Consider the following 72,089-nt stretch of genomic DNA (forward strand, 5'->3'; position numbering starts at 1 on the left):
ACTTAGTTTTAACAGACATGACTCATAATTATCTTACAGTGGGTTCTCCAGAGTATTTGTTGCAGGCCAGGCACTGTGTTGTGATGGTTAAGTTTAGGCAAGAGGAAACATTTTTGTCAGACATTACGTAAAAATGGTAATAATGAGTACTGGAAGCCAGGGTTCTACGTAATTAATATGGAGTGATGAACGAGATTAAAAAATGTACTTATTTTAGTGCACTGGCAGACATTGGCTAAGAGCATGGTATGCAGTTGATCTAAAAGCATCATTTAAAAACATAGTTTCTGTTGCTCTTTATCTGTTATGTTGAAGCTTCTTGTATCTGTCATGGGACCCTGCAGTTTCCTCGGTTCCAAGGGCTGAAGTTACAGATCTCCTCATGGCCTCTACTTAGCCGCTGGTGTATTTTAGGCAGCCACCTCAACAGGAAGCATGCCTTCTCTCTGTAACCTAAGTGCATGCCAAGAAACCATGCGCCTCAGAGCAAGAAAGAAAGATGCGATGTTAGTTGATATTCATGGAAAGTTTTGGCGGATGATGAATTGAGGAGCAGAGGGCAAGGAATTTGCTCTTTTGCCCCATTTCTAAAAAATTCTCGCAGAAATATTAGTGAGAGAAATTTGTTTTCATACACATGTGCACACATGCTACTGAAGCCACATGTGTTTCTGTTGTAAATTCATCTATCCTGTTTCAGAGAAAATTCTTTAAGAATGCCTTTGGAGGCCTCTGCTTAACCCCCACCAGACAGCCTTTTCTCTGGACCACAGGGAACGTGCTTTCGGAACTAAGATGAAAAACACTCTAAAAGTGAGCTAGCCTAGGGGAGGGAAGCTCAGGTGGGAACTGGAGCTCTCTGAGCTGGGTGACCCAAGTTCCTGGTCTTCCACATCTCTGGAAGCCAGCAGCAGCATCCCACCAGGTACTCACCCAGCCCAAAAGGAAAAACCCTGCAGATTTTATAATTTTAGAAATATGAAGTAGGATTTGCAATGTGATCTCAGTGGCTGGGTTACTGCTCCTCGCAAAGATTCTTATCTGATTATAGAACAAATAGCCCATTTCTTCCAGGCATATCAGAGGCCTGCAATCACACTCCACCTCTGCCCTTTCCCCAGACCTGTGGAAGCTTAGTCTGGTGTAAGGGAACGCATGACAGACAGTTCACTTCTGCCAATGCCTTCCTGACCTCTATTCGAGAGATGGTTACTTCAACTTTTCTTTCTTTTTCTTTTTTTCTTGAGCATTTAAGTAAAGATTTGGTGGTACTTCTTACTATGCTTTGATGACTACGTGGTTGCTTTACGGGGAATATGGTCTCAGGGTCTTCTATCTTTTCTGGATCCTAACCTTATAGTCTGGAAACTGCAAGAACTTTGGTGAGTAAAGAGAAGCAGGTCTTCTCTGTGGATAGTTTTGGGGAGGTGAGATTTAAGGACACAGTGCTCAGTGCTGCTGACTGAGAAAGTCCTGACCTACAGGCCTGGGGCAGGAGCTCCTAGTTCTGCTATGGGGGCTGTAGAGCCACCTCACACCAAAGCCACCGTTGTGGTTCCTCTCCCAAGGGCCTGGAGCCTCAGCAGGGTTGGAGGACAGCCTGCTCGGATCTTAGCACAAAGATCCATCCTGCAAAGGAAACATTTGCTGTCCTCGGCTGGGACAGCTCGCTAACATCGAATTTCTTTTGATTTTGATTTTTTTACAAGGGGGTCAATTAAGGGCCCTGGGTAAAACCCTTCAATGGAACTTTCCTGAACAGCAAAAATAGCAAACGACAGGTTGTGTCTGGGGACGGCCTTTGGGGAAGTTTGTGAAATGAGAGACGGAAGAAGGTTCCACCTTCCAGCACACTGGCTGGATTCGCAGGGAAACCACCCCTCTCGGCGCCTGCAGCCCAGCCCTACTCCGGAGAGCAATCTAACTCATCATTTGCAATCAGGGCCTCTGAGTTCTGCTTGTGTTTGCTTTTACTTTTTGCTTTGCTACTCGTCCGGGTGTTTGTCTTCGCCTCTGACATCTGTTGGTAATAGAAGCCTTTGTCCTCGGCTGGCCCGCCCCAGTCCTCCTGGCTCTCGCCCTCAGTGGCATAGGAGAATCCCTCCTCCACGGAAAAGGGGTCATCCACATCGTAGCGTTGATATGTGCTTTGGTGCAGGGCCTGCTCTCTGGCGCTGATTTCCAGGGTGCTGTTCCAGATGCCGTACCCAAAATAAATGAGCAGACCTGTGGGAGGGGAAAGCACACATGGATAAGCAGTTGCTTTAGGACCCCTGGGGCCGCTGGGGAGATGGACAGGGCTGGGGTGGTGTACATTTTGAAAAGACTTGAGTAAATGCTCTTTGAAATTTGGGAGTTCTGAGAGAGACAGAGAGAGACACACACAGAGAGAGACAGAGAGAGAGATGGAGTGAGAAAGAGAGAGATAGAGAAAGAGAGGGAGAGAGACAGAGACAGAGAGAAAGAGAGAGACAAAGAGAGAGAAAGAGAGGGAGAGAGACAGAGAGAGAAAGAGAAAGAGAGAGACAGAGAGAAACAGAGAGAGGGAGATAGAGACAGAGAGACAGAGTCAGAGAGAGGGACAGAGAAAGGGAGAGAGAGACAGAGAGACAGAGAGAGAAAGAGAGACAGAGAGACACACAGAGAGAGACAGAGAGAGAGGGGGTAGAGGGAGAGAAAGACAGACAGACAGAGAGAGAGAGACAGAGAGAGCGAGTGAGAGAGAGGTCAGTGAAGGGTTTGCTGTGCAAGCTCAAGTACCTGAGTTCCAGCTCAGAATCCACATAAAAAGCCCCTTTGCAGTGGCCCTAACTAATAATCAGCTTCAAAGTTCTAGCGAGATGGAATAAAGAAAATTCCTGGGCCTCCCTGGCCAGCCACCTTAGCTAAACGGGTGAATCCCTGGTCCCAGTGAAAGACACTGTCTCAAATCTAAGGAACACAACTCCTGAGGAAAAACACCTGAGGTTGACATCTGACTTCCACCAATAAACACAGCCTCTATGTCCCCCTCACACCCACAGAACCACAGAACAGCCCCCATCACAACCCCCTCACACCCATAGAAGCATAGAATAACTCTCATGTCCCCCTCACTCCCACAGAACCGGCAGACCACAAGGTGTGGTAGGGAATGTCTGTAATCCTAGCACTGGGGATGCTAAGGGAGGAGGATGGGAGTTCAAGCCAGAATGGTAAAACCCTGTGTCAGAAAACGAAAACAACAGCAAAACCGGAATAAGCTTAGGAGAACTTGGATAAAGCAGCTGACACTTACAGCTTCTGCTAAGGTTCTGACCACAGTGCCCTTGTGCTCCTAGGGGTCAGGTTTTAAATGAGCGTGAGAGTGAGAGTTAGTGACAACATCTGGGGAAGAAGTGTGTGGCTAGATCTCTGCAAAAACCAGAGGATGTGAAGACTCTCGTCAGAAGGTGACTTCTGCCGAGGAGAAGTTCAGTAGCCATAAATAGCATGACTCCTTCCCCAGTCGTCCCTGTCATTGCCCAGTGACCTCATGGACAAGGTGGCCATGGTGGCAGAGATGGGGGATGTCCAGTCACCAAAGCTGACCTGGCTACTGTTGGTGATGACCAGCATTGAGCCCCAGATGTGCCACTATTCTCCAGGGTGGCCAGCCCCGGGGTGACCTGGTGGCAGTCTGACTACATTGCACCACTTCTCCCATGGGCAGGACAATGCTCTGTCCTTACTGCAGCAGACACCTATTCTGGCTATGGATTTGCTTTCCTGAATGCAATGCTCTGCCAAATCCACCACAAGCCCTAAACTTTCCAGAACGTTAATTCTCCCTGGCCTCCATGTCAGGCTCCAGCATTTGTTCATCCTCTAACAACACACATTATTCCGATTTCTCTTGCTGTCTCACACTCACCAATGGAATGATCTGTTCCTGACCTCTAAGCTGCTTCTTTCTCCAGTGTGAACTTCCAGGATACCTAGTGGTGCATGCCACTGTTACAGCCCTTACGACATCTGTCATGAGATTATCTGCACTGGGTGGTTCTATATAGTTTTGGCCAAAACCTGGCCTTTAATGTTTGTTGAATGAATGAGCCAGAGCTCTTGATGAGCGCATGTCAAGTGTACCATCTCTGTGTTGACTTCATTCCAAGCAAAGGAAACTTACCTCCCTGGCAAAACACAGTACTGACTTGACTAACGCTTCTTTTCTGCATTTTTGAATACTATGTTAGTCTCGTTTTTCAATTTGAAAAGCCCTTGAAGTTCAGGGTCTGGAAAGGCAAGAATTATAGTGATACTAGTCACAGTACTATTCTAAGAATGTGGAATCTGGGTTGCAATCCAGTTCCCAATGTTCTCGCAGAGGTAGCCTTGGACCTATGATTTACCCTCACAGCCTCCTAGTCTGTAAACTGTGAGAAGCAGGGCTTGTTACACAAGCATGAAGACCCAACTTTGCATCTCAGTGCCCACATTAAAAAAAAAAAGCCTGATGTGGCCATGCATGTGCCTGTACCCGTGCAGAGCTGGGGAGGGGAAGGGGACAGAGGTAGAAGGATTGCTTGTGCTTTTTGCTTACAAGCCTAGCTTGTAGTTCAACCAAAGACCCTAGATCAGGACACTAGGTGCCATCGTCTGGACCCTGAGTGCTCTTGCAGAGGTGTGAACACTCAAACACATATGTGTGCATACATCACACACATATTCGGTATACTTCACACACACACACACACTCACACACACACACAGAGCGCACGCGCACACACAGAGCACACACATACAAAAGAAACCAAGCTCTGCCCCTGAGAGTCAGAGCAATTACTGGGCAACTTGGGGGTAAGATGAGGCGGTGGCTCGGCCACTGAGGTCCAACACCCCTTGTCAGTGGCATCAGGTAACCACTAACCCTGGTTAGTTCCATCTGCTCGGCTATTGCTTGGGAGGCAAGCCTGGCCAGTTTCCCCACTCTGGGCTATGAGAACTTTTCCCTCTTGAATCCGAAGTGTGTCTCTTTAAGCTTGGATTTCTTCCTCTTTGTCTCAAATGACTTTCTCTCTGCCCCTTCCAGTCCCCTTCCTCTCAAGAGACATCAACTTCGCAGGAGCCAAAGGAAGCAGAGATTTACAGTTCTAATCGGTAATTAACCCTGGAGTCAATCATTTGCAGATGTAGCTATTTGGGCTCGAATAGCGGCCTGATCTTTTTGAGTGGGGGTGGGGACAAGGGGAACTTTACTCTTTATTGTTGGGGAGGTGGTGGTGTTGGAGGTGGTTATGCAGGACAGCTATGATTTTTGTGTGGAACCTGACCCCCATTCAAACTTGTAAAAAGGCCAATGTGTGTATGCTTAGAGAGCGCCCCTGAAGCACGCTGAGGGACTGGGAGCGGATCAGCAGCACACCTCCTTTGCTGATTTTTCATCGTTGTTCTTTTCTCCCAGACACCCAGGCAGGTATTGAACGTCGCCTCTTAGTCCTAGTACATCAGCCGGCTTTTTAAGATCCTCTCTGACCCTCTCTACAGGTGGCTCATTTTCTATTGAACTGGACACTTTTCTGTTTCCCTTGCTGTCACTTCTCTGCCTCTATACAGGCCAAGAAAACTCCGTTACTGGGTGACATTTATTCTAGGCTACCTTCCTTTCTCCCAGAGCAGATACGTGAGTGTCAGGTAGATTCCTGTTATGGGACTTGATGGAACTGCTCTAGCATCGCAGATAATCAAGCCAGAGAAAACTACAGATTACCAACATATCTAACGAGTTCATTTACAGGAAAAGCCGACTCTGGGGAGCATTAGGTGTCAGGCTTCGGTCTGCAGGGGCAGAGCCAGCCTTCTATGCAAAGAAAGCCCTTTGCACATTCAGTCTTTTGTACTCCTCTCCCCAGGCTGACTCATGGAGACAGTCATTGCGGTAAATATTCACTAAGAGTCAGGCCTACGGGTGTTTCTTGGGAGTGCCAGGCATGGAAGGATTATGTGTGTGCCGATCCTTTGTAATACACACCTGCCACAGATATGTTAATGGGTTCTTTTTCATGTTTCTGTGGCTCCTACAGTATCAAAGGCTTGTTATTCTTCTCCCATATACATTTCCGATATGAGTGTTGTGACTGGCAGTGAATCCAGGCAGCCTGCTTGGACAGAACCATCCTCTGGTATCTTCCATTCTGTCTGCTTTGTCCCCTGGTCCTTCAGTCAGTTCAGGAAGAGGGGTGTGAAGCAGGGAAGGTGGGAGAAGAGGAAAAGTGGAGAACAAAGCAACAGAGAGAACAAGTGAAGAGGGAGGGAGGGAGAGAGGAGAAGCGTGAACCATCTGTCACATAAACAAGGGCTTTGTGTGGAGGAGTAAACAGCTCAGCTGAAGGCCTGCTATGTGGAAGCAGGGCTTTGTGCTTCTGCTTCTTTTTCAGCTGGCTTAGAGAACCATGCAGAAGGCAGCTTCTGCAACCTCAGGGATTCTCAGGGATTCTGGGAATCCTGAGTCATCTCAGCTACTCTTCACACAGCACTGTGTGCCCGGGTCCTCTGATCATGGTCACTTAGACTGCCCATCTCTCCCCCAGAACTCAAAGTGCGGTATAGATACTGGTGTGTGTGTGTGTGTGTGTGTGAGAGAGAGAGAGAGAGAGAGAGAGAGAGAGAGAGAGAGAGAGAGAGAGAGAGAGAGGGAGACAGAGACAGAGAGACAGAGAGAAACAGAGACAGAGACAGAGAGACAGAGAAATAGAGAGACAGACAATACACACAGATAGATAGAGATAGAGAATCTGAGCATCTCTTGGACAGGGAACTGGGGCACAGAAAAAAATTAGGCATTAGGAACTGGGAGCTGGAGTTAAGTATTTTCGTGCCTCTTTAACAAGCCTCATAGGGCAGGACTAACAGGTTTCAGGTGTACCTTTAAAATCCAGAGTTCTCAATTCCCTTTAATTGTCTTCTAAAATGTTCATGTTCTAGTTGTCTTACCTGCAAATCCCTAAAAAAAAGTTCTGCTGCTTTATCAAGAAATCTGGTCTGGTAAAAACTAACAGTCTCCAGAGCCTATTTTAACCCCACCCATTTAAAGCATATTTTACAGGTCACACCTGCTGTCTGGGCCAAGACCAACTTACAAAGCGCTCTCCAGACAACGCCAGCACCTGCACCAGCTCCTGGGACTTCACCATTGGTACCACCTCTCCTGGATCAAGGTTTTATCTGCTATTGTGTCCCACTTATACTCCCAAGCCTCACCTGTACAACCAGAATACTTCTCTGTCCCACTCTTTCTGGCAGCTAATGACTCTTCCCATGCTAGTCCCATTCATAGAGCCAATAATAACAATATATTTTTCTCCTAGCCACCTGCCTTCTCATCTCCCTCAAGGAACAGCTGCCTGAGGTCTCCAGAATGACAATAAACCGGATGCCACTCCAGCCACACTTCTCACTGAGCGTGAGCCCACCAACTCCCATCTCTTCCCTCTCCCACGTTGCTCCATGCCTGCAGGAAGTAGCCAGACTTGAGCCGGTGCCCCTTTATCCAAGGAGTTTAAAATGTTTAGTTGAGGGGCTTCACCTCAGCTCCCTTGCACCCCTTTATCCAAAAAGTCTGGATTGTTTGGCTTGGGGTTTCACCCCAGTTCCTGGCATAAGCTCTCCCCCCTGGGAGTTGCCTCAGTCCAAATTCCACCTCCGAGAAAGCCCACCAAATGGTAACCCCCTCCCCAGGGAGGGTCAAGACTACTCCCACAGGCTATTTAAACTGCCCCCCAGAGAATGAACACGTGGTCTCCAGGGTTTGCATGATCTCCCCCTTTTTCTCTTCCCTCTCCATGTTTTCCCTGGGGCCACCCAGGAGCACTCTATTAAACATGAGCATCGTTTAATTTTGTCTGATTTGGTTTGATTGGGATTATTTGCATCAGCAGAGAGATTCATTCAAAGAAAATACTTAACATCAGGGTACCTAACATCAGATCCTTTGTACCCATATGAAAGCCATTGCAGTGGTACATGCCTGTAATCCCAGTGCTAGAGAGGTGGACACAGGTGAATCCCTGTGGTTTGCTGGCCAGCCAGGCCAGCCAAGCTGGTGAGCTCTAGGTTTAGTGAGAGTGTCTGTATCAAATAAAAATAAAATAATAAAAGTTAAGGGAGAGAATAAACAAGGAAGACACAGGATGTCAACTTCTGGCCTCCACATGCACCCCTCATATGTACACACTGACACAGAGACACAGACAAACACACAGACACATACACACAGGCACAGAGACACAGACACAGACAGACACACAGAACACAGAAGAGAGACGCAGACAGACACACACAGTACACAGACATAGATGCATGTCTGTGCGCACATGCGCGCGCGAGCACACACACACACACACACACACACACACACACACACACACACACACACACAGCTGTCCAAAGCAACCCTCTAGATTTCTCCTTGTTCCAGGAGTTTGTCTTCTCTTTCTACTTCCTTTTACCAGGAGAGATTCTGGACACACAGATGAGGCAGATAACAGTGGGAGGCAAATTTGCATTCTTAAACTTGATTAGTATTATTTTGTGGTAGTGGGGGTTGAATCTAGGACTCTGAACATGCTAGGCAAGTGCTCTACCATTGAGCCACATCTCAGAAAGTTTGAGCTGTCTGTTCTGAAGTATTCCGGAAACACACAGAAGTGCGAAGAATAATGTACTCATCCAGCCCCTGTGCCATGCTGCCTTCCCCAGGTTACACTGGAACAAATCCTTCCTACCCTAGGTAGTTTGTAAATATTTCAATGTGCATCATTAGAATAGTAGTATTTTAGAAATCTTAACTACTATACAGCAGTATTTAAAATTCCTCAGCAAAAATTCTCCACCATATTAGACCACTCACTTATTCTAAAGATGCCATCCTTGTTTTAAGTAGTTTGGGGGCATTTTTACTTAGGACTGTTAACAAACTGATACACACATAGATACACACAGATACACACACAGATACACACAGATGCACACAGATACACACACAGACACACACAGATAGACACAGGCACACAGGCACGTGCTGTATCATATTCTGGCACAAAACTGGTATAATAAACTAGTATCATTATTCTCTTGTAAAACTTTGTAAATAGCCAAGAGTTTCCTTTGAGGATGGGTTTGGTTATTGGCAAAAGCCAAAAGTGGAACCAAGCTTAAAAGTAAAGCAGGTGTACCAAATGTAGTCTTTGCTGGCTACACACCAGACAAGGGTTAACATTAGAACATAAAGAATCACTAAAGCATATACCCAGACCACCAAACAATCCAGTCAACAAACACACCAGTGAAATGAGCAGACAGGCTTCAAAAGAAGCATTACAAAGAGCCAAGAATTACTTTGAAAAGTGTTCAATATCCTTATTCAGCATGGAAACACTGGAAAAAATGCAAGCTACTGTGAGGTTTCCATTTCATCCCAGTCAGAAGGGCCATCACCAGGAAAACAGTGGACAGCTAGAGCCTGTGGAGACATGGGAGTGTGAATGTGTGTGTCCATTACGGAAGTCAGTATGGAGGCTCATCAACAAACTGAAAATAGAATTATCATGTGACCCAGCTCTGTCATTCCCAGGTTCATACCCAAAGGAGTCCAAGTCATATACCATAGAGATACATGAGAATACATGTTTATAGCCGTAGTGGTCACAATAGCTAGGAGATGAACCATCAAGAGGGGTCCATCAGGAAATGAACAGATAAAGAAAATGTGGCAATGTACATATTTTCATGAGATGGTAAAAAAATAAAATCGTATATGTAAGAAACTGGGTGCAGCTAGAAATTATTGAATTAAAAGAATAAACCAATCCAGAATGACAAACATAATGTGTTTTCTTCCATATGCAGAACCTAGATTTAAGTTATGTATGTGTGTATATATGGAATAAGGTTGTTAGTTAGTAAACATGATATTTTGTTTTCTTTGAATATTTGATTCTACTGCTTCTTATGCACTTTGACTTATTGATTTCCAATGGCATACATTATACCTGTCATTAATTACCCAATGCTGGGTGTGACTTATTGATTTCCAATGGCATACATTATACTTGTCATTAATTACCCAATGCTGGGTGTAATTTATTGATTTCCAATGGCATGCTTTATATCTGTCATTAATTATCTGATGCCAGGTGTCACTTATAGATTTCTAATGACATGTATTATATCTATCATTAATTACCTAATGCTGGGTGTGACTTATTGATTTCCAATGACATGTATAATATCTGTCATTAATTATCTGATGCCGGGTGTCACATAGATTTCTAATGACATGTATTATATCTATCATTAATTACCGAATGCTGGGTGTGACTTATTGATTTCCAATGACATGTATAATATCTGTCATTAATTACCTAATGCTAGGTGTGATAAGAAGAGCAGAACAGAGATAGTGTTGGCGCAGTAATAGGGTCCTGGAAACTCTGCTGCCAAACTGAAGATGTTTTCTCAGTTAGTGGGCCCTGGTGGGGTGTCTTGTGCAGATAGAGCAGGGACTAGTTGGTAGTAGGCCCTTGGGTCTATTGGCATTTCAGCAACAGGTGCAAGGTGAACAATAGGACACAACAAGGTATTGGCCGTGCGTCCCTTGGCAGGGACACTGAAGGGAAGGCTTTGGTTCCTTTTCCAAATGGAAGTTCCCTGGGGCAGAATGTACCTGAGAGAGCTTCAGACAAGATGAAAACTCAGGCCTACAGCAATGGGGTTTCTTTATATTCTAAGATACTTTGTGAGGTGGCTCAGTGGTTAAAAGCACTGACCGCTCTTTCAAAGGACCTGGGTTCAATTCCCAGCAACCACATGGTGCCTCACAACCATCTGTAATTCCAGTCCTAGAGGATCTGACACCCTGCTTTGTGGGCACTGCACATACATGGTGCACAGTCATATAGGCAGGAAGACATCCTTACATATAAAAGATAAATATTTAAGAAAAACCCTGAGCATCATTTAAAAAAATACTTTGTGATCTTAAAGCTACTCACAAATATGCCTTATATTAGATATCAGCCCAGAGAAGGGAAGAACTTCACAACAGCTGGGAAGTGGTTGTGTATGCCTTTAATCCCAGCACTCGGGAGGCAGAGGCAGGCAGATCTCGGCGAGTTCAAGGCCAGCCTGGTCTACAGAGTGAGTTTCAGAACAAGCTCCAAAGCTACACAGAGAAAGCCTGTTACAACCAATAAGCCATTGAAACATGCCCAAAACTCACTGTCCGGAAACTCACTGACTGGATGGAAGGTAACGGCTGTTCCTGTCCCACCTAGAAGTCTCCAGGGAAGTGACTCTGTTGAATTTGCCTCCGGATGCTAAGGTGGTGCCCATGCACCAGCTAACTAAACACTGACCAATTTATGCGGATCCACCCTGGGCAAGCCAAGCACTTGGCTCAAATCCTTCAAGTGGAAGGCCTGGGTGAGGTACTGGGGAGGCAGCTCAGTAGCCTACGGGGTGGGGCTGGAAGAAGACTCAACCCCGAGAGGAGACTGGGTGACAAATAAGAACAGCAAATTGCCGATGCCACGGGCGCAAACTCTAGAGTCCCAAGGGAGCTCCTTGTCCTTTGCATGTACCTTGGTGCTTGGGCTGAAAGGAGGTGGGTCACCTGACCTCAGCTGGGTGGAGCAGCCCCCTCCTGGGGTGCATTTTCCAGCAGGAAGCCCTGCCTGCAGTAGATAGCTGAGGTACTCCGTTATGCCCCAAAGGCTTTTTATTTTGACTACTCTGGGATCAGCTTTCCAAAACAGACATTTGCCAATGCAGGAGTCGAGCCTGGATGGTAATGGGAAGGTGTCCGCCCCACCCACCACAGTCCCCACGGAGTCCTCCTCTTCCTGATTACTTTTTACATACCGCCGTGAACCCTGTCGGTTGTAATAACAGTCAGCTTTGTTTGATGTGCGGTGCCAGGAAGAGCAGCTTGATGGGAGGGGCTCATGCCCTGTGGAGTTAAATGACTATATTTTGTGTTTCTCCGTAGGGTGGGGCTGGGGACACTGTCATCATTTGAGCCATGTGATGGCTGTGAGAGCTGATTCAATAAGAGAGAAATCTAATATGAACCAGTAGTCCCACATCACACAGAGACTCAAGAAAAAGGTGTCCATTGCTCACCAAAGACATGGAAAGGAATATCCACAGCAGACTGTTTTATCAGCACCAGGTGGAAACGACCTGCATGGTGATCAGAACGGAGTCTGCACTGTGGCGTACGACATGGTGGAAGGCTGGTCAGCAGTCACAGTATGATAACCGAATGTCACAGTCTGCACTGTGGTGTATCGACACGGCTGGAAGGCCGGTCAGCAATCACAGTGTGACAACCACATGTCACAGTATGGCTAGATCTCACCAACAGTGTTGAAAAGCAGAAGCCAAATGCTCAGATTTGTGGCTTGGAGCTCCATATGAACCGCACACGCTGGCTCCAGACCTTCGCCTCTTCCACAGTCCCCTTTCCTTCCATTCTTTTGACTGATTCTGGTGGCAAAGCTTCTGGGTTTCCCTGCCCCTTCTTCCATGCCTTCCTGTGTCCAGAACGGTACCCCTGCCTGTAGGCACAGGGCCTGTGGCAAGCTCCTTCTTCATACTTTCCTTTTAGGCAACACACCACCCCTGCTGCTGCTGCAGCCGCCTTCCCCGGGGGGGCCTGAGAGACCTGCTTCTCACTCTCCTGAGCATGCCCCCTACAAAGCATGTCATTCAGATTGCTTTACGGGACATGCTGTCAGGCACTTGGATATCTTAGCCCCATTTCCTTCCACTTTTTTCCTTCACAATGTTTTTTTCCTATTTTTTTCGGATAGTATTTTAAATGTCAGCTCAGGCAAAGATTGGAGAGGTGGGTTTTTTCTCTTTATAATATTTACATTTTGGGGACGGGGGTGAAGTTCAGTTGGTAGAGTGCTTGCCTAACACGCACAAAGCTCCTGTGTGGTTGCTACTACCGCGTAAACCGAGAGTGGTGATTCATCACGCCTGGAACCCCAGCGCTAAGAAGATTGGGGAAGGAAGATCAGGAGGTCAAGGTTATTCTGGTGCCTCAGGGGAATCTGAGGCCAGTTTTGGATATAAGAAACCTTGCCTCAACAAGCAAACACAAATACACAAATGGAAAGAAGAAAGGAATATTTATATCCTGGCATAAAACATATGAAGCCATTGTCCAAAATCCAAGTCCAATTTGTTCTCTGAATCTTAAGACAAAATTTCATTTTCCTATGGCTGTTCTCATGGTGAAGGTACCAGCAAGGTAGGCTACCTGATTTTTTTGTTTGTGTCTTATGAACAGGGTTTCTCTGTAAAGTCCTGGCTGTCCTGGAACTCCCTCTGTAGACCAGACTGGCCTCAAACTCACAGAGATCCACCTGCCTCTGCCCCCTGAGTACTGGAATTAAAGGTGTGCACCACTACCACCCAGCCTGCCTTTAAAAAAAAAAAAAACCCTTCCCCTCCCCCTGATAATTCTTAATATGAGCTCTCTGGGGATAATAGGCCTGAGACCCTAGAGTCCCACCTAGTCATGTTCTCACTCTGGTACTTACAGAGTTCCTGTGTCCAACCCCCAAAGATGCTCGCACCAGCTTGTGTTCACTCAGGGGGAGGCACTGAACATGGCTGGGATCCACTTTGTTGCGCTGATGAACATTGTTTGCTCATTTCAGTCCTCTTGTCTAACGGGAAGGAAGTGTGTGCAGGAAAACCTTGTGGGACTTGGGCTCCATTTCACCCTGAGTGATGTTCTTTTGAAGGTCAAAGCTCAGCAAAACATCGTTCCAGAAATCCTCTGATTAAGATTCGCTTAGGGAAGGCTAAATAAAAGAATGAATCCCAGAACAGCATCCCACTATGACTCAGCTTTAACCATGGACATTTTGTTAAGAAGCAGCTGATTTCATAAGAAACTTTGTTTAAAAATATCTCTCCTGTTCTCCCCAGGAAAGTTACACCGTATAAGCTGAAGGAACAGCTTATGTCTGTATGCCTCAGAAAGTCAGAAGAGGGTATTATCGTAATTGTGTAAGGTCATAAATATTTTTTATAAGCCGATTTGGGGCTATGGGATGGATATACTCATACATAAAAATTTTGCTTTTGAAAAATACATTTTGTAGTTAAATTACCTCCACTGCTTGAGAATGTCTTCTCTCTAGAACAATAGCTCTCAGATTTGAGCATGATTTAGAATTATGGGGAGGGCTTGTTGGTCCTAAACTGTTGGTTTTTGACAACACTGTGAGAAGTGTTGATTTAGAAGATTATAAATTATTGAGAACATGACTGCACATTAAAAAGTCCTTGGCAGAGCTCTAAAATAATACTCTATGCTTGACCACCCAGATCATCTGAAGCATAGCGTTATGTGGGGGAGCCTATGTTTAGAATGCTCCAGAAGTAACCCGGAATATTCTGATCTGTAGCCAGAACCGGCAGTCTTTGTTCCGGATGAAATTTGATAATCTAACTGCCTTCAGAAGTCATGCTAGGGTATCAGCTGGCAGATGGTGCCCGGAAGAGTTAGCAATCCCCAACGTGGCTGGTGGGCTGTGCACCGGCTCTGGGTGCTTGTTGGGCACAGACGTCAGCCGACCCTCTGGCTTCCTGCTGGGTCAGTGAGAAGCAGCTTCTTGAGGGAGTTTGCACGCTGCCCTATCAGCAAGGTTGCAAAAGGCTCTCAGGGAGTTTTCCGCTGCTTGATTACAAGCCGGGAGGCCTGAGGTGGGGAGGGTACACGGTGTGGTCTGCCGAGTGATAGGCAGCCCGGCCAAGTTGGAGGACAATGAGTCTCTTCAAGGCTTTAAAAGAAAAACAGGAGATAAGGATTTGTTACTTTCTCCATCATTTTCTCATTTGGGCCCCCAGCAGCCACAGCTCAAAGATGATAGAATGATCCATGTGCGAAGGAATGACCAAAGCTCAGTACAGTTAGGGGAATTTTTTAAATTTATAGGTCAAGGCTAGGGCAGGGCTCTCATTTGAACCCGGCACTCTTAGAGGCCAAAGGGGAGAGACCTTTAGGTGCCAAAGAACCACGGATGTGTTATAGAGTTGGCTATAAGTCTCAGTCTCTGTGCAAAGGGAAAACATGGGGTCTCTTGCTTAGAAATTATTAAGAATTCAAAATAGCTCCAGCAGACTGTTAGCCCTGGCCTGGGGCCCTGCACAGAGACGATATGACTAGGAATGCAGGCTCATTGCCGGGTGTTAGCCCCACCAAACAGATCGTTTCTCAGAGAGTTGTAGTGGGGAAGATAAGAGCCCCAGAACTGAAGTGTGGGTACTGAGTCAGGAGTCCATTTTCCTGCTAACTTTGGTGCTATCTGGTGTTTTGGAGTTTTTTTACTTACTCCTCCATCACAGCAAGAGGGACAGAGGCGGTGACAGACCGTATGTTTAGCGTGGTGGCTATGATGGAGGTCTCTATTTAAGAAGCTCTGGGTTTGTTTGGGGTACTAGGGATCAACCCAAGATTCTTGTATTTGCTAGGCAAGCGTTCTGCCAGATGAAGGACTCTGCACGCACCCTCCGAGAGTTCTGACCTCGGCTCTGCTAGATTTTGGTTATGTGTCTGTAAGCAGGAGCCACCGTTTCTTCAGCTATGCAGTGGAGATTGCCATGAGGACTGAAAGGTGAGGCAATCGTGGTGAGGCATAGACTGATAAAAACGGGTAATTTAAGATAGAAGAGCTAGCAAGAAAGACGCCTAAGCTATTGGCCGAACAGTGTTGTAATTAAAAAACCAAAACCAAAACCAAAACCAAACAAACCCAAAAAACCAAAAAAAAAAACCCTCCAAAACCAACAAACAAAAAAGAAAAATGAGGCAAATCCCTCACAATAATGTGTAAATAGTGCTATATTTGTTGTTGGTAATTTCTTCTATGAATCATAGGTTTGTATATAAGAATCATTTTTTTCTTTACCATGTTTCATTTTTTAAATTAAGAGAAAAAATCATCTATAGCTTTTTCCTAAGCGAAAGCAGTTGTGAAATCACAGGATTCCCACACTGGGAGTTTTTCATTTTTGAATGTGAAAGAATAGGACCATAAAGCATAAAGAAAGCTCACATAAATAGTCCCTGAAGCTATCTGTGTCTTGACTCATGGGGTGGGCACCTGGCTGTGGCCCTGACCCTGCTCTGGATGCAGAAACCCTTCTAGGTTTTCCTGTCCAATGAACCTGTCAACATGTATTGATAGCTACGCCTCGTTCACTTGTCAGCCACATAACTAAAATCTTTCCCCCCTCTCCCATCACTTCTGTCCAGAGCAGTCTCCCCATTTGCTAGCTACAGTGGAAATGTGGGTAAGGAGAGACGCGATCTTGTTCACAAATAAGAAAATCTCGATGCGTCAGTGGGGTTCTCTCAAGAAAACCCAGTAAAGCTTAACAGAATTAAACTAGAAAGGCCAGGAGAGAACGTTTCGGGAAGACACACTGTGGCTCGGAGAGTGGGAACCTCTGGGAGAAACTTGCCCTTCCTTTTTATTGCCACTTTTCCTACCTCTTTTTCATGAAGTCTTCCCGCCAGGCTCCACCCATACCTTACTTCCTCCAAATGCTTTCTGGCCATGCTCACTATTTTCTCTCTGGAAAAGTACTTCACGATCATTTAAGAAACATTCCTTGAGCACGTCCCCCAGGCTCTTTGTTCTAGGCACGATAGATGCCCGTGTCTCCTGGCCTCAAGTAGCAGACAGGCTGCTAATCAAAGCGCGTGTCCGTCTCGTCAACCTGATGAACTTGTTTGTCATCTTGCTTTAGGCAGGAAGTGCCAAGCATGTGACTCTCCTGCTCTGCAAAGCTCTGGAGGAGATCCCCTGGGCCACCAAAGACTTAACAACAGTGACAAATGAACCTTAAATCTGCCGAGGTGCCCCTCTCAAGTTATACTGAGCCATCCCCAGCTGTCCCATAAACACCGGGAATAGTCAGATATGATCAACATGGAACCAAAGTGCAATTCAATTGACCACAAAGTCAGATTAGAGTTCTTGAGAAAGGGTGGGGCTTCTCCAAGTCAGTGGAGGTGAGTTTGAGAGCAGCACGGGTTTACACAGGAGAGGGGAAGGCAGAGGCTCTAGCAGAGTTAGCTCGCTCATTAAGGATGAATGAAGATCAGCCAGGACCAAGGTGCCGTGGGCACCTCCTACTGACATTTCATAGGGTAACATGAGGGCCTCGGGGGAAAAATCTTGAATATTTACAAAAGCCAGAATGAACTGAGAGATGTGCCATGGTAAAACTATGTCCGAAAAACAATGCCCCAATCCACACGTGGTTCAGGCTCTGTTTCTTTAAAAAAAATTAGACTGTGACTGACCTTTTAGTTTAATTTGGCCAAATTAAGATCAATGAATTCTTTTATAATTTACTATAATTTTTAGTGTCTAAGAGGATTCCAGCCAACCTTCCCCCACACCCCATCATATTTCGCTCTGGTATTTTTATGCCTTAAAAAATAGGTATTCATTTTAACCAACCCTTTCCTGGCACTAATTATGCTCATACAAGAACTTTTCAATAGTTAGGTATTTAATGAAGTCATGGATTGATAGGCATCATCCTTCTAGAACCAGTGACCAAGAGCATATCAGGCAGAATAGGGCCAACTGGCTTTATTGACCAAAGTCTATAGAACCAGCCTGATTTCTCTAAGAATGGAGGTGTCTCGTCCAGTTAGGGTGTAATGTTGGGATAAGCCTGTTCAAGACCTTAATAAGGGGATGCCCAAAGCTCCGGAGGACATTGCTTACCCACAAAGCACCAGACCGCAAACCGGATCCACGTGATGGTGGAGAGCTTTAGCATGAGATAGATATTCACCAGCATGGCAAAGGCAGGCACAAAGGGGAGGCAGGGGGCCATGTAGGGCAGCTTCTTGGGGTTCTCTGGCTGCTGCAGGATTACAAACACCAGTGCGCCGATCAGCAGCACCATCAGAACAACCAGAAGGATGGCCCACCAGCTCTGGCTTGAGATGTAGTCGGAGCCAAAGATGATGAAGGAGCAGAAGGTGAACATGAGGATGAAGAGCAGAAGCACACAGATGGTCACCGTGTGCCCCGTTGCTGCTGTGGGCCGGTCCATTTTGCCTGGAAGGCCCAGCCGGATTCTCATCGTGTAGTATCGGGGTCCAATCAGCTTCTTCAACTTGATGAGATAGATGTTTTCTGACTCGTCTGCTTCTATGCCCGTGGTCATGTCCACAGTGCCGTAGTTGGGGTGGCTTACGTTGTAGGTGGACTTATCTGATTTCCCTATGAGCATCTCATTGTCCCCCAAGGACGGCAGGTTCTTGGCCCCACAGGTGTTGGTGGCAGTGCTGGAGAACTCCTCCCCTTCACTCACAGGGGAGCAGGTTTCCTTCTCACAGTCAGCCAGGATGCCTTCCTTCTTCTTGGTGTGCTCCTCAGACAGGAACTTGACAAAGCCATCGATGTCACTCTCAGGTTGGTATCGAAGGAGCAAGACACAGACAGAAACCAAGGTGTAGGCAAGGAGTGTGCCAATGGACATCATCTCTATCAGGTCCCTCAGGCTGACCAGCAGTGAGAGGAGAGCGGCCAGGAACCCCGACACGATGCAAGCTACCACTGGCGTCTCTGTGTAGGAGCTCACGTGAGCCAGGAACCTGGGCGGAGGAGGCAACAGAGGGTTAGGAGTCACACTGCCCATGGAGGAGCCACACTGCCCATGGAGGAGTCACACTGCCCATGGAGGAGTCACACCGCCCATGGGGACTGATTCCAACACACCAGTAGGTTAGAGCTGCAACACCAACAGCTTGGTGTGGTTGGTTCTTCCTGGCTCTGCCCTTCTGGTTAACTTGTCTACTGCACTGTTCCCAACGTTTGACTCTTGGGATATCATTAGAGAATTCACTTTAATTCCTTGATTTGAAGCCTTAAAAACCCCCAAACCCAGGAGTCCTATTCAATACGTGACAGGAAGGTTGATTGATTCTAGGGGCCCTGTCACAAATCCACATGTAAGCCCATGGAAGCTGGGGACTTGTCAGTCTGCAGCATGACCACTGCTTGCTGGGAAGGAATATTCTCACCAGCCCTACTACCTCAGAGTTTTTGGAGGTGATGTCCAGTCAACTGTACTTAAAACGACACCCCAAGTTTTCAAACCTGAGACACACAACAAGATTTCAGGGATCAAGTTGGTAAAACAGCAAGCCAGTTAATATGCTCATAGACAGGCTCAAGGATGGTTAGAATACGGCCCTTCCGCAGCAGGCCCTGGGAGCCCTAAAGAGGCTCCTCTGTCCCCTCTCTCCTGGCCCTGCCTCCTCCATCCTCCATTATTTCTCCCCTACGGACCACACGGAACTGTCCAGTGTGTCAGGCCCACAGCGACACTCCTCTTAGATTTTTTTGTTTTTGTTTTTTACGCCAAGGAAAGCTTATGGGTGTGTGAGGCCATCAGCTGTCACACCACCACCATCACCATCAGCTTATGGGTGTGTGAGGCCGTCAGCTATCACACCACCACCATCATCAGTCCCTGTCTCTGTCTACTCAGCATCCCAACGCAGCTGCTCCAACTTGAACTGCTATGAACTCAGGGAAGGGGCAGAGGAAACAGAACAGGAAGTGACATCTGGGGCAGAAATAAAGCCCCTGAGTGTGTTCTCTTGACACCCCTGAGAGCTGCTTCACCTCCCACAGTAGGGCACATCCCATTTTCTCAGTGAAAGACAGACCACATCATGGCTACTGAAAATGCTGAAACTTTCAAAGCTTGCTACTGGGAAGAGTCTGAGGGCCAGGCCTGGAGGGGCGGCTCAGCTGTGAAGACTAGGGCTTCTCTGGCGGAGGACCTGGGCTCTGTTCTCAGCACCCACACGGTGGATCACAGCCTTCGGTAACTTCAGATCTGACACCCTCTTCTGGCCTTTGGAAGCACTACACACTTGGTGCACAGAAACAAGCCGACCAAACACCCACACAATTGAACAATGAAAGTCTGAGTTTCAGGCCAGATAGTTCTGGTTTCAAGTTCTGGCCCAGCACTCATCAGCTTCAAGGTTTGGGTCAAGACTTTCCTATCTCTTTAATTGCTGGTATACTCATCTGCCAAACAGTGTCTGAGAGACAAGGGGACACAGTACACAGAGCTCCCAGCTGCTGTAACTGTCCTACAAACGACAGTTACTATAACAATTGCCATGTTATCAATAGAGGATTTTATCTCCTCTCTGACTTTTGAGTGTTTTCAGCTTCAGGGGGTTCTGGGAAAGGAACCTGGTCTCACTAGGAGGCAGGCCATGAGGCCCCTGGGTTCTTCCTTCTGAAAGTGATGTCACCTTCCATGGAGCGATTCCGACCCACTGCCCCCACAAGGAAATGCATGTCACAGGAGGGAGACACGCACACATCCCCTGGTTCTGGACCGAGGGACCTAGAGTTGAATACAGGCCGTTTCAGAGTCTGCTCTCTTTAACCCAGACTTTGACAAGCTTGTCAGTCTTTAGGAAAGGTAGCCATGAAGCTGAGTGTCAGTGGGTGACCGTCCTCCTGGATAGGAAGAGCAGAGGGGAATCGTTTCCGGGGGACCCCTTACCTGAAAAGCAGCCCGTCACCAGCCATGGCATAAATGACTCTGGGCATGGGGAACAGAGAGCCCAGCAGGCTGACTGTCAGTCCTGCCACTGACCCAATAGCCACTACAAACTTCGCAGCATAGAAGCCATGGGCCACAAACATCTCCATGAGGGGGGACTCCGTGTCAATGGCATAATATGGCACCATTAGCGTTAAGATCATGCTCACCTGTCAAGACAAAAGAAGATAGACTGGAGGCAGAGGAGACGGACAGCATGGCTGGGTGATCCCGGCCTGGAGACAGAGACTTTTGTGGTAGCTTGGAGCCATTAACTGGCATATGACTTTTGTTTAGATCATTTGGTCTCCACGTTTTTTCCCCACTTTGGCTTTTCGTGGTTGAGAGCAAATGGTCTCCAAAAATGTCTCCGTGGCCTTTTCCTATGTGAGCATAAACCCACAGCTGTTTCAAGACTCACAGAAACAGATCTACCCTGAGACATCTCCGGATGGAAGGAGCTGTAGCCAGGGTCGCAAGTGCCCCACCCCTAAGGATGAGGCTCTCACTCCTTCTTCCTCTTCTATTTTATAGTTGTGTGTTTTTCAATATTTGTGTGTGTGCAAGCATGTGTGTGTACATGTATGTGTGTGTCTGAATGTGTGTGCATGTGCATTTGTGCATATGTGTGTGTCTGTGTCTGTGTGCCTGTGTGTGCCTGTGTGTGTCTCTGTGTGTGTGCCTCTATGTGTGTGTGTGTGTGTGTGTGTGTGTGTGTGTGTGTAGGCTAAAGCACATCTTAGGGCAGCTCGATTCTCTTCTGTCACATGGTTTGTGGGGATTCATCTCAGGTTGTCTGCTTGGCAGCAAGCACCTTTATCCACTGATCCACTGGGCTATGTCACCAGGACAAGGCTTTTACTTCTTTCATTTCTTTACGACGCTGCTGGTTCTGATCTGTCCTCCTTCTCACTCCAAGCCTTGGAGGTCCAAACACTGAAAGTGTTTGAGATTTCCATAGACAATGAGAGCTCATATTTCATTTCTTCTCTCCGGTTTAATGCTGAGGGCCATTCAAGCCAACAGAGAACTGTGACATCGGGATGGATCCCAGCATGCTTTGCAAAGCCACTGTGTCTCTACTTAACCAGGGTACACTTGTCTGGGGACTCCTGTAGGGGTCCTGTTTTCCTTTCTATGTCAAAGATCTGCCGAGAAATTGATTTCTTCAGCATTGGCCCTGAAAAATGGAGCCAGCTATGTGACTTCTGGCATGTAAAAACATCCCTGATACCAAGAAGGGAATTGAAATGGGGAAGGAGGTCACATAGGACCACTTCCTTGTCTGAACCTCAGGAGTCAAGGCCCCCATGGAAGCTCAGAATACGGTGCAGCAGCCCAGCCCCTTGTTGGTGCATTGACTGTTTCCTGACCAGTACAAGACCAAGTGGCCCCCAGGCACGGCTAAGGCCTATGTGGTCTGAAAGACAGTGGCCCTCCAGGGGGTATCACTTGTCACATCACCTTTGAGGATGCAGTAGAGCGCTGGAGGAGTGTGATCGAGTCTCATAGCAAACCTCAGAGTCTTCTGTCCTCATGGACCAGTATGGGTTAAGCTGCCAGCGTGGGATACACAAGAGGATTCTGTAATCACCACCATGGTGAGCTTGCTGTGTATGCGCGCTGCCAGGGTCTACATCTACAGGAGGGGTGGATGACGAAAACGTGGAAGGAGACAAACAGGGCAGAGGAGAGCTCTTGCTCCCGCCCTGCTACATCTCCCACAATGTAGGACAATCAGGGTCTGGATAGAATATGAAGCCACTTGAGTGTGTGTTCACAGAGGGACATGATAATTGGCCCATTCATAAAACGTCTAGGTGGGCAACTGAATTTCTATCAATGGACAATCTGGTTTTGCATCTTGCTCTATCATTTGGTCAATATTCCTTAAGTAATGGCTAAAGATTTTTTTTTTTGAGTGATGAGAGCTGGCCAGTCTGATAGAGCATACCCCATCCTGAGTTTTTCCTAATTTCCATGACTGCTCATTGGACATATGTTTTATCAGATTAGCATACTGGAATCTTTGGGGGAGCCATCCACCCTGGATACTGTCTTTTTCCTGAGTGTGGTGACCCAGATAGACTTTCAGAATCAGGGAGTGTCCATGTCCCTGTGGCTGGTCAGGTGGTCCTAGGGGCTAAGAAGATGTTAGGTGAGGCTAACAATTTCTGTGAGAGAAATTCTGCCATGGGGACTGAGAAGTGTGTGTGGGAGCTTATTCCTGCATCCTGAGGAGACTAGGCTGGAGGCTTCTCTCTGAGGGAAACCCCGAGGGTGAGCTTGAGTTGGTGTTAGGAGACCAAGCTGAAAAGAATTGCATTTCTCTCCAGATTTCAGGGCTAGGGTGTCTCCCAAGGACAGCGTGTTCTCTCGCTTCCTCTGTGGGAGCCTTGCTTCTCCACTGCCGGGAAGCTCCCAGAAGACAGAAGCGCATTGAGGGCTGTGCACAGAGGCCACCCGTTACTGCCAGCCTATGACCTGAGTGGCTTGGCCGACAGCCCATTCCTTGCACACTGTCCGTAGGCATAGGAAAGGGTGGGGATGGAGACATGAGAGGCACAGGCTGAGGTGAGGGCTGGTGGATTTTCTTTCCCGAGTTTCTTTTTCTCATTGATAGGTAGAGCAACAGGGGACCCAAGGAAACAGTGTGCATGCACCAACACAGAGTGAGGAGAAGTCTATGTCCTGAGAGAGGGGGTGTCGGTCCAACACCCACATTTGTTGCTGTTGTGAGCATGTATATGTATGTGTGAGTGTGAATGTGAGCATGCGTATGCATGTGCGGATGTGTGCATGTGCAAACTGTGTAGAGGACAACCTTAAATACTCCTCAGGTACTGTCCACCTCTTTTTTAGATAGGGTCTCTCATAGGCTTAGAACTCACTGAGCAGGTAGAGATGGCTGGCAGTGAGCCCAGGCATCTGTCTGTCTGCTTCCCCAGTGCTGGGATTATGAGCACAATCATGCCTGACTGGGTTCCATGTCCTTGCACTTGCACCACGATACTGAACCTCTTAGCCCTAGAGCCAACCATCTGTCACAATAAAGTGCAAAGGTCCCATCAGCATGTGGTACTTACAGTCACGTACGCTGTCAGGCAGATGACCAGGGACGCAGTGATAGCATACGGGATGGATGTGTTGGGGTTCTTGGCTTCTTCCCCAGTGGTGGCAATGATGTCAAAGCCAATGAAAGCATAGAAACACGTGGCTGCCCCTTGCAGCACCTGTAAAGATGATGACATCTGTCAGGCTCAGATGAGGGCAGAACCATGGCTTCAACGTGGTGCCCAGGACAGCCTGGTGCTCTGTAGACACTCCTGAACGGCACAGGGGAGCTGTGGAAGATTTAGTAGGAAGCAGCCAAGTTCTGCTCTACTTGATTGACTCTTCTGTATGACTCTGGGCATTTCCTCATGTGTTAAAAACGGGTGAGAAAGCCGAGTGGTGGTGGCGCACGCCTTTAATCCCAGCACTCGGGAGGCAGAGGCAGGCAGATCTCTGAGTTCGAGGCCAGCCTGGTCTACAAGAGCTAGCTCCAGGACAGGCTCTAGAAACTACAGGGAAACCCTGTCTCGAAAAAAACCAACCAAACAACAACAACAACAGCAAAAAAAACAAAAACAAAAACAAAAACAAAAACAAAAACAAAAAAAACGGATGAGAATTTTATGGCTAAGTAAGAAGTGGGTTAGTCAACATACAAATTCTTTTTTTTTTTTTGGTTTTTCGAGACAGGGTTTCCCTGTAGTTTCTAGAGCCTGTCCTGGAACTAGCTCTTGTAGACCAGGCTGGCCTCGAACTCAGAGATCCGCTTGCCTCTGCCTCCCGAGTGCTGGGATTAAAGGCGTGCGCCACCACTGCCCGGCTACAAATTCTTTTTTGAAAGAAAAAACAGTATGCTTGTTATATATTTTTTTGTGTGAGGCATCGAACCTAGGGTCTCATGTGTGCTAGTGAGGTTCTCCACCACTGAGCTACCCTCTCACGCCTCCTCCACGGTGCCGCCTGCATATTTTGTACTTTATGTTTTATTTTCACCTGTCCGCACTCAACCACAATGTAAGAGATTTTTGGAAATGTGGAAAGGTGTTTTTTTCCAACCAGAGATACACTGGATGTGAGCTGCCGGCCATTTGTGGGTGAGATGCATGAACTTCTGAACAAAGTATTATTCTGCACCAATCTGTCATCTCTGTGGCAGTGTCTAGATTGGAGGCCATGAGGCTTGGATTTCTAGTGCCTTTAAAGGAAAGATGGGGAGATGAGATTGTTTGTCTCTCTGCTTCTTTGGGGATTTGAATGGCACAGTTGGGTATGAGGCAGGCGGTTAGAAAAAGTGCCGGGGGCGGGGGGAAATGCCATTCAACCAGAAACTTGCTTATGTCTGTCTGCAGGATTTTACGTGACTCCAAGGGTGGTCAGGCCTTCAGTTAAGATGTCATTGAAACCCTGCAATTGGGGACCATATGACTTTCGTTTAAGTGGGCTTTCCTAGCCTTGGTAGTCTCACTATCAACTGAAAATGAAAATGTGTCTCTTTAAATAGCTGGGGTGCCCTTGCAGAAGATGGATGGTGTGTTCTGGATGAAGACACAGCTCCAAGCTCGGACAGGGGTGCAGGAGGATTGGGCGTGTGTAGAGTGGACTATCTGCCCCCGTCCCCAAGTGTGGTTTGTAAAGGATGTGACAAATGGATTCTAGCCCAGAGTGTTAACTTCTGCACAGACTTCTTCATAAGCACAAATCAAAATCCTAGATGCTGGAACCAGGACAACACATCGCAGATGTGAACGGCTTCTCAAGCAGTCCAGAGCCGTGGTGGCCATGGGTAGAGCAAGGCAGTTTCCCCTGGAGGCTCTCAGCTGTCATGGTCAAGTTCCAGTCTCCCAGCCCAGCACTTCTGATTCTGGGTTGGTGGGATTCTGGGAAATCTGTGAAGTTTTTTGGAAAAGAATCACATTTATATTTTCACTAGTCTGTGCATCTGAACTCACTCTGTAGACCAGGCTGGCCTTGAACTCAGAGATCCACCTGCTTCTGCCTCCCTTGTGCTGGGATTAAAGGCTTGTACTACACACCCAGCTTTGGATGACAATTATTGATTAGACACTAGAAAATTAAGTATGATCTTGCTGGGAAGAGAGACATGTGCTTGTGAAGATGATGAAGATTGGTGTGCATAGGCTCATGTCGAATTAGAAATCTATGACAGTTGAAGAAAGACCAGATCCATCAAAGACTGGGTGTTTGAGAGTCCTTCTGCATTTGAATTCAACACGGACGATGTGGGATCCAGTGAGAGCTAGAGATGGGGAGCCAGGCTGGCCAGCAGAACACACAGCCAGTGTGGAGCCAGGGCCAGGCAGGGGTGAGGCGGTAACACCAAGACCTTGCTCTCTTTCCGTCTGCTGATTGTCTGGCAATCTCTCCCATTGGCAAAACCCTACATGCTGAGGAAGGAGGTAGTCTGGAGCACTGGACAGATGGGAAAAGTGGAGGTAGACCAGGGTGGAGGAGGAAATATGGGGTGAATCTAACACACAATGTCAAATAGACTCAGCCTAATAAGACAGAGAAAATAAAACAAAATTAGCAGAAAGATCAACTTTTTAGTTGAGTTAGTTTTTTATTTTGTTTTGAGACAAAGTCTCCCTATGAGATCCTGGTTGCTCTCAAAGACATGACCTGCTTACCAGTGTCTCTGGCCTGCTGGGATTACCAGTGTACACCATCTCATAAGATTATTTCTTCTCTCTGTTTCTCTCTGTGTGTTTCTCTCTCTCTCTGTTTCTCTCTCTCTCTCTCTCTCTCTCTCTCTCTCTCTCTCTCTCTCTCTCTCTCTCTCTCTCTCTCTCTCTCTCTTTCTCCACTCTTTTTCTCTTATAAACAAATGTGAGTACAAAGAACCTCAAAAACAAAACGAAACTGAAAAGGCTTGATCATAAAAGCTGATTTCTGTCTCTTTCTCCCCAGATCTCATCTGGCCAGTGATATTTATTGTTGCGATACCAGTAACACACAAGAAACCTACGTGTGGTGAGCCTGTGTGGATGCTTGCCCAGATAATTCAGAATGGGCTTACCCTGACAACAGCTCTGCAGAGAAGAAGCTCTTGCTCGCTTAATTGTCAACAGAACTGTTGTGAGTGGCTTGCTACTCAGTGTGCAGGATCCTAAAAGCTGAGCCTCCCCGGCTTGGATGGTGTGTGTGAGGCGTTGGGAGGAGGTGGGCTTCCTGCATTGTCTCGAGAAGCCTCAGATGTCAGAGAATAACTCGGCCCCTTTATCTAATTTACTTCCAGGGTGACAAGACAAGATGACGATGTTAATCGCATTTTTAACCACCCCGTGCCCTGGCTCTCGTAGCAGTGCGTCCTCAGTGACAGTGGAATGTGTTAATAGGCTCCAACACATGGATCCAGACAAGGAGGCTACAGAAAGTAATAGTTCTCCTTTGGAGGTCTTCGGAATTCTCTGCAGATTCTTACTGTGGACTATTTTCCTGGGGGCTATTTGTGCTGGTAAAATATCGTATTTGGTTAAGGACAAACCATAAGATAGCATCAAGAACAAATAACATAAAGGGCACATGCAGCCATCGCCGTCCAGGGGCTGAGGAACTGCAGATGGGGGCAGGGGTTCAACTGAGGGCCGGAGTCACTTGATATAGGGGAAAATGTTTGTTGTTCTTAAGCTCTTCAAGACCAAAGAAGCACTTGACCCAGAACCTTTAAGTGAGTAAACCATTCCTTGAGCTGTTTTCTTTGGAAGGAGGTGGCTGGAAGAGGTTTGTGAGGCCCTGGTTACCAGAGGACTGGTTGTTAGTTAACCCTTTCATGGCACTTGCGAGCTGCGCTTAAAGCAATGTGACGGTGTCCTTATGAAACCCTACCTCGTTTCCTCTTCTCCTTCTACCTAAAGCACAGCACATGCCAAGTTACTGGAACTCTGCACTAGTTACCCTAGTTTTTCAGTGGGGTTCAGGGGTTCCCGAAGCAGCATAGACATTCATGCTACATGAGAAAACATTTTTTTTTTTTTTTGCTGACATTTGTTAGATAAGAGTGGGGACCATTCATCACTGTGGCAGATGATCGAGTCATGAGAAGGTGTCAGGCTTTGGTGATATGCGATTTAAATTCACAGTGGCCTGTGACAAGAGCAATGATCTGATACCACAGTTGCAAAAGAGCAGGGCCAGGTTGTTCATGGGGGAGCAGGTGCACAGTGCAGCAATCCCAGGCCAGGCAGACAGCAGGAGGGTGAGAGACAGCAACTCCCACGCTGTCCCTCATGCTCAGAAAATGCTTTTTACTTCACAACACAGGCCTGAACACTTGCTTCCTTCAGGGACAATAGATGCACATTAAAAATCCGAATTCTCCGTCAGGCTTTCCTGGTGACCAATGGCAAGTCTGCTCGAATTACTGGGTGAGGTCAATGGCCAGATTGTTAGACAAAGCTGGGAGGCCTCAAGCGGTTGAAACCAGGAGACGGTGGAGTAAATACGGACTTGGTCCACCCAAGGCTGAGATTCATTTCTACTAGATTGCTACTAGCACTGTCGTCTGGATAAAACATGGGTGATTTTGGTCTGAAAGGGGAATGCCATGATGCTGCCTGGGCTCCAGGAAGAAGAAATGAAGCGTGTATTTGAAAGAGCTTGTCACAAAGAGATGCTAAATGTTCCTTTTCTCCTTCACCTCTAAGTCTAGTCCTTGTTTTCCTTCTATAAAAGCAAGGGAGAACCCAGGGTGCATAAACCAGGGCCCCCAAAACCAATCTGATAATTCCTGCTTGAAGCAGTAGCCTCTTGATTGGGGAAGGATGTAGAATCCCTGAAGTGGGAAGAAGATGCCCTGAAGAGAATGAAGACCCTAGAACAGAGCACCAGAGGGAAGAAAGGGTTAAAAGATTCATCTGCTTCCTTCACAGCTGGGAAAGAGTGTCTCTGCAGAGGCCTCTCGCTCCTTCTATCCCTCACAGGGGTTGAGCTACTCTGTGGGTATGCACATTTAGTCCGAGAGAAGATACAAACTTGTCATTGCTTAATGTCTCTTTTAGCGCCAATATTCCAGCTCAGGTTCTGGAGAGACAGCTCTGCAGTTAAGAGAAGCAATGGCTCTTCCATGTGACAGGGATTTGATTCCCAGCACCCACATGGTGGCTAACAATCATCTGTAACTCCAGTTCCAGAGGATTTGCTCCCTCTTCTGGATTCTGAAGGTACTGCACGAACATGGTGCACAGACACACATGCGGTCAAAATACCCATGCATGTACAAAAAAAGAAAAATTCCAATATTCTAAATCTTCACGAAAGTTTAAAGAAAATATGTAAGATTAGTTACCTCATTGTTATTTTGATTTTATGAGCGTGTGTGTTTGCATCTGTGAAGGTGTACATATGCACACGTGTGCCTGCATGTGCAGGTCCAATATTGATGTTAAGAGTCTTCCTCAGTTGCGCTCTACCATATTCACTGAGGAAGGGTCTGTCAGTTCAGCCTGTTATCATGCCCTAGATACCCTGTCTCTAGCTTTTAATAGCTGGAATTACTGATGGGCTACCATGCCTATCTGGCTGGCATTTATGTGGTTTATGGGCATTCAAGCTTTGATTTTTACGTTTGTTGCTTATGCGGCAAGTGATTTACCCAGTGAGCCATCTTCCAAGCCCTCCTCCTCATTATTATTTTTAAGAATGCTTAGAGGGGAGGGGTCAGCGTAGTATACACGGGGTACTAAGAAAGAGAAGAAAGGGCCTGGGAATCACATAGCCCCTGCCCTGACTGACCGAGGGAAGTGAGACCAAGTGCATTGCCAGTCCCTCAGAACCCTGTGATCTCCAAGCGTATGGTGGGAGAAAACTCCACCTGCTTTAGAGCGTGGCTGTAAGCGCAGGCCAGCACAGACGGAGCACTGACGGGCAGCACCTAGCATGGCAGACAGGCATTGCTCTCACAGTGCCACACAAAGGCACCCAAGGTCTCCTTTTCTGCCAGAATTTGATGGAGTTTGTCTCTTCCCTTGATAATGAGAAGGACTGAGAACACAGAAGTGAACTGTTGCCCAGTGTCTTCCAGTAAGGCCGCACCGAAGTCATCCCTCACAGTGCTGAGAAAACCGTGAGAACACTTTCATTAGTTACAGTAAGAACACAGTCAGGGCCGGGAGACATTCCTTGTTTCCACTCTTAGAATTTGTTGTTTCTCTTCTGTGATAGGAAAAGAACAATTTGTATCATAAGAAATGTAGACTCGGGCTCCAACAGTGCTTCTTTGTCCCTCTTTCTGGTTTCGACCAGTTTCAGCCTTTATTCATTTCAGAGAGCGGGGATGTGCTTTGTGGGTCTGTGGAATTCTTACAGATTAGCAGAAGACTCACAGTTTGGGCTTAAGTGACTTGCTTATTTCTCTGCGCTGAGTAGCATGGCATAGCTTAGACTAGCAGAGGTTATTCTGAGTGCTCTCCAAGAATAATTTCGGATCCCCGGGCATCTTGGAGGAAAACCAGTCTAAGCAAATGCTACAAAAGCAAATTGAGTAGAGTCCCGCATTTATGCTGTACCCCGATACTGGGGGGAACTGGTTCTCTGGGCCTCTGGACAGTCACTCACTTATGAAATGCGAGGGCAGGACTTGGGAACTTCTGAAATGCTGCCACCTGGAAAATTCCATAAGCTCCACCATTAAAAAAGGTCTGAATTTATTTACCAATAAGTCCACAAAATAAATATTTTCTAGCTACACTGTAGAAAAAAGTCAGGTGGGACTGAGAGCCGCCCCTTAGTATAAGGAACTCACTACCATGACTGACATTTTTTCTGTTACCAGGTCCTGGGGTGGAATCTGAAGGTGTCCCTTCTGCCACGCTTGCCCTCCTGTCCCCCAGACTACACTAGCCAGACTGTGTGCTTCTCAGATGGGACTTAAAGCTGTCGCTCTGCTGCTCCCAGACCCCAGCAGGACTCTCTTTTCAGGGTTAGATGTTGGAGTCTGATTATAAGTTTTTGCCCTAATTTTACATGGAGGCAATTCCAGCCCTTCCCATTCACCCACTCTTCCTGGCTTCCTTTACCAGTTATGGCTGCTGCTCTTAGCAGAACTGAGCTGTTTCTACACAGTCTTTGGATCCAATACTCCTGGCTTTGGGTTCTGATTCTGCCATTGGCACAGCGCTTAACAGTGAGCCACTGGCCCTTTCTGGGTGCGAGGCTTTCATCCTGCAGGCCCAGGCGTGACTGTTCTCTGCCTGAGGGCAATTTGATGCTGTAGCGGGATAATGCACACAAACTTTAGCATGGAGGTAGGCATGTTGAGAGAGCACACCACATCTAACATGTTACTGCTATGTGTGTAGACTGGGGTCTCAGCACATGCCTGTGAAACTGGAAACAAGTTAAGAATCAAAAGACTTATTCAAAGCATTCCCAGCAAAAAAAGACATTTTCCTGAAAACATGTCTTAGCCTGTTGCCGGCGTGGAATGAACTCACCCCTGACCAGCCGTGTGGCAAGAACTGGCCCTCCGCCCAGTATTTGCCATTGATGAAGAAGAAGCCGGCAATCATGATGAACACCCACACTGCCAGGTTCAGTACATTGAGGACGTTGTTGAAGCCCACAGAATTCTTCACCCCCAGAGCCACAATGATGGTCACGATGACAGCAATCACGAGAGCCAGAAGGTCTGGGTAGGATTCCTCTCCTTTCCCTACAGGACGAAACATGGTTAGCATTGTCTGAAGAGAAGAAAGGGCCCTGTGACTCAGTCTACCTCATTGCATCTGCCTTGCTATGACTCGCAGAGCCGCAGCTAGTCTTTCAGAAAGAGCAGCAAAGGCTGTCTGTCTGTCTGTCTGTCTGTCTGTCTGTCATCTGTCTGTCTCACTGTATGGTCCACAAGCAGGTATAAGTGTTTATTTGCAAATGAGGAAGTTTGGGACACAGATACGGTTATCTGACACCATAGATCAAAATTTGGACCATGTAATGAGACAGCTGCACAGTACCTGTGGAGTCTGGCAGAACGTCTGGGACATTTGTAGCACATAAATAGGTCTGACATATTCTCTGAAAGCTTCTTTCTCTATTACTGTTAGCCTGCAATCTGCAAGATTTCTATCCCATGTCACAATCTTTCTTTATTAGCAAGCTTCAAAATGAGGACTTTGGAAAGCCATTTTAAGAGTTTTTCTTCTCTCTCTCATTTGCAGTGTGTGTGTGTGTGTGTGTGTGTGTGTGTTACAGAGAGCTGGCTCGGTCTGCCCGCTAGCCAGTGGACGCCTGCCCTCTACGGAGAGGAAGAAGCACTGCCTTAGCAGTCAGGGAAGAAGCCTGGGTTCCAGCCGCACTTCTGCCGACAGCCCACAGTGCTGTCAAGGGCACATCGGCCTATCTCTCTGGACCTCATCTGCAGAGGGAGTGAGACGGAGGACCACCGATTTTGGGTCATATCAGAATTAAAATGTTATGAAATCAGAATACAGCCCTGATCTTTCTCCTTATTATCATGGCATTGGGGGTGATCAGCAATGCCAAAAGAAGGCTTATTTTTATTATCTGTAATTTGTGTGTCTCTGTGTGTGCCTGTGGCCGAGTCTGTGCACATGAGAGCAGGTACCTACAGAGGCTACAGGCCTCGGATGCCCTAGAGCTGGAGCTATAGGAGGCTGTGAGCCACCTGATGTGGATGCTGGAGCTAAGCTCATGGCCTCAGGAAAAACAGCCAGTGCTCTTAGCCACTGAGCCATCTCTTCCGCCCTGGTCAGCATTTTTGTCAAATCTTTTCTGAGGTAAGCAAACTGAAGTCAGGTGGTTTGACATAGCTTCAGATTTCCTTTTGGGGTTGCCTCCCTCTCCCGCACCCTTCGTTCTCTCTCTCCTTCCCTTCCTCCTCTTCCTCTCCCCCTTCACCCCCACCATGTGTACAAGCACTCTGGGGTTTGAACTCAAGGTCTCAAATGCTCCATAAAGCACCGTAGCACCGAGCTCCATCCCCAGCTGTCCTGGGAAATTCTGGGACAAGACTCCAAAGCCTCTCTAGCTCTGAATCCTGTGAATATGGACGGGTCCACCAGGCATTAGGGTGGGGAGCTGGTGGCAAGTGACAGATGGTCTGTCTGTTGGCATTTGTCAGATGACTCTGACCCACTCAGCTCCTGCTCAGTAATAAGATGCCTTGTGGGTGTTGGTTGTACTGGAATCCATTTTTTAACTTATTTTTTTTATTTAGAATTGGGCAGTGGTGGCACAGGCCTTTAATCCCAGCACTCGGGAGGCAGAGGCAGGAAGATCTCTCTGAGTTTGAGGCCAACCTGGTCTACAAAGTGAGTTCCAGGATAGCCAGGGATGTTACACAGAGAAACCTTGTCTCAACTCCCCCTCCAAAAAAATTATTTGGATGTGAAAAGATTTATTTAGGAAAAGTGGGAGAAAATTTGCAGTGAAATTGCTGGTGGATTCCCCAGTCCCTTTGTTTGCATTAGTTTATTTTCATATAGCTACCGGCAGGACACGTGTACAGTGCAGTCTATGCCTTTGATATGTGACATTACATTGCATATTAATACACAGTCTATGTGAAATCATCCTCAGTCATCCTTTTAGTGGTCAGGCACATAATATGTACCCATAATTCACATGGCCATCTGTTCCAGTGAAGAATTTTTAAAAATTATTATAAGTGAGCACCCATAACCTAAAAGTCTAAAATTTGAGATGCTATGGAATCTGAAAATTTTTTGAGTGCTTTTCACAGTGCCCCAAGTAATAAGATTCATGCATACAATGAAACTTTGTATGACATATTGACTAATATTATCTTCAGGCTATGTATTTAAGAGGCATATGAAAAACCATTAAATTTTGTGTTAGACCTGGATCTCAATGGTCAGTCCCAGCATCTTATTTTGTAGACATAAATATTCCAAAGTTTGAAAAACTCCAAGGTCAAAAAACTACCGGTCCCAAGCATCTCAGACAAGGGCTGTGTATCCTTTAAAAAGAAGGCTGGGATGAGAATCTTATGTATAATGTATTCTTAGAATAATGCCTTAGAGTGAAGAATTGCCTTGTAAAAACAAAAAAGAAGTATTTAAAGTTCTTGACATATTTTTCCAAATCAGGATGTGTGTGTTCTGGGGATACTAAACTGGGGTCCTCAGCTTGCCCAGTAGATACTGCACCCACTGAGCCATCTTTCCAGCCTCCAAGTTGTGTTCTTAAAGGGGAATCTATCCATCTTGCTCATGACTTTGCATGTTAGGAGAGAGGTTGACGCGATCTCACCCAGGCCATTGAGGGTTCCCACTGTGTCCACCATCCAGCGGCTGATGGTATGGTTCGCTAGGGAGTCAAACATGCTGCTCAGGGCACTGGCACCGGCTGCTGTGCCAATCAGGTACTCCAAGATCAAGTTCCAGCCAATGAAAAATGCCACAAATTCCCCAACAGTGACATAGCTGTAGGTGTAGGCAGATCCTGTAGTCTTGGGGACTCGAACGCCAAACTCTGCATAGCACACACCTGAAAGGGACAAACAAAACAGGCAGTGGGCTTCTGGAGATCAGCTAGCATTTTGGTGCCTGATAGTCTTAAGAGACGATATTAGGAATCTCTGGGCTATTAGTACCAAAACCTCAAAAGTGTATGTTTAGCCACATGTCACTTAATGATGGGGACATGCTCCATGAGGTGTGTTATTAGGTGATTTCCTTGCCATGTCAGTACTGTGGTGTGCTTGCTCAAACCTAGCTGGAATAGCTTGCTACACACTTAGGTTAAAAACCTATATATGGCATGCAGACACATATGTCCAAATAAATATGTGTGATATAGCTTACTACACATAGGGCCATGGTCAACAAAACAATGTGGGTCTTATCAAATGCAGAAGAAAATGCTGAACTGAAGAGGCACAGGGAATGCTGGCTGCATGCACGCTGGCGCAAGTGGCATGCTGCTCTGCTGTAAACTTTTCTTCTTATAGGTAGGAGTGAACCTTAAAATACTGATAAGAAGTAGCGCATCATAAAGCAGTAGGCAGTAATGGGATTATTTGTTAGCCTTGTCAAGCATTATGATTTGTACATAGCTATACGTGTCATGCATGTACCCTGCCAGCAGAGTAGTAGTTCCGTACCCATACCACCACAGACATGTTGCATGACAGACATTACAGGGCTCAGCAGCTGCATGTCTTAGTCAATAGCAACTTTTCAGCTCCATGAAGTTCTTATGGGACTAAAGTCACGTAAGTGTCTATCACTGTCTGAAACATTGTTACAAGGCAAACGGCTGCATGTGACACAATTAAGCCTATTACAGACATTTCTAACCTTACCTCCTGGAAACATCGCTTGGTTGTTTGTTCCTTTGGACCTTTTGAGACGGGTATCATTGTGTTTGAGACTGGTTCTGTTGCTGTGATGAAACACCGACCAGAAGTCTCATGGGGAGAAAGGCTTGCACTTCCGGTCACAATCTATTTTTTTAAGACAGGATTTCTTTGTGTAGCCCTGGCTATCCTTGAACTTACTCTATAGAGCAGACTGGACTCGAACTCAGAGATCCACATGCCTCTTCCTCCTGAGTGCTGGGATTACAGGCATGTGCCTCCATGCCTGGTTCACAATCTATTTTTAAGAGAAGTCAGGAAAGAACTCAAAGCAGAAGCCTTGAAGCAGGAACCATGGAGCACACGTTTCCTGGCTTGCTATCTCTGGCTCATGTTTAGCTGGCCTTCTTTTGCATCCCAGGACCACCTGCCCAGTTGTAAAATTGCCCACAATGAGCTTGACCTCCTCACGTCAATCAAGAAATTCTCTGGTGGACAGTCTGCTCTGGGCAATCCCTCAACTGAGACTCCTGCTTCCCAGGCGAATCTCTGTTGTTTAGAGCTGACAATAAAGCTAGCAAGGATAGTAGCCGTAGCCAGCCTTTGACTCCCTCTGTGGACCAGGCTATCCTGACTTATGATAACCCTACCACCTCTTCCTCCCAGGGGCTGGGATTATAGATATGCCTCACCATGTTTGACTTCCAAACACTTTAACCATCATACTTGGGAAGGCAATCAGCACAAGCTTCCCTGTACTATTGAGAATGATCTTTCTTTAGAAAAACCCAGGGATTTATCACAGCAATAGAAACCTTAAATAAGACAGGTATGAACTGCATCATTTTTTTACTGTGTACATAAAATTTTCTGCTTTTACAGAAACAATAGTTTAATTACAGAAAATGAAAATTTAAAGTATTTTATAACTCTCAATTCTCAGTATCTAAATATCAAATTAGTGTAACTTTGGGTTGTAATGTGCTAGAATGTTTGATTTTGCAAATTGCTTCTGAGTTGGTGGCCAGTTCATAAAAAACTGTTAAATGAATTTTCATTGGAAATCGCCAGAATTTCTGAAACAGCCTTAAACATTTATGTGTGTGTGTGTATGTGTGTATGTATGTGTGTGTATGTGTGTGTGTGTGAGTGTGTGTGTGTATGTATATGTGTGTGTGTATTTGTAGGCCAGGGCACAACTTTCAGGAGTCAGTTCTCGTCTTCCTCCATTTGGTTCCAGTGGCTGGAACTCAGGTTGTGGGGCTTGGCAGCAGCGCCTTTACTCACTGGGCCCTCTTGCTGGCCCATGAATGCAAATGGTTAATGAAGGAATTTCTAGCTCTTCAGTCTTAGGACCTGCAGGGCTGCACTTGGTGGGATGGGCTGATGGATGATTCTTCACCTTGCCATTCAGTTCCTGCTTGCTGTTCATTATCCTCCAAGCCCCAGCCACAAGAGGGAGTCAGCGCTGGACCATACTAATGATTTGTCACTGAGCCACAGGCATGTCTTTGAGAATGTCCTCACCAAATATGACATTTTGCTGCATGGGTAGCACCTGTCTTTTAGTTTTCATGGAACATCTGTTTTTTTTTTTTTTGTTTTTTTTTGTTTTTTTTTTTTTTTGGTACATTTCTGGTGGGGCTAAGAAGCACTGCATATATTACCAGGTCGCTAGTCCTTTTGAAATGTACCTGGTACTGGGACCTGAGGAGAAGTTACCAAACTTTCGAGGGAAATAGTATGATTTGTGTTGGAATCATCTATTTTCTTCATGCCAGGTGATGAACTGTCTCCATCTCAGTTGGCTCTTTTGAGAAGCAGGTTTCTGGATCCCAAGAAATACTTTTCTAGCCTCAAATTGAAGGGGCTGGGCTTAGCGAACTTGTTATCATGCCCTCTTTCCAATGCTCTTAGATAGCCAAGAAAATTGTGGCTTTTCTTTCAGGGTGAGATGCATCTGGCTGCATCTCCCTCCCACCTCACCACCACCACCTCTTACCTGAGCAACCTTGGTCACCCCGTTGCCTGTCACAGAAACCCAGGCAATTTTTACAAATGTGTCTGGAAGAAAAGCAATTTGTCTGGGATGCCTCTGTTTCTTTGTGTCAAAGAAGAGATTTAAGATTTTTTCTGCCAAATCAGTTCAGGGGCGGCTAGGACCATCAGTCAGGGAGAGCCTGACACCATCGGTTATTAAACCTGACAGTACTCCAATTAAAGTTGGGTAGGTAACAAAATCCCTCAAAGTCCTCCAAGCCACGATACTAATGTATGTATATTTAAATAAGAAGAAAGCAAGTTACCCTAATAGAGAATTGACCCCAAACCAGGTCGAGTTTAATAATTGGATCATTAAGTGCATGAATAACCTGCTTACTCTTTTTTCTTGAAATCGCCATCTGTGAAAATATTTTGTAGCTTACTGGAGGTATAGTTTCCCTCACATGACACGTTAAATCTTTTCTTGTGATTAGCTTGTGCTATGGTTAGTAATCATGGCTCAAGCGATGCTCACAATTGGACATGTAGCTTGTACTTATAGTCCCATTCGTGGGGGGGTGGAGACAAGAGAATGACTGGAACTCATTTGTCAGCCAGCCTTGCCTGCTCAGTGAGTTCCAGATCAGCGAGAGGCCCAGTCTCAAAAAGAAAATAAAAAAAAGATAAATGGAGCCTGGAAATGCTACTGGAGTTGCCCTGTGACCTCTATGGGCGTGTGCAGATGTGCACTGTACACACACAAATGCACAGATATGCACTGTACACACACAAATGCACAGATGTGTACTGTACACACACAAACGCACAGATGTGCACGGTACACACACAAACACACAGATGTGCACTGTACATTCACAAACACACAGATGTGCACTGTACATACACAAACACACAGATGTGCACTGTACACACACAAATGCACAAATGTGCACTGTACATACACAAACACAGATGTGCACTTGTACATACACAAATGCCTACACACATGTTCTCACATATACACATAAAATAACAAGTTATAAACTGGATCATTTAAAATCCATGTCTCAAGATATATAAATATGGTCAATGTTTTTCAGTGAATGTGTTCTAAAACAGAAAGAGTAAATAGCTTTAGGACAGATTTTTGCATGTGCATGAATGTTACAGGTCCCCAGACCTCAGCACAGCTGACACCTTGGTAGAAACCCTCAGGCCTTGGAATCCAGCACATAGATAGCAATGCCTGGGAAAACAGGAGCAAAGACAGACCCAATCCACCTGCCAAAACAGGGTGTGCTGGGGAGGTCCCTAAATGTACTCTACTTGCTTTTTGGCTTCAGTAGCTCTGCTTCTTGCTGTCTTTGCTACCTGAAGTGTGCTTACCCAGGATGTGAGTTTTGTGTTATAAAAAAGCCCAAATAGTAGGGCTGCACTATTTGGGTGAGCTCCACATGCAGCCACTCAATGGCCAGCAATGAAGGCATTTTTTTCCTCATTTTTTTATTAAAGATTTCCATCTCTTCCCCTCCTCCTCCCCCTTCCCTCCCCTTCCTTTCACCCATACCCCTACTCCCTCCCTCTCCAGGCCAGAGAGCCATCAGGGTTCCCTTCACTATGTTAAGTCCAAGGTCCTCCCAACTCCCCCTAAGTCCAGGAAGGTGAGCAACCAAACTGACAAGGCTCACAGCGAGCCCGTCCATGCTGTAGAGTCCAAGTGATTGGACTTTAATAGTCCATGGGTCCTCTGAAGGAATTCCCTCACAATATAACATTTAAGTTTAAGTTGTGAATCTATGTTTAGCTACTTTGAAAGGAACTTTCTGGCCAGAACTGTGAAGATGGCCAGTTGTGGCTCATCACAATGTGCCATGATGTGCGCTGGACTGTCAGTGTTCTCCGTACGGCACAGCCAGGGCTGTGACTGGGACGAGAGCAGATGGAGGGCCCATTCAGTTTCCTGCCCTTTCCTCTTCTTCGTGCTAACACCCCCTTTACTTTGAGGTGTTTGTCTCAGTCATTACTTAGAAACCACAATCTCTATGCCCCAGGAAGCCTTTCCCCAGCCTCTATGACTTGCAAGTACTCACGTCCTATTTGCTGCTGTGAAAATCTGTCCTACCTTCCTCCGGTCTGCTGCTCTACATTCATCCCTTTCTCCACTGTTGCTTCCTTAATTCATTCCTACTTGTGTGTAGCCATTTAACAAAGCTCTGTCCAATGCTCCCTTTTCTTTTGTTTTGATGTTCTCATTTCCTGCATAGTGCAATGGAATACGCTGGAAGCTCTCTGATTCCGCTGGGTGGCTGGGGCCCCTTAGGGCCAGTCCCTGGGCACAGGTGATAGAAGGAGTGGGCCCTTGTGAGAAGCTGATAAACTGGCACCTTCAAAGCCGTTGAGCTGCTGTGGTCAGCCAGTCAGACCCAGGTGACAAAGTTCAGCGCCCTGAATGTTGGCATTAACTCTTAATCATTGGCTTTCATCCCCAGCTGTTTATCCATGGCCATTTGGTAGTTTGGTGCCTTGCTGCTCTGTATGCCCGGCTATCACTTTGCTATGGGACCCAGATCATTTTCCCTTTCAGAAGGGGACTGTCCCTGTAGAAAAGATAATTCCTTGGGTTAGATACCTTCAAGGATAAAAGTGTGCTCCCTTTGGTCCACCTGCAGACACACACACAGGAAGCCTGCCCCCTGAGTCTTTTTTGCTAGGGGTAGACTTGGGGCTTCAGAATTGGAATCCTGGTCAGGTCTTCTGCATTAAGAAAGCCTCTCATCTCACCAGGCTAGCGTGGTAATAACAATCATAAAAGTGAATATTACTGGCCCTAGTGCTGTGTATGGGCTCCATTAAGCACTTGCATATATTGTCATAACCCTCAATATGGTTATGTTACTGAAATCTTTATTGTATTATGATGAATCCGTGGTCTAGATGGGTCACTCGAGCTCACCCATCTTTCCCACATTACAGGTTTGCATTTGTGTGGCTATGGGAAGGTTTACGTAAAAGGATGAGGTGGCTCACAGGTAGCGTTGACTAATCTGAGGCCATTTCCCAGATTGCCCAAAGGGTGAGGAATTAGTACTCTGGAATACCTGTAATTTCCACCTGTTTGGAATGTTCTAGGATAAGCACAATTGGAAGTCACATAAGGAATAAATGACAGAGCAGGGCTTGCATCAATACGGTGTAAGTGTAAGGCTAATTATAGCTGGTCCTCAGACGCTATGAAGTAGACAGGACTGAGAGTTTGCTGTGGGGAGACAAGGGACACTTCCCTCCCCGTTAGTTCTACTTCATCCTAACTGCCAGCACGGGTGATTTCATTCAAATTCTTCAATTCATAGAGGAGGAACAGAGACTGAGAGTGGGGGTAACCTGTCCAAGGACCCTGAGCTGCTGAGGGCCGAGATAAATGAAGTCTCTGGTGTCCTGACTTCTGGTCTAGGCCTGGTTGGCTCTGGCAGCATTCAGAAATGCTCCACAGGTGCCCATCTTGCCTCTTTGCAGAGATGTCAAGCCCCCTGTCTCAGAGCTCTTTCCTATGTTCAGCAGTAGCTCCCACCATGCTAAGCCCTGGGTGAATGGTCTGTCTGTCCCATTGCCACTGTCTGTCCACTCCACTAGGGGCTGCACAAGATGTGAAAGAAGCCCAAGTTTTCCTGGAGGAAACTGGTTTTCACTATCAGCAGTTTGAAAAACATGCAAATGTCTATTGAGATGCACATATTTTCTCTGAACCAGCAACTGACATTCTTCTCCCACGGCTGTTAATCAAGCCCCGTGCAGTGCAGGGACAGCACCTTTCTTTTACCTGGTGACAGATGCCAGAAGATGCTGAGTTTAGGAGACATTTTCATGTCTGAGCCACAGCTCTGACTGTGTTCAGAGCTCAGGGGATGAAGGGGAAGCCTAGCCCAAAACCTTGTTTTGTAAGGCGTGTCCCCCTTGGTTTAAAGGCGTGTCCCCCTTGGTCTAAAGGCGTGTCCCTCTTAGGCGTGTCCCTCTTAGGCGTGTCCCCCTTAGGCTAATATTGACTTATAAAATCTTGCGGGCCTGCGGCCTGCCTGCTCTTTGTTTTCCTGCCCTCCTCGCTGGAACCTTGGATTTGTAAGTTTCCTTTCCTTTCCTTTATTAAAACTGACTTATATATATTAAAGCTTGTCTGGTGAATCATAACTGCCGATCAACCACGCACCTTCATTTTGGCGTCCAACTAGGGCATTTGGGAGCCTTCAGCTCCAGTTCCCACACTGCGTGGCAGGGATTCGGCCTTGGGCTCTTGATTGCTTCAGAGCAGTTTCCCAGACTAGCCTGTCCCAGCCCCGCTTGTACGGAGCAAAGGACGTGTGTGCGCGCGGGTGACTCAGTCCTGTGTGTGCGCGGGTGACTCAGTCCGAGCTCGCTAACCCCTCAGGCAGCACCAGTCCCGGCTGAGTTCGGCCTGGGCCCTGACCTGCCGGAGACTAGCGGTTACTGCCGGAGTCCCAACATTCGAGCTCCGCCGGTACTGCAGACTCGGTTTGGCCGAGCGGTTATTGCCCTAGCGACCTACTGGCAGGGAACGGTCATTTCAGGTAAAATTTCTTTTGATTAAAAAAAAAAAAAAAAAAATGTCTGACCATATCACCGTTGAAAGCTTCTGCAGTCTATTTAATTGTACTATGGTAGAAATATTACAGGATACATATGATATTCCCATAACTTGGATGTTTATAGGGCTTGCAATTTTTCTCGTATTTGGTTTCTCCCTTACATGGTTTGAAAATAGAAAAAATGATAAAGTCCTTACAGAATGAAACCAGGATTCTTAGGACAGAGGTTGAATGCTTAAGAAAGGGCACAACTGTTTTGAGTGACAACTTTAAGTCGGTCGAGGTATTTGCAAAAACAATTCAGACTGACACCAAGAAAGAGTTTGAAGGTCTCAAGGAAGGGAATAGGGCTTTGTCTGATATGACTCGGTCAAATGAGCAAAATTTAGAAAAACTACAGTCTGATATTAAGGAGAGACTCATTGCTGCGGAGGAGAGAACAGCTGATTTGGATCGTAAACTTCAGTCCCTGTCTGAAACATTATCAGAGAGAATTAAAACTGCTGAATGTGAAAATTGGACTTTGACTAAAGGATATGACAGATTGGCTGACAGATTGTCAATACAAGAAGGCACAATTCATGCCATGAAAATTCTATCCAAGGATGAGATACTAACTCTACTGGACAAACTTCATGTTTTGGAATCCTCCATGAAGGCCTTGGAGCATAATTCTGGACAGGAGATCCAGGCCTTACAGAAGGGAATAGTAAGCAGATTAGAAAAGATTGAGGAAATTATAGAACAGGAGCAAACGGTACAAAGGCGAAATTTAACTCCGTCAATGAGTAAAACTCTCTGGGATAATTTCCATAAAGTTCTACCTGCCTTTCCAATAGTAACGTCAGAAAAGGTGACTGGTTCCAAAAACCCTAAAGTCATCAAGGAATATACATGGGAACCCGTCCGTATGAATGATCTCAAAGAAATTAAACAAGCCATTATGAACTTTGGGCTACATTCGTCCTTTGTTAGAGAGATGCTCAAAACTTGGTCTATAAGCAATAAGGCAACGCCCCATGATTGGGTACAATTAGTATCAGCTGTTCTAGAGAGTGGGTCACAATTAAATTGGAAATGCATGTTCAGACAAGAGGCTAAACTTTTAGAACAGCAGGAAAGAGCAAAGGGAATTGAGATCTCCCTAGATCAAATTCTAGGTGAAGGACTTTTCTCCAATCCTCTGGAACAAGCGAATTATGATGAACACACCTTATCCATATGTACTACAGCAGCCTTAAAGGCTTGGGACAGGGTTCAAGACCCAGGACAGAGACTGGAATCATATATCAGAGTTAAACAGGGTCAGAGAGAACCCTTTAGTGATTTTTTACAAAGGCTAACTAAAGCTGTACAGATAGGGATATCTGACCCAGAAGCAAGACGTATAATAATTGAATCTTTGGCTTATGAGAATGCCAATGTGGAGTGTAAAAGGATCCTGGGGCCTTTAAAGATGAGATCAGCGCCCTTGGACGAATGGGTCTTACATACAATGAATGTTGAATCATTTGACTATGGCACTGAAGCATGGGTCGAAGAAGCAATTTCTAATGCAAAAAGGAGGCATCAAGTTACCAAATGTTTTAATTGTGGCAAGATGGGACATATTAAAAGGAATTGCAGACAACGGATTTTCAGAAATAATAATAATAATAATAATAACAACAATAATAATAATAACAACAATAATAATAATAATAATGCCTCTTCTAGAAATAACAGACGTAGGAGGACTCAGCCTTCAGGTATATGTAGGAGATGTGGAAAAGGCAGACACTGGACAAATGAGTGCAGGTCAACAAGAGATAGACAAGGCAACCTGTTGCCACTGGGAAACTCAATGGGGGGCCTCTCGCAGGCCCCCATGGCGAATGTGGTCCAGTCATTTCCAGTTACTGCCGAGAACATGCCTCGTCAAGAAAATTAGAAAGCCCCATGCCTGCTGTTAAAAGCAAAAATGGCCTGAAAGATGAGTTACGTGTATTTTGGCAGACTTTTATAAATGAACAAAGACCAAAGTTAAGAGTATGTGTAAATGGCGTTTTTATTACTGGCCTACTGGACACAGGTGCGGATGTAAGTATCATTACTCCAGAATCTTGGCATCCGTATTGGCCTCTTCAGGATGTAAATGTTCAGTTCCTGGGAATTGGAACCCTATCTCAAGTAAAGCAGAGCACGAGATGGGTTGAATGCATAGGGCCAGAAGGACAAATAGGAAAATTAAGGCCATATGTAGCCAATATTGCAGTGAACTTATGGGGCCGTGACTTGTTGCAGCAATGGAATACCCAAATTAACATTCCTGCTGCTTCTAGAGCCTATATCACCGAGGGAAATATTAAAAGATATTACAGAAGGCAGAAACCGGCTGTTCAGGCTGTACAAGAATGCAAAGCAATTGATGGCCCTTCAGAGATACGAACAGCACTGCCTCTAAAATGGTTGACTGAGAAACCAATATGGACAAAGCAATGGCCATTAGCTGAGGAAAAGTTGCAGGCTTTAGAACAGCTGGTACAAGAGCAATTAGATGCTCGACATATAGAAGAATCTACCAGCCCTTGGAATTCTCCTGTATTTGTTGTTAAGAAAAAATCTGGTAAGTGGAGAATGGTGACAGATCTCAGGGCTATCAATAAGGTTATTCAACCTATGGGCTCTCTGCAATCTGGAATTCCTCTGCCATCTTTATTACCAAAAGGATGGCCTCTCATAGTAATTGATTTAAAGGATTGTTTCTTCACTATACCTTTACAAGAAAAAGACAGAGAAAAGTTTGCCTTCACAGTGCCTACTTATAATAACTCTCAACCTACAAGGAGATACCAGTGGACCGTCCTCCCACAGGGCATGTTGAACTCTCCCACCCTGTGCCAATATTTTGTAAATCAACCATTGCAAATAATACGCAAGCAATTTCCCAAGTCTATAATTTATCATTACATGGATGATATTCTGTTATCTGATTCAAACATGGCTACTTTAGAAAGACTGTTTGAAGAAGTAAAAATACTTTTACCTAAATGGGGATTGCAGATTGCTCCTGAAAAAATTCAGAGAGGAGATTCTGTTAATTATCTAGGTTATAAAATAGGTTTACAAAAAATTAAGACACAAAAAGCACAAATTAGGAGAGATCGGTTACGGACTCTCAATGACTTTCAAAGGTTGTTAGGAGACATTTCCAGCTTACGACCAGCTGTTGGCATAACACCTGATATGATAATTCATTTAAATAAAACCTTGGATGGTGAAAAAGACTTAAACAGTCCCAGAGAATTAACAGCTGAAGCAGAAAAGGAGCTGAGAATGATTGAAGAGAAATTACAAGAGACACATGTGGACAGGGTGAATCCAGAGCTCAGTTGTATTCTCGTCATATTGCCTTCCAAAATTTCTCCTACAGGAATTTTAATGCAGAGAGATGATATTATCTTAGAATGGATCTTTTTACCACATAAACCAAGTAAGAAAATAAAAACTTATGTGGAAAAAGTCTCTGAATTAATTATAAAAGGCAAATTGAGACTTCGTCAACTAGCAGGCATAGACCCAGCAGAAATTATAGTTCCTTTCACTGCTGATGAACTAAAAAAATTGTGGGAAGATAACGAACCATGGCAAAGAGCTTGCGCTAATTTTTTGGGAGAAATCAATAACAACTATCCAAAAAGCAAGAGGCTTAACTTTATAAAGAGAACTTCTTGGATTCTCCCCCGAATCATCCGTGATGCTCCAATAACTGGAGCACGTACATTTTATACTGATGCTAATAAATCAGGGAAAGCAGGTTACAAATCAGAAGATTTGAGTAAGGTGGAACAAAGCCCTTATGATTCTGTCCAGAAGGCAGAATTATATGCCATTCTTATGGTGGTAAGGGATTTTAAAGAACCGCTTAATATAGTTACTGATTCACAATATGCAGAAAGAGTAATCTTACATATTGAAACTGCTGAATTTATACCTGATGATACAGAACTAACCTCATTGTTTATCCAGGTACAAGACATGATCAGGAACAGGCTTTGCCCTATGTATATAACACACATCCGATCTCATACGGGTCTGCCAGGTCCTCTAGCAAAAGGTAATGCAGAAATTGATCAATTGTTGATTGGTAGTGTGCTGCAGGCCTCTGAATTTCATAAAAAACATCATGTCAATAGCAAAGGCTTGAAGAAAGAATTTTCTATTACATGGCAACAAGCTAAGGAAATTGTAAAGAAATGCCCTACTTGCTCTTTTTATAACCAAACACCACTGCCTGCAGGGGCTAATCCAAAGGGCACTCAAAGGAATGAAATCTGGCAGATGGATGTGTTTCACTTTGCAGAATTTGGCAAATTAAAATATGTACACCACACCATTGACACTTATTCAGGTTTTCAATGGGCAACTGCTTTAAGCTCAGAAAAAGCTGATTCAGTAATCACTCATTTATTAGAAGTTATGGCCATCATGGGTATACCTACACAAATAAAGACGGATAATGGTCCAGCTTATGTTTCTAGGAAAATGAAACAGTTTTTTGCTTATTACAATATTAAGCATGTTACAGGTATACCATACAATCCTACAGGTCAAGCAGTCATAGAAAGATCAAATAGAACTATAAAGGACATGTTAAACAAACAGAAAGGGGTGGAAAATACCCCTAGAAATAGGTTACATAGTGCTTTATTAACCTTGAATTTTCTCAACGCTAATGAGAAGGGGACAACGGCTGCAGAAAGACATTGGATAATGGAAAAGTCTGCTGAATTAAATCAACCAGTTTATTTCAAGGATGTGCTGACCTCGCAGTGGAAGCCAGGAGATGTGCTGCGTTGGGGAAGGGGTTTTGCTCTTGTCTCCACAGGAGAGGAAAAATTGTGGATACCGTCAAAATTAATAAAGGTTCGGTTTGAAGAGAAGAAGCCCCTTGGAAAAGAAAAATAATTCATTCACAAGGATGATGATCATACTGATGGTAAGAAAAGCATATAGGTTGGGGGCAGGGTTCTTTTCTTATCTCCACAGGAAACCACTCATCTTCAAAGAACTTAAGGGACCCTGGATATTTAAATACTGATGCATGGACACTAGTTACAACCTAATATGGATCAACACAGAACCCGAATATGTTTAGTAAGTATAAAACATTTTTTTACATATATACTGTGCCTTTATTTATATGTATATAGAGCTGGTTTTGGAGTTGGACTATGGCTCAGTCCTTCTTCAATTCCAAGCCTGTTTATAAGAGATATCTCAGAGTTTCTGTCTCAGGTCAGGAGCCATGAAATGGGACAGAATAGTAATAATAATAATAATAATAATAATAATAATAATAATAATGATGATGATGATGATGATACTTGATAAACTTTCTTTGCCTTTCCTCATATCTGTCTGTCTTTATTATACCTTCCATCGAATATATATGTCTGTATATGTCTTTGTAGATAATGTTTACCTTTCCTGTAACAAACAAGAAATTTTCCTTCAGTAATCTTTGAAGTTTCCAGGATGAAGATGGGGCCCCACAACATCAATTTCACCTGGTTACTATGACGTCATGTTTTTAATAGCGCTAAAATTAGACCTTTTTTTGGTTTTTTTTTTTTTTTTTGGTACCAACTACACAAGACAGTTTCAAATGGTGTACAATTTTGACAACACTCTGGCCGGACCGGACCTCCTCAAAACACTCAGAGGCTAGTTACAATTTCCTCGACAAAATGTTATTCTGGGAATTTTACCATCATTTGCTTTCATGGAACCCCCTGAGAAGAACGTCGCCCCCATGTCAGCTAGAAGCAATCTTAGAGGACGACGCCCCCTCTCCCAACAGAGTTTGCCCTCTGGTTTAGGGACATCATTTAGTAGATGGTATAGGGTTGAGGGGATGGGGGAGGTATTATATGGACTCAGGGGTGTTTATGAAAAAAAAAAGGGGGGGGGGAATTACCTGGTTTGATGGGATGATTGGTATTTGTGAATTATTGTTATTAGAAAATTGCATTGGTGTTGATTCTTGTATATTGAACATTGTATATGAGTATGCTTCTACCTCTATTGTATGAGAGTATGCTTCTACCTCTGTTTAAAACAATTGTTATATTGAGATATTTATCATATTGCAATGTACATTTCTACCTCTGATATTATTTGTATAATGACATTGTTTACGTTTGGGGATATTGTCCTCATTTATTGCACAGTTGTTTTTCAGGTTTTTTAGATACATAGAAATTATATTTAGTATAGATAGTATAATCTTCGACCTCTTTGAAGAGCTGTAGAACATGGCCTTTAATCTAACCTAGAGTTTGGTACTTATGAGACACAATCACTCCTGGCAACACCACTCTACTCCCGAGAGAATGTTGAGCACCAAAGACACTCCACTGGGAGCTTGTCTTCTTCTTGGCAGAAGTGGCCTTTAGGCAAAGAAAAAGCCCATACCTCGACCACTGACAGAGTTTCAGAGTATCCGTAAATGGATAAAAACAGGATTGTCTTATCTTGCCAAGACAGGGTTGGACAGTTCTACAAAAAGTTCCTTGCCTTTGAAAAATGTTATGTCAGTTGTGTTAGGCCTTAGCCAAAGTTGGTTGCCTCAACATTGCAAAACGAAACTTTGGGTGACTGCCCAGGTAGTTAGTTGTCTCTGTCATTTGTTGCACATTTTGGAAGTTTCTTGTTTGTACTTCCTGGTTGCTTAAGTAATATTACTTCCCTTCTCAGATCTTTGATGGGGTTGAAGATTAGATAATTGTAGTTACCCTCTACATTATTTAGACTCCTTGAAATAGAATGCTTAGTAAAACTTTTGTTATATGTTTCTTCTTAATATTGTTTGTAATTTTATATTTATTATTTGTTCTTATTGAATATAGTTGTATTTGGTTTGGTTCTGTCTTATTTAGACAAAAGGGGGAGATGAAGGGGAAGCCTAGCCCAAAACCTTGTTTTGTAAGGCGTGTCCCCCTTGGTTTAAAGGCGTGTCCCCCTTGGTCTAAAGGCGTGTCCCTCTTAGGCGTGTCCCCCTTAGGCTAATATTGACTTATAAAATCTTGCGGGCCTGCGGCCTGCCTGCTCTTTGTTTTCCTGCCCTCCTCGCTGGAACCTTGGATTTGTAAGTTTCCTTTCCTTTCCTTTATTAAAACTGACTTATATATATTAAAGCTTGTCTGGTGAATCATAACTGCCGATCAACCACGCACCTTCAAGGGGATGAAGGCTTCTGTTCAAGCTGTTTGCAGACAATGGGCTCAGGAGTCAAGAGGATCAAAGTAACCCTACAGAAGTCACCTAGCATTTCCAGGTTTCAGTTGCTATCTGTAGAATGAATATTATAATGGTATTTACTTAATAGAGTCTTAAAAATTATCTTTTGTGTGTGCCCATGTGTGTGTGGAGGTCAAAGGTCAGTTTGTGGGAATCGATTCTTTGCTCCCAGAAGGGAGGGAGGTCAGGTAATCAGGCCCGAGAGCAAGTGCCTTTATGTCCGTCCTGACCACACGAGCAGTAGGGTTTTTGACTTTTGTTTCTTTTTTTTGGATTGGGCCATTGTCTCACAGCTGAAAGCCAGGCATATCATTTAAGAGTCTTAAAGAGTTTAGTTGCTATGACGACCAAAAACAGGAGCCACTAATACATCCGGTGGGAAGATGCACCGGGCCTGTTGTCCAATGTTTGTACAATAAACATAATACTAATAAAGGCTGATATTAAGCAAGGGTCTTACCAAGTTTCAGCTTCCAGAGACTCATAAATACTTGGCTGGCTGCTGTCCTCATTAAGATTTCAGCAGATATGTAATTAGTCACTCCTTAGAGAGCTGGCCACCCCTAAGTCAGAGGGCAGGTATGTATTTGCTCATTTATTTCCTAACCACCCTCTTGAGAGCCTACCTTTCACATCCCAGTGTGGCAGAGAAAAAGTGTGACAGGTGTAAAGCTAACCATACAGGAGCCGGGCGGGACGAAAAGCAGGTCTGCCCGCAGCTCCTTACTACAGCTGAGTACAGTATTTTTTCGGTGTCCTGGGCTTTAAAAACCATCTCTCTGTCTCTCTCTGTCTGTCTGTCTCTCTGGGCATGAGTGTGCCATGGTGCATGTATGGACGTCAGAGGATGACTTGTGGGAGTTTTTTTCTACCATGTGGATCCCAAGGATGAAGCTCAGGTCTTCCAACTTAGTAATAGGTGTCAACCTACCGAGTTATTGGGATAATTTTAATTGTCTGTAATGATCAGTGCGAACTGGTAACAATTCATCAATCCATTTCTATTGTGAAAGTTTCTGACTTCGAGGTCTCCAATCTCCAGCCTGAGTTCTGGTCTCCAATCTCCAGCCTGAGTTCTGGTCCTCACTAAAGCACTGCAGGGCTTACAGAAAGTTCTTTCTGCCAGTGGCTCCGGGTTCTCCCAGAGCAGGACAAAGCACTACTTCCTGTAGTGAGATGAGGATGGAGGGGATGCTGTGTTCACACAAGAGCTCAGCACCCACAGGGGTTCTGTGTGGTCCTCCTTGCTGGTTTTCTATCTTGATCCTCCCTTTCTGTTACCAGAGCTACATTGTCAAATCCATTGTTCTAATAATATTTCGAAATACCTTCATCAGTTACATGCTTTTTCTCGGATAGAGGGAGCTCGTCTTCCTCACCGTCCTTCACCCAGCCAATCCTTCGCCGTTCTAGACTTCATTTTGCCTTTCACGGTCAGAGCTCAACCCAATAATCTCTTGTCCGTCCCATTCGTCATGTGCACATCTGGTTCTACGTTCATCCTGTCTCCACTGCGTGATTAAGGTATGTATCTGCTTGTGCCATTGAACCTCTCCGTGCCTACAGAGTGACGCCTAACCTTGCCAACTTGGCGAGTGTTAGGGATTGACCCACAGAGCTTCTTCCTACCCCAGTGAGTTCAGTTTTAATCAGACTAAAAGAGAACTCGACATAAACCTAGAGGAAAAAAAACCATCAAGTTTGACACCCTTCCCCTCCTGAGTTTCATGGCTTCTCTTGGGCCTTTGACTGGCTAGACACTGTAGGCATAATAACTTTGTTTCATCTGCAGTTAAGTACATTTGAAACTGCACAAGCCATCCTGCCTCCACCCGCTCTGCACAGGCTGTAGGTAAGAATCAGGGGGAAAAATGAAAAAATGGTTTTCTTTATCTAAAACATAATATGAAAGGGGCTTTGGAGACTTGGCAGGGCACAGGGCCTGTGGAGCTATTAAAGAGCAGATAAGGCCTCTGGACAAAAGAGGAGAGGTTGGGTACAAGCTGTTTCCTCTGATAAAATGCCCACCACCTGGGACAGGCCAGAGGGCAGTGGACACGCTGGAGTGGAGCTGGGGAAGTCACTGAACCTGTGGGTCACGGTAAGTTGGAGATAAAGTAGCTTTAGAATCCCGTTTGCTTCATGCTCCACAAAGGCTTCTGTAACTTGGGGTATGGAGCTACGAGGTTAAGAAATTTCCTGAGAGTCTGCTGGTCATCCAGAACTCCATTTAGCACGCTCCCTCTCCATGTGGGTCCTGACCCTAGCTGTGCATTAGACACCCAGGGGAGTGTAAGGAGACACCAACCCAGGGCACCCCATCCAGCCCCAGCTGAATTAGAATTTCAGGGCACGTACCTTGGGCCCCAGTATTTTAAAAATATACATAAGCATAAATTAAAGGAAGAGCCACAAACTAAAAGAAAACATTTATGAAGCTATGTATTTAAAGCCAGGCATGACAGCTTGTACCTTTAACATTTGGGTTGCAAAGACAGACCTCTGAGTTTGAGGTCAGCCAGGTTTACACAGTGAGTTCCAGGCCTATCAATGCTATATAATGAGACCCTGCCTCTATAAAACAAAACTACACATTTAATGAAGGATTTGAATCTAGAATATATAGGGAAAAAGTTGAGACAAGGCCTCATGTATCCTAGGCTGGCCTTGACCAAGATATACTGAGGAGGGCACCAACTAGGGCCAGTGCTAAGCTCTTGGATCTCCCAAACTGCAAGATAAGCACACACACACACAGCAACTGTACACACACACACACACACACACACACACACACACAAAGTATAATATTTAACTATCTGCCCAAATCTAGCATGCATATATATATGTATATGTATATATATACATACACATACACACACACACACACACACACACACACACACACACACACATATATATATATATATATATATATATATATATATATATATATATACCAGGTACCTCCAATAGAGAACAAGTTACTTAGTGCTTGTGTGCTAGGCATTGTACCAGGTACTTGGTAGGTATCTCATTTAGATCTCACAGTAACTTTCCAATAAAGACATTTTTACACATTTTCAGAATGGGGAAGCTCCAGGGGTCTCCTTGAGTTTCTCAGCTGGTTAGCAGCTTACCCGGGTTCCGAGCCGAAACCCGGCCTCACTGACTGCACACTGCTACAATTCTATATTGTGCACCCTCCCTCTCTGCTGTCACTTCCTGCCTCTAGCCTCACTTTGTTAGTACGTTTATTCCAGGATTTTCCCGACGTCATCGAAATCGGCAGTTTCTGCTGATCTTACCTCTTCCCTTGTCTGTTTATCGTCACTAATTTTTGTTAGCATATAAAAGAATGGGCTCCCCTGCGACACTTCATCTGGGGCCATCCTTAGACCCTGTGCACATTCACCCTCCTGACCTAACCAGTCGCCATGGGCACCATCGCTCTCATGGGTTCCCGTCCTCGGCCTCCTTGGTGTTCAGGACAGTTTTCTTCTCCTTTGCAACCCTTAACCCCGTGTTCTTTTCTCTCTGCTTGGGACAGGCTCAAGCCTGTCAATCTAACATCCTTTTTAAGCCGTTCTTATCACCAGTGACTATCGCTGGAGACAAACACACAGAGGGCGTGACTTGGTGTCCTCATACTGCTGAGTCAAGTTTTAATGGCGGCCGGAGGAGAAGCCAAACAAGTATTGGCAAGGGTGGAGCTGGATAGAAACTGGGTGATTGTTATGGAGCAGTGGGGTGGCTGCTTAAGTTCTAAGTGATATGGGGGTGACAGGGGCAGGGAAATGAGATTGTGGGGAGGGGGCATTTGTGACCAAACTACAAGCAGTGCGAGACCTGGCTGAAGAAACCCATTGCAGATCTGGCAATATTGGCATGAGTGATTTTGGTTTGGGCCCTGGCTGAGGCTCTGAAGGATCCTGGCTGGTTTCAGCAGGCGGATGACTCAGTCAGAGAGTGCGGAAAGATGCGGTGGATGGGGCCATCTGGAGAGATGGGAGAGGCAGGTTTCTCTTCTGGCGCCCGGTGCGGTGGTGAAGACAAGCTGCCGAGTGACATCTGAATCTGCGGTGGAGCCAGGCCAGGAGGAGGCTGGGAAATACTAAACAATCAATCCCATGACAGACGACAGCAGCTGACCTCAGGTCTGCGGTGTGACGTCACTGAATACAAAGCTGGAAAGCGGTGTGACCTATCAGGGCCGCAGCTTCCTACTGGCTGGCTGAGTTCCGAGTTCTCCGTTAACGAAGAAGTAGATACTACACAGTGCTGTGAGTATTGAGGCAGGGGATGGGCTCCCAGGATGCAATTGCATGGGAAGGATGATTCGCGCAAACCGGATTCTTCTCAGCCTGCGGACTGTACCCAACTAGACGGGGACCTAGGGAAAGCTGTATGGTACTCACTAACTGTCGCGGGTCTTAGGTGTCTGTCCTATGCCCCTGTGCCACTTCTGAAAGAGTCGTAATGAGAGACTGTCTACATCGGGTTGGTTTGTGGGCATGTCTCCTGAAGATTGTCTTCAGGTTATTTGATGGGGAAGAAGACCCAGGCCACTGTGGGTGTGCACTAGTCCCCTGATGGGAGTTCTGACTGCTAAAGACTAGAGAAGATAAGTTGACCTGAACACTACCAAGCAGGCACGTGATCACGAAGGCCTCATCTTCCTGTTCCTGCCTATGGCCAGCTGTTTCAAAATCCTGTTGCTATGACTTAGCCCACGATGACGGACTGTGCCTGGGAACTGTGGACTGAGATGAACCTCTTTCCACCTTAACTTGATTCTGGTTGAGGTATTTTATTACAGCAACATAGAAGAAACCAGTGCATCCCTCTAGCACGATGCCTGCTTCTTGTGCTCTTGTCTCTAATCAATTCTATAACGATATTCCTTTCAGAACCATACGTCTGTGATGAATAATGGGAAGAATTGAAATTGCATTATTTGTTTCAAGTAGCCAGAAAGTTCATTCATGTGAACAATGCGTTTCATTTTAAAGAGACAGAAGTCCTTCACTCTGCATTATCTGTTAGAGCTTTCATGCAGAAGAAAGGGTGATTCCAGGAAAGGGAATGAATGGATCACGTTGACTGTGAGACTCAGTTCTGATGAATCTCTCCTTACTAATTGAAAAGTGCCAGCATACTTTTGAGTTTGCTGTTTGCCATTTATCTTCTTCCTTCATGGATGGAGATATTTAAAAAGGATGTATGGTACCGTAGGGCTGTTCTTGTGGTGCTGTGCAAAAGTCACAGAACTGTCCTGCATTAGACCTGCAGTCCTGAGACAGTTGAAGAGCCCGACCGCTCGCTGCATCAACTGATACAATTGGCCTCCCGTGCCCAGCAGAGTCTCATGTTTTCTGCCATGGCCACCAAGAATCAGGATGCTCTCCTCTCCCTTTTCTTCTTCTTTCTCTCTTTTTTTCCAAGTTGTTTGTTGACCTACTTCTGGCTCTCTGGGAAGATGCTCTGGCCTGCAGCTCTCGAGAAAATGAAGTGAAGGAAGAAAGGCAATAGGAGAGCCAGTCCACAAATCACCAACACGCAGGCCTTGGCATCCTGCTTTTGAATTAGCTGTTTGACCCCGAGTCAAGGGAGAGAGGGGCCACTGACCTCCCTGTAGGGGATGGGTTCCCTGAGGTTGCCGAGGGGACAGTGCTGTATATCTTCAGCAGCCCTAGGTCCCCTGGCATGGCTGCTGCCTCCCAAGGCCAGCTTGAGCTCATCAAACCCCAGTCATGCCAGAGTAATTGACTTGCTGTTTTGCTACTCTTCACAGCCTTTATTTTATACTGGCCCTGCACTCTACTCCTCCTGCTAGGAGACCCAACCCATCTTCCAAGGAAAGGAAGCGTTAAAACAGAAACAAAGTAACCAGAACATAACAGAGGTAGAAGCTGGGAGACCAGAAGCCTGGGCACCAATAGTTGCTTGTACTGAAAACCACAGAAAATGGAAGCTATTACAATCAGGCCAAAACCTAGTCCTCTAACTACCTAGCATTGGAGACCAAAAAAGCAGACAAAAAAGCGGTCCCTTTGGGCAGCTCATTACTAACTACTCCAGAAGTGGCTGGGGAGGTGGCTCCATTGGAAGGGTGTCTGCCGTTCACACTGTCAGCATGGGTTCAATCCCCAGGACCTATACGCTGGCAGGGGAGAACTGACTCCCCAAATTGTCTTCTGGCCACCACACACAGGCTCTGGCATGTGCCCCTGCAGCACATAAATAAACAGATGTTGCAATAGAGTCTCTGCAAGAGTGGAATGAGCAACAAGCAACCCTGCCTCCTAGACACTCACCTGATAGTATGGACGCTACAGCAGCAATGATGAAGGACACAATCACGCCAGGTCCTGCCATTTCCTTGGCCACCAGCCCAGACACCACATACATGCCAGTGCCCACGCAGCTGCCGACCCCGAGAGAGATGAGGTCCACGGTGGTGAGCACCTGGGCTAGCTTGGTGCCGTGCGCGGTGGTAGTCCCTGTTCCTTCTAGCATGGACTCCACTGGCTTGGTGCGCAGGATCCGAGAATGCATTGCATACCAGGCAGCCCCCCACTGCACCCGCCGGGGGTCCATGGAGGCCAGAAAGCCACTCATCTTGAACGGTAGGGTTGAGGTGAAGGTTTGACGATGGTAACAGGTACAGAAGCCTTAGTGGATGACCCTTGAATTCATGGAGCAATGAGTGTGTGTCCTTTTAAGAAAGGCCCAGTGGGACCCAAAGCCGTCTTGACTTGGGCATGAACGTCTGCAAAAGAAAGACAAGAAAGAAGATAAGAATAGTGGGAGGCAAAGCGTGACTTGGAGACGCATTGGGCACAGCTCATGAGCAGGTACAATGAGAATGTCCTTTGTGCTCACAACATGGGGACTTTCCATCTCTCTGTTCTCCCTTCTGAATTCCCTCCCAGTCCCAAATCACAGTCTGAAGCTTGCCCCGTGTCTCATAATCATCCCAGAGACTGGTTTAATATAAGATCCACTGTAAGCCATTTCCTGTCTCTGTGCTTCATTCTTAGGTGTTCACAGGCCAATAAAGTCCTGATCAGAACGAAGACATTCTGAAAAGATGGGTGTTCCCTCTCTTTGCAAATTCCAACCATACTTCAAGATATTAGATTTTCTCTAAGAATCTCATGCTGGGAGAAGGAAAAAGTTGGGGCCCTGGTGCCAGCTGGGAGAGTTCATCCCCTAGAAAGATATGTCACATGGTTCTGGCAACTTGTCAGTCAGAACACCTTGCAGGAGAGACTGAGACCTGTATGTTGGTGTTGGGACCACTAATGAGGGCACTCAGCTATGCGTACCTTCAAATAGCCCTCTAGTTAAACCCATAGCTCATGTGAGGACCCTGAAGATGGACTTGGAAGAGGGCCTCAAGCTTTTTGTTTTTCTTCCAGTGTTGCCACACTGAATGCATCTCCTTTTCTGTCTTAGCTACTCATTTGTCTTTTTCACTTGTCTCCTGTAGCTGGTAAGTTTTCTGTTATTGTGACAAATATTCTGGTGAAAGCAACTTAGGGAGTGAAGGCTTACAGTTCCAAAGGGATGGTATAGGTGGAATTTTCCTGTCCTGACAGCTGCTCCCAAATAACCACTCAGAGGCTTATACTAATTACAAATGCTTGGCTAATAGCTCAGGCTTATTACTAGCTAACTCTTACATTTAAATTAGGTCATATTTCTTATCTATGCTTTGCCACATGCTTTGGTACCTTTCCTTAGCACAGCATGCCCATCTTGCTTCTCTCTGTGTCTGCTTGTGACTTTTGACTCTGCCCTTCTCCCAGCATTCTCCTAGTATGGCTCTCCTGCCCAATCTCTTCCTGCCCAGCTGTTGCCCAGCCAGCTTCTTTATTAAGCAAATCACAATTACATATATTCACACCGAGTAAAGGAATATCCCACAGCAGGGTAGAGTCTGTTGTGGTGGGGATGACAAGACATTAGACAGGGAAAGCATGCAGCAGGTGCAGGAAACTGGCTAACGGTGCTTCCAATAACACACAGGAAGCTGAGAAGGAACAGGAGCATAGTGAAGCTAGAAAATCTCAGAGCCTCCGGATGACTTCCTCCAACAAGGCTCTACATCCTGAAAGTTCTACAATCCTCTCAAATAGAACCACCAGCTGGGAAGCAAATACTCAAATACATGAGCCTATGAGGGACATTTTTCATTCAAGACACCATACCTATTGAGGACAGGCGGCTGAACCTAGTTCCTAGGGCTGCCAGAGCCTAGGCTCTGACCCAACAGCTCCAGCAACTAAGTCGTCTTCTTGGTGTTAATGCGATGGCAGGTCAGTGCACGCATGAAAGAAGCTGAGGACGAGACCTGGCTCATAGGATGCACTCAGCTGCCTCAGCTCCTATGTACTTCTTACTTGGCTCTGTCAAGATTTGATGTGTGATGCATGTTCTTTGTGAACACAGCATCCTCATTTGTGAACAAAACCAACAGAATGGAAAATTCGATCCCTGATTCTTAAGAGGGGTCATGCCACTTATGGAGTTGTTTCGAATTTGGCTTTCAAATAAAACAGAAAGCGTTCTGGGCACTTTCTTGCTTTGGAAGATTATATGGTGAGGAATTCTGCTGACATCTGGGGGTGGGCTGGAGCTAACAGTGGAAAGGCACAGGATGGTGGCATGTATCTCCGGCAGATCTCACTTGAGGTTCTTGAATATAAGCATCTTGGCAATGGTGATCTGAGCCTCAATACTGAACTGATGTATCAGCATGCAGGATATTTTGGATGGTCTTAAAATATATAGACACAGAAACTTCCAGTAAATCAACTCTAGAGTAAGTGAAATGGGGGTTGTAATTTGATATGTTTGGAATTTAACAGGGCTTGTTCACCATCCAAGGCGACTGAGCTTTTCACAGCGATGCTGTTCATGGGATCATGACACTCTCAGCCCCTTCTAACAGCTGGCTGGTGAGAGTGGGCATGCCCACAACGGGTCATTACTAGCTGGCTGGTGAGAGTGGGTATATCTACAACGAGTTTTCACTTAATATGCTGGAAAGTTTTTTTGGTTACCTGGACACAAATTGGGACTTCCGGGAAGAGGCACCCTTAATGGAGAAAATGCCTGGGAGGCAAGTCTGTGGGCATTTCTTTATTGATGACAGATGTAGGAGATCACTGATATAGTCTCCCCCCCACCACTGCGTGTGCCTTGAAGCTACTTTCTCTGGCAGTCAGAAGCTCCATAGGATTCAAGAAAGAAATTTTGAAGGATGTGCAACATTGAGTCCGAGAGCTGCACTGGGAACCCGAGGCTATTTACACACAGAAGTCCCTGCCGATGTAATCTGTAGCTATTATTAGCTTTGGATCAGGGTATTGCTAGGTAGTGTGCCTGGTCTCAGAGTTGGTGATTCTCCTGCATTCTTGTCCTGAGTGTTGTAATTACAGGTGTGTGTCACGACACCTAGCTAATATTCTTAATTAATACTACTTATCACATAATGTTGTGCTTATCACTTCTTGAAGGTTGTGCAAACACTGACTAATTAGGAGAGTCAGGTGAAATGAAGGAGGTTAGTTCACAGGGTTTGGGGACAATCTTTCTGGTTTAATTTCCTCCTGGAGCTTAGTGTCTATATAGTGCCCTTCCTCCTTGTCAGGTCCAAATTCTGACTGGTAGACAAAAACCAGCATTCCTTGGGAACTTGTAAAACCAATCCCTTCTACCAAAGGAGCCACTTCCTTTTCCTTGGCAGAAGAGGCAAATGGTTACCTGTAGTGTCTATTAGTATATCAAACACCTGGCGGTCTCCAAGAAGTCCTCAGTATCACAAGTACCAGCTACACATTTCAGAGTCTCCAGGCTCCCTCAGTATCACAAGCACCTGCTACACATTTCAGAGTCATGCTGATGCCTGGCTTCATGCTGATGCCTGGCTCTTCTCCTCCTGTTCCTTACTCTGAACTTCTCAGCTCATGGGCGTTCCTCCCCTAGCTCTTCATTTCTCCTTAAAACCCTGCTATTTTGGCTTTGTTCCTTCTCTTTTGTCTTCTGCTCTTGGTCCTCTGGCTCCAGCCACCCATGCCCATGTCTACTCTGCCATGCTCAGTCTACTACTTTCTCTCCCTGCTCTGCACTCTTCCAGATGCTTCTGGATGTTCTCTACAAATCTATAATAAAACCTTTCCCTGAATCATACCTTTGAATGGTCATGTGATCAGTTTATACACTACTTCCACTGCTCTTCTTCATTTTTCTTCCTTTCTCATGCTTCTCCTTCATCCACAGCCTCTCTCCTCTTCTTCGTCTTCTTTTCTGATTAATGAAGCAATAGGGCCATGGATCACAGGGTCCTACTTTGGTTGTGGTCTTACAGGAAAATGAGTGTGGATGAATGGCTGCCCTTCACACCTAATTGGTGGTGCACCATGCTACTTCCTGTTTAATTGGTGGTGCACCATGTTACTTCCTGTCTAATTGGTGGTGCACTGTGTTACTTCCTGTTTAATTGGTGGTGCACTGTGTTACTTGCTGTCTAATTGGTGGTGTACTGTTCATCAGCCCTATCAAACTAATAGAGACTGTGGAAGAAGTAAAACAGAAGTGACAGCACCAGTTGATATCCCGAGGTGGACGGGGGAGTTTCACAAGGCCCCAGTCCCAGATGAAGACTACAGGCAATCAATGGCTGCTGAGAGATAAAGAATCAGTGTTCTCCAGGGACAAAGCCCCTGGGTGGCTAGCCAGTCCCAAGTGGTCAGTCTTAAACATGTACATGAGAGCAATGCTAAATGATCTCAGTAGGTTATGCATGCACACATGCATATATATGTAATTCTTTAATGATTAGAGGAGGCCTGAGAGATAGCTCAGCCGTTAAAGGCTAGGCCCACAACCAAAAAAATATAAAAGAAGAGGTCATAAACTTGAGAGGGGATGGAGATAACAGGGAGAGGGAAAGATGGAAATTATGTAAATACACTACTCATGTGAAATTCTCAAAAATGAACAAAAATAAAACTAAGAGTTTCAGGGGTGGGGAGTTCTCTGGAGACCGGCATTGGTTCTTGAGTAACCAGGGGGCTGGCTGTGCCAGGATCAGGGAAGTTCTTGGCAGAGTGAGGAGAAAGCAACCTAGCATGAGCCTTTGCAGAGGAGACAAGGGAGGCAGGAAAGGTGCAGAAGCCTGCCCAAAGTCACAGCCTTCTCAAGAGTGGTACAGAGCTTGCGATATGCTCTTGCAGGGCTGGTGCCAGCATTCCCGACTGTCCTGATGAAAATGCACATGGGTCAGTCAGTCTGGCAAAAGATCCATGGTGTGAATTTGACTTTAAAGGCCTCTTGGGGTTACTGGGAGGCTTCTTTCAGTGAGCACCATGGGATCATGGCTTTTTTGCAAGGTCATTGTAGCTGTTAGGCAAAGTTTAGCATGGAGGGGAGGCCATTCACAGAGACCCAGAGGTGGAGCAAATCCCTGTTTGGGAATTTTCACAAGCACAATTCAGGTAAGAATTACCACCCAAACTGCTGGCTGCAGAGTGCTGTCACCTTATACTACAGAGTTGCAACCCAGAGTCAGGTGACTGACAGGTGACCTCACCCTTTGAAATCTAATTAGTCAGGACTTTCCTTATTTGCATGACTCTGATTTACATGACCCTTATTTGCATGGCAGAGATAGCACAAATGGAAATGGCATGTGTGGGTCATGGCAGAGACTGCGCTAGTGGAAATGGGACTCTCACTTCCCATTTCCTTCCCAAATGTATGCCTTTAATCTGGACTGTCCTCCTGGGAATTGTGTGAATTACATGCTAGGAGTACTCCTTACAAGTGGACCCAAGTCCCATTTCCCAGGCTGAAGGAACATTATAATTACAGCTCAGCCTGCTTCCCTCTTGAGGTGCACTCGATAAACTAATCCTTTGCCAGAGGCTCTCAACCTTCCTAATCTGCGGCCCTTTAAGACAGGTCCTCATGTTGTGCTGACTTCAACTATAAAATTATTTTCGTTGCTATTTGTGACTTAATCTTGCTACTGTTAAGAATCGTAATGTAAATATACATGTTTTCTGATTGTCTTAGGTGGTTCCTGTGACTCTCCAAGGGGTTGTGACCCACAATTGAGAACAACTGTCTATGCTGAGCTAGAAAGAGACTTCAGACGCCATGTCAGTGCTCTCTCTGTTACCATGGTGGCTGGCCACTCAGGACTCTACATTTAGTTGAAAAAATTATCAAGTCCTTTTGTCAGCGATGGGGCAGACAGAAGTGTAGAAGCCAGTGGGGTATTGGGTTGCTGCAGAGAGAGATTGGCAGGCAAAGAACAATTCAACCACCATTGCAAAAGCTGAGGAAAAGGTCTGTGACCACATATAAATGCAGACAGCCCCATTCCCGGGGCTTCGAGGGGTGTTGTGTGCCTTTCCATCTTCAGAACCCTTTGCGGTGACTCTAGACTGAACATTGGGATAACCAGGGAGTTTGCAGATGCTCTAGGGGCCTGTGATACACCCTAGAATTCCAGTTAAATTTTCTGGAGGTATGATTATATATAGGGATTTTAAACAGACAGACAGACAGGCAGACAAAAAGTAAGGTTGAAGCCCAAAGTGTCAGGCCAGGCATAGTGACGCGTTATGTATGTATGCCATGGGGTGGGGCAGTCACCATGTCCTTGCTGTGTACTATCCTGTTCTGGGTGGGTTGGTGGGGTCTCTTGGCAGCCCTTCTGTGACAGCAAGGGCTGCATGTTTTACACTGTCTGCATTTGCACCCTGGGAGACTTGTCCTGGTCAGACCTGCTAAAAGAACACCAGAGCCACCAAACAGACAAGCAGATGCATCAGGGAGGCAACAGCTTCTGTTTGCATTCCGTGCTCTTGGTTACAAGAAACTGTAGTGAAAACCTGGATAAAATTAGCTAGAACAAAGGGTGAAGGTGGCAAGGATTTCTTCCTGGCTTAATTTCAAACTCTAGGCAGTTCCCGTGAGCTCTTGTTTGCTTGAAACAAACAGGGGTTTAGGGATATTTCCTTTCTTGTAGGAAATTTCCTGGAGTGAACAAAATGTAGAGGAGGAAGCGAACTTCTAGGTGACTGCCGATGATATCCATATTCATGATCCAAAGACTATGTTAGTCAGCAAGAGTTGTTGTTGTTTTTGAAGCTCACTGCTGTGGTCTTTCCAAGATGAGCAATAAAGGCGTGTTGTGCTTTCGCTAGCACTTGAATGCATCTTTCTCAAAATACTTCAGAGCTATAAGGGGGAGGAGTCAGTCTGCTTTTGCTGATGTGCTTGTCTCTTCATGGCTCCAAGTCTGATGATGCTAAAGGCAGGTTTGTTTCAGGACAAAAATGACTGCAGTTCCTCAATAAATAGGTCGTTAGATTGGAACCTCTGTTTGGTGGCTGAGAGGGGAGGAAAGCTAAGCCAACAAAACAGTAAGCAGTCAAAACCCCATTCCCACCCTGCTTTCACAAAATGAACAAACAAAAACCCTAAAGATTATGTAAATTCTTTCACTACATTCCTGGTACATAGTCCAGTCTTTTGCTGGCACATTTGGGCACAGAGGCAGCCCCTTTGAGTGGCTGGCCCAGAACAACCACTACAGAGTCCTTCCAATCAGTCCTCAGGCAAATGGTATTCCAGTTAGGAGTGAATCTGCCTGGTTTGGTAAGTACTGCTTGGTGACTGCAGGTCTAAGGGGCTCCTTGAACGTCTAAATCTCAGGGTCGAGGGCTAACCTACCAGCTGCACTGATTTTCTGAGAGGCTGAGGTTCTGGCTCCTGACTAATGTTTCAGAATTCCAGATTTGCCCTTCCTGGCTCTGCCCCTTAGTTCTGCCATCTCTAAGGTGGGGTGATGGTGGTGTATAGCTCACAGCTGCGGGGCAGAACAGAAGAAAAGCGTGAGGCCCTCAGGGTGAGCGTGCATAGACAGCATCAACACTTCATCTGTTGTGATTCTAATGATCTTTTGGGGCCCTCTGCAGAACTCACTCCCACGTTCACCTCTCTAAGAGCCCTTGGCTTGTCGCTCAGCCCCCATTCAGGATGTTTTCTGCAGAAGCTGCCCAGGTTTTTTCCTGGCTGTAGACCACACTGCATGCTATTTACTCAAGGGACTCAAGTTACCTGCTCAGTCAAGCCTGAGCTTTCTCCCTCCCTATGTGTCTTCATCATGGCAAGAGATTAGGGTGGAGAGTGTGGTCATATGATAGCACAGAACGGCTTCCAGTTCCCCAGGATACACCCGGTGTAGGACAGAATGGACTCCCACAAGTTCTGGTCTCCATACATGTGCAGTGACAGGTATATACACTCACACACATATATACACACACACATTAAATCAATATTTGTAGTCTAAAATTAGCATATGAATGAAGTCATTTGGCAAAGAGGAAGACGGGAGAATCTTCCTCACCAAGGTTGACATGTAATAGACAAAGTACAGGTTAAAAGCAAATGTCCCTGACCCTCTCTGAGGATTGGAGGGGGTGAGGTGGGAGGGTGTGTGGAGGGAATGGGAGGAGGGGAGGGAGTGGGAACTTGGGTTGGTATGTACAATGGAAAAAGTTAATTTTCTTTCTCTTCCTTCCTTCCTTTCTTTCTTCCTTCCTTCCTTCCTTCCTTCCTTCCTTCCTTCCTTCCTTCCTTCCTTCCTTCCTTTCTTTCCTTCTTTCTATTTTTTAAAAAAATGAATTAAAAAAGGAAAACAAAACAAAACAACCCACTAGGGCCCCCAACCCAGAGCCTGATTAATCAGCTTCTGCAGCGATGACAAGCAGCTCCAGATTTCAATAGATTACACAATCGCACATGTCTCTTGCTCTGGATCTATTCAAAACTGCGGGTTTTTAATAAATCTAGACTATGAGTCTGTGCCACAAAGCCATCTTACACTAGGAGCCAGACCGAAGGAAGAATCTGCACCTGACATTTCCTGTTTCCCGACTTGCTGTTGGCTAAAAAAGACATCAGACCAAGCTTGAATTTGGTGGGTGGGGTGTATTCTCTAGGAGAGCCAGTGTTCTGCCAAAGGAGGGTATGGTTGGTGGTTGGTAATGTCTCAGAGCTCTCACTACATACGGGGCATATAAATGTATTTTTCTTTTGTATGTATGTATGTATGTATGTATGTATACAATTAGGTCTCATGTGGCACAGGTTAGCTTCAAACTCACTATGTAAACCGAGGCTGCCTTAACACCTTCACTCCCAGGCCCTGGGACTGCAGGTTTACACCACCACTCCATATTTTTCTTTGAGTCCAATTCCTGTCCCCACCAATCCCAACCCAAGAATGAACAGCCTGTCTATCGGACACCCCTAAGCTTAAAGAGAGTTTGCCTTATCCACCACTGAGCATCTACAGTGAATTCCATAAAGATGTAGGCATCGATTTCCTCTAATGGCTAGCTTAAACTAAAAGCTTATCAGCTCTAGACACTAAGCAGAACAAAACAAAACCTAGCTAGTTTATCTTCATTTGCTTGAAGTAAACAATTCTCAAAGGGGGGGAAAGCTGCTGAGGACAATTAATCTCTATGTGGTCTGGGACAACATTCCTACTTAGGAGTTTCCCATCGGGGCTGTTCATCAGTGCTCTAGGGTGGAGGATATGATCCAAATTTTTCAAGAGAGTTCCTGGCTGTCTTCTAGGAGATCAAGAAGCTTGATTAGAGACCTGGCCATTGGGCAGTGAGGGCTGCTGTTCTCCAATGTCTGGCAGTTGCTATCACTCTCCCACCATGGGCCCCAAGTACAAGGTCTCTGCTGGGACCATGCTTCCCAGAGTGTGGCCACAGCCTGACATCACCTTCCACTCCTACCCATGCCAGCTCCAGGGTCTTAGAACTATTAGGTGTCATGTGTTAGTCACTGCAGAAACAGTAGTATTAACAGAGCCAGAATACAAAAAAGACCAATTTCTCCCAGATTTCCCTGGAAGAATTTTCAGAAGAGACAAACAAAACAGAAAGTCTCTTATCTTTTCATTCCACTGTAATGGATTTAGGAATCTGGATTAGATAGCATGGCAGAGGTGTTTAATGAAGTCCTATTATGTACCTAGTTAAAAATGGTTATCATGCACGTGAATTACCATAAGACAGAGAATAGCAGAAATTTGTACAAAGGGGCTGCAGGGCCACAGCTCTGTTCTCTGGATCCTCTCACTGGCCTACCGCTGGAAAGCAGCTTAGGAATGCCTGTCCACAGCTCTTGCCATCTGGCTGGCTTGATCAATATGGGGGAGAGTCAGCAAGGGTTAGGAAAATGGGCGTGTGGGAGGCTGCATGTTTGATCCCAGCAGCCCCTACAGCCCAGTGTGGCTGTATACACTCATTAGAGCATGCTTCCCCTCACAGGGCTTCTCCACATGTCTCCTCTCTCTGTCCTCCAAACTCCTCTCCTCCTCTCTTGCTTTTTCTCTTCCTTCCCTCTCGCTCTCTCTCACTCTCTCTTCCTTCTTTTTTTCCTTCCTTCCTTCCTTCCTTCCTTCCTTCCTTCCTTCCTTCCATCAGATACCTGACCCCGCTTCTTTGACCCTTCAGCATGGGCTCAATACCAGTGATTCTGAAGGAAGTGTCCAAACTCAGAGACAGGTTAGGGAGCAGGCTTTCAGCCTCCCTAGCATGCTAGTGGCCATGGTTGAACTACCCACTCCATATCATGTCAATCAATCCAATATCTATACCCCTGCAACCAATGTTCATTAGCAAGCCCTGTCTGATACAGCGACTTGTATTACAATGCAATATTGTAAGTTCCAAAGAACTATTTGTAGGTAATGCTTATGATGGCCTTTTACACAAAATTCTGATTTCACCTCATAAGATTTCTACTGGCGATTCTGATAGAATGGAATCAGAGGACGTTTGTGTTAGCAAGCCACCCAGACTGGCACCTTCACACCATGTGTTCTCAGTGTCTGTGAGCTCCAGAAGCCAATTTATACCCATTTGGGCTGCATGCCCATCTCAGCACGTCTTTACACCCAAGTCAGAAACACCAACTGGATGCCTAAGATACTGTGGGAACAGTTGACTTTACCGGACACTACCTGATGCAGAAATGCTGTTACAAACCCAGTAGAACCACTCCCATGTGAGGTCCCAGCAGAACCCACTCCCATGTGAGGTTCCTCTTGCTTCTCACACATACATGCTCAGTGACCTAAAACAACCTGAGGTCGTTGGTTTATAGTTCAGGAGTCTAGAAAGAAGTCTGTCTCCTTTGCATTTCCAGCGTGAAGAACTTAGAGGTCAGCTCTTTTCCTCGACTTGTGGTCCTTCCATCATCCATGTCGCCAGCACGGCATCTTTCTCTAAACTTCCTGCCCCTCTCTTCTCTCCTCCTCCTTTCTCACTCAGTGTCTGATTCAGGGCACTGAGCATGCTTGGCATACACTCTAAACTCTGTCTTCAGCTCTAAAGTGTAGCCCAGGCTGGTCTCCAGATCTAAAGAGTAGCCCAGGATGGCCTTAAACGGAGTCCTCTGGTCTCACCTTCATCGCTGCCGTGATTACTGTCATGTTCCATCACAGCCAGCTCAGCCTTTCTTATGAGGACCTTGTGTCACTAAATGCTATTTCTGGAAGACGCTCCTAGTTCAAAAGTTAAGTGTGCCAGCACAGGACAGAAGCCACGGAAGTGATATTTGCCCTAGCATAGAGGATGATCTCAGCTGCCACTCCTCAAGTGCCATCTACGTCGTTTGTTTTAAACAAGATCCCTTATTGGTCTGAAGTTTAGAACTTGCCAAGTAGGCTAGGCTGGCTGGCCAGTAAGCCCTAGGGATCTGCCCGCCCCTGCCTTCCCAGTACTGGGATTATGAGTCACCATGACAGGCAACTTTTGCTACTGTCATTATGTAGATGCAGTGGAATCAAACTCTGACCCTCAGGCTTGCAAGGAAAGCAGTTACGGCTGAGCTATCTTCCCCACTCCTGATGTCGCTTACAAAAAGAAAAACAGATCCAAATGCCCAGTGTTTATTGTTCTCAGTGCACACTGTTTGGCCCACTGGGCTCAGCGGGTTTCTGTTTCTTTATAGGAGCCAAGGGAAGGGAGGAGAGAGAGCCAGCAGTGTTTCTTAAAACTCTTCCCGGTGACGTGGTCTTGATTAGCATCCCTCTTCTGAGTCAAAGAGGACACAGCTCAGGCAGGAGTCTTATAAATGTGTTTGTTCCTGGTAGCAATCAGTTGACGCCCTGTGGATGCTTGGGGAAAACCTGCAAGTAGATACACCCCATGCCTGCACAGTCTGGGTACTCTATAAATAGAAGCTCCCTCCCAAGTCAACAGTTGTAATTTGGACGACTGACTTTGCGCCTCTGGGTTTGGAGTTCACACTGGAAACAACTTCTCTCTATTCCCCGTAGATGCTCTCGATGTGGCAGTCGTGGAGTCTAGCCACCCATCCTTTTGAGATTCCTGCCTTAATCCTCAAAAAGTAAAATGAGATTAAAATAAAATCTAGCTTTCTAGAGCCAGTATTGGAAACCTGATGATTTTAATGAGACAGATCCCTTCCGATCCAACGACAACCAGATAAAAGGAATCTTAAATTATGTATGCTCCATGAACATTGAGTTCTCTACAAAGCCTGCCTCTCCCACACCCAACCCCGCTTTGCTCCCAGCCTGTACTGTCTCAATACACACTGTTTGCCTTGCTGGGTTCAGTGGATTCTTATAAATATTGGTTAAGCTCCTGGCATTGTGTGTGCAAGGTGCACAGATAAAGCCGGGGAACAGGGCCTTTCCCTCCCAGGGTTTGCAGGCTGACTGGAAAGACAGGCTTGAGGTGACCTCAGTGTGATGTTAGCAGGTCTCCCTGCCAGACTATGATTCTTTTCCCTGCTTAGTTGCCCTTTCATGGTATGCTTAATCCAGCCCTACACCTTCCTGATCCTCTGGGACTCAGTTTAGGACTCATCTGTCATTAAACGTTATGTCAAACCCTGGAGCCTGTTCTCTGGTTTCCTTATGGAACTTCCAGCTCAATGTACATTCTAAAATTGTCTTGTGCAGATTGTCAAGCACTTCAGGGCTAGGGTTTCTTCTTAAGTCTCTCTGCTGATTTTGCTTCACAAACAAGGATGAACGTGCTTGCCATGGCCTCCGGGGTGCTACATAGTTTTTCATCTGCTACATGACTGAGTTCATCTCTTACTACCTCTTCTCTTGGTTTAATCACAGTGAATTCCTGTTTCTACCATGTCCTGAGCCTTATTTCCTGTCTCTGGAATCTATTGCCCTGGGCCTTTGCATGGTTTATCCCTCAGTATTTCAACCTCTGCTGACATGTTACTTCTGCAGTGATTTTAGGTCTATCTAAGCTGAAAGTGTTCTGCGGTGTCCTGTACTTTATTATCTACCCATCCTCATCTTCTTCTTCCCCCTCTCTCTTTATCTGTATCTATCTGTCTGTCTATCTATGTCTGTCTGTCTGTTTCTCTCTATGTATCATCTATATATCTGTGTATCTATGTGTCATTTATGTATGTATATATGCATGTATTATCTCTCTCTCTATCTATCATCTATCTATCTATCTATCTATCTATCTATCTATCTATCTATCTTCTATCTTTTATCTATTGCTCTTTCATCCATCCATCCACCTGCTCATTCATCCATCAATTCTTTCTTTCATCTATTTACCTACTCATCTCTCCATTCATTATTAAGTAAATTATCCTGTTTGAACACTTATTCAAGTGCCAGTGATTTTCTTATCTGTCTCCCCCTCTGACTGTGAACCTGACGGCATAACCTCGGCTAAATCTCCAGTGGTTCGAGTAGGCACTCCTGCAAAGTAGGCAAATGACACATATGTGTTTCTCCGCATGACTGGTTTTGCCTGAGTACATAAGGGAGTATTGAGCACAAGTTCATTTCCTCATAGAAGGCGTAATTTCCCACAGTAGTTTGTGATGATCTCTGCAATTTCGAGACATCTTCTGCAATGTAAGATGTTGCTTTGCTAACTAGTCTGCACCAATGCAGAGAACACACAACAGGAGAACCCATCTGGTTCAAGTTTCAGATTTTACAAATGAAAAAACTTTCCTTTAAGAGGCCTCCACAATTTCTTCTGAGAAACGAAATTATCTGGGAACAATTATGTCTAGTTATAAATGAATTGTCTCTATATGACTTTTATCCTTTTATATCCATTAAGTCAAGGGAAGCCTGAATAAGAATTACACAGGATTAGAACGTTAAAATATTTAATATTAAAATATTAAAATTATCTAAATTTAGAATTACATTTTTTGAATAGATGTCCCGTACAGCTCCTTGGAAACTTTGGATTTTCATCCAATCATTGTGGCAAAAATCTGATAATTCATAGTGTATTCAGGGTAGAAGAGAAGGCATTTTAAAAATCTGTAGTTTGTTTTATTCTTTTTCATTTGTGAGAAAATAACAGGAGGCTTTGACAGTTTGGATTTAAAATATTTTTGAAGAGTGAAGAAGTACACTGCATTTTAGGAATGCTGTTCATGTTTAGCTTTTAGAATATTCTTTGAGAGATGGGAGTCAGAGAGAGGAGAATCCCAAGAAGCCCATGGACCAGCTAGCCTGTCATACACACTGGGAGCAACAAAAGACAGTGTCTCAAATGAGGTAGAACATGAGGACAAACACCCTAGCTTGTCCTTTGACCTTCACGTAAATGTTGTGATCATACATGAATATAGCTTCCCAACACACAAAGACACACGAGGGGAGTGAAACATTAAGAAACTATTAAAATATTCTAAAAAGTAACATTTTGGCATGTGAAAAATCACTCAAGATCCATGACATGGAAAAACTACAGCAAAGGGTTTAGAATTTGGCCATAAAGTGTGAACCAATTCCACTCTCTTCTTCAGAAGGCAACACCATCTTGAAAGTGGGAATTTCTGGTGGTGGGATTATGAAGGATTTATGCACACATCTTCTCTGTGGTTGGTAGAAATTCCTACAACATGAGGAAAAATGGTAACCCCGATTTGTGGTGGTTTGATGATACAAAGATGACACTTGCATCACTGTGTTTTGACATTCTCCTGGGCGATGACATTCAGAGCAGTGCCGCTCTGCAGGGCAGCATGGTGTGCGCACGACCAAGGGTGAACATCCTGGTACTCTAGTGTACTAACGTGCGACACTACGCTTCTCAGTTCAGTAGGTTTGATGTATTTAATGCATTTTTTACTTAGAATATTGCTGACTTAGGAAAGCTTCACAGAGATGTATCTCCACAGTGAGCAGAAAGGCATCTGTATTTAATTTAAAACAAACCACAGATGGCTCCAAGAATAACATACATGTTCCTGCTTCTGGCCGTGGCCCCAGAGGATGTTTGTATCTTTTGTTTTTGGAGTTATGCTTCCACGCATCTCCATCTTGGCAAACTGGCTTAGGGTCCGTGCCCTCTACTGCTGCCTGAAGTTCAGGTCAACAACATCGCTGGGAGGATGGAATCTGCCCCAGTCCCAGGACTTCAGTGTTTTAGAGTCTGGTTTTCTTTCTCTTCATGTTGATGCCTCCCATGGTGACTAATTTGTATAAATTCATAGACTGCTCTAAGGATTCTGGCTATCCTCCACAGGATATAAAACAAACAAGTAACCAACCACCCTGCCACCATGACCCCAGGGATGCCACACTTTCAGTTTTGTTCTGCGTACCTCGGCAATCACTGGTCCCTCCATTCTGCCATGACTCCCTTAGCTGAAGGCATCGGTTGCTTCTATTTGGCTCTCAGCTCCATCAAGTCCGCTTCCTGACACTCTCCTTTATTAGCTAAGATTCATATTTCATCTCAGAGCTCTGAAAGCCATGGTTGTGTGTGCATGTCCATGTGCATGGGGACAGAAACCACATGCCGCTGTTTTGGGAGTAAGTTCTTTGATCCTTTAATTTTTTTTTCAATTATAGGGACAAGTGCCTCACTGTTGGGCCACTTCCAGCCTTCACTATGGTGTATGCAGTATATGGAGTCACATGAACTTGCAGAGGACAGCCTGTATCCATATATAAGCATTTCCCACAATGCTTAGGGTAGCTTTGCTGAAACCACAAGCTAAAGCCTCAGCATCTTCCTCTGACTGTCTGAGGGGTGAGGCTGAGGTTGAAGGTGTAAAGTGCTCATGCAAAGCCAGACGTGTGTACCCATTCCTGTTCTACTGTGCCTCTTCTGTATGACAAGGTCATGTAGACCACCATCAGGGTCAGTGCAAGATAAGCCCACATTACTGCATTCTGCAATTAAAGGCACATATGTGCTCTGAGCCCTCTAGGGCCGAGGAGTGGCAAGGAGGACATGCCAAACTGCAACTCGTGTTTTGACAACTAAAAACATTCCAAACATTCCAACAAATGAGCTACCATGTTTGAAGCCTAGAACTGGAAATGCTTAATGTATTTTGCTTGACACAAGCAAAAGCTGTGAGTTCAGTTTTCCCTGCCTGTGTTTCGGGTCCACATCTTTTCCATTTATTGCTGTGGGATAATGTTTTTGTACACAGTAAAGATTCGTTACTTGTATTGGTTTAATAAAATGCTGGTTGGCCAGTAGCCAGGCAGGAAATATAGGTGGAGTGACCAGACTAAGAGAGTTCTGGGGAGAGGAAATGAAGAGATGCAGTCACCACCCAGACAGCAAGGAAGCAAAATAAAGCCTCACTGATAAGAGGTACCAAGCCATGTGGCTAACATAGACAAGAATTATTGGTTAATTTAAGTTGTAAGAGCTAGTTGATAATAAGCCTGAGCTAACAGGCTAAATAGTTTATAATTAATATAAGCCTCTGTGTGTTTCTTTGTGACTGAATGGATGTGGAACCAGGCAGGACAGAAACTTCTGTCTACAATTTGTTTAGTTAGAAATCCCCAAACTAAAAAAGGAAAAAGTGGATGAACTGGTTTTGGGATATATCACAGGACTCTGAAGTTTGAGTTTCACATTCTGCTGCAAGAAAGCTGAGACAGACTGGAAGAGACTATCCTTTGTGAGGTGAAAATTGGAGTGATTTGTGGTGACACATCTGAAATGCAAGCCACAGTGCTTAAAAAAGAGGGTCATACCTCTTGGTCTTCTGTCTTGGTTCATCTGAGGTAGATGTATTTAACGTCTATGTACCAGATGCTGCTCTTTTCTTAAGTAGTGCTCAGCTTTACTTTGGAAGATGTTTTCTATAAACACACACACACACACACACACACACAC

The 72,089-nt window shown here is 45.5% G+C and overlaps 1 protein-coding gene across 1 annotated transcript; it reads right to left on the reverse strand.

The window, feature by feature from the left end:
* Nucleotides 1-1,903: 1,903 nt before the first annotated feature.
* Slc7a14 (solute carrier family 7 member 14) lies at nt 1,904-55,470 on the reverse strand. The gene is made up of 7 exons (XM_038348097.1): nt 55,167-55,470; nt 33,940-34,176; nt 31,146-31,363; nt 23,727-23,873; nt 20,602-20,810; nt 17,784-18,661; nt 1,904-2,226 (listed from the first exon to the last, which is right to left on the reverse strand). The coding sequence occupies exons 1-7, from the start codon at nt 55,468-55,470 to the stop codon at nt 1,904-1,906; spliced, it is 2,316 nt and encodes a 771-aa protein (XP_038204025.1).
* Between the last annotated feature and the right edge of the window lie 16,619 nt (nt 55,471-72,089).

Source organism: Arvicola amphibius, chromosome 11 (assembly GCF_903992535.2).
Source record: "Arvicola amphibius chromosome 11, mArvAmp1.2, whole genome shotgun sequence".
NCBI lineage: Eukaryota > Metazoa > Chordata > Mammalia > Rodentia > Cricetidae > Arvicola > Arvicola amphibius.

What these genes read in the sequence shown, in the direction of transcription:
- Slc7a14 (XM_038348097.1), bottom strand. Translation starts at nt 55,470, where the DNA reads ATGAGTGGCTTTCTGGCCTCCATGGACCCCCGGCGGGTGCAGTGGGGG. An exon ending in GCCTGACAGCGTACGTGACT is followed by an intron (nt 20,811 to 23,726) that starts GTAAGTACCACA and finishes TTGTCTTGACAG; the next exon opens with GTGAGCATGATCTTAACGCT. An exon ending in GGTGACGGGCTGCTTTTCAG is followed by an intron (nt 18,662 to 20,601) that starts GTAAGGGGTCCC and finishes TCCTCCGCCCAG; the next exon opens with GTTCCTGGCTCACGTGAGCT.